Source organism: Rattus norvegicus, chromosome 11, assembly GCF_021556685.1.
Source record: "Rattus norvegicus strain SHRSP/BbbUtx chromosome 11, alternate assembly SHRSP_T2T, whole genome shotgun sequence".
NCBI classification, from domain to species: Eukaryota; Metazoa; Chordata; class Mammalia; order Rodentia; family Muridae; genus Rattus; species Rattus norvegicus.
In genome coordinates this window covers 2,843,032-2,915,120 of record NC_141544.1, presented here as the reverse complement: position 1 = coordinate 2,915,120, position 72,089 = coordinate 2,843,032, and the positions used below count along the sequence as shown (strand labels likewise).

General features: G+C 42.8%; 1 pseudogene; it reads left to right on the top strand.

Annotated features, from left to right (window-relative positions):
- On the top strand, nucleotides 47,218-47,845 carry Olr1815-ps (olfactory receptor pseudogene 1815; annotated as a pseudogene).

Genomic DNA, 72,089 nt, shown 5'->3' with positions numbered 1-72,089 from the left:
ATGTATGTGTACTCATGTGTTTGAATGTGTATTGTGTTGGGATGGGGATTCGGCTCAGTGGTAGAGCGCTTACCTAGGAAGCTCAAGGTGCTGGGTTCTGACCCAGCCCAGAAGGAAAAAAAAAAGAATGTGTATTGATCAGACATGTGTGTATGTGTGTATGTGTGATATGATGTCATAGATTTTCATTGCTTTCCTATCAGATTCTCCGCAGCAAAGTCTTTCAGTCAAAATCAGACTCATAGATATGACCAGTTCTGCTTGCCACTTTCCCCTTTGGAATCCATAAGTCTGCATTCCCAGGCTTTAATTATAGGCAACCTCCACTTCTACCCCCTTTGACCCCTCCCCCCATTTATGTGGGTTTCTAGGGGAGGGGAGTTGTACCTAGATCTCTGTGCTTCGATGGAAAGTGCTATATTTGTGGATCCATCTCCCTGGCTTCTGTAGTCTATGTTGCATGCTCATATTTGACTGAGCGAGTGTTTTGAAATTTCAAAGGAATGATTCCTCAGACATCTCAGGACAGGGTGCCATGGCTCTTGGTGGATTTGGAATGTAGGTGGCGGTCCTCAGGCTCATCAGTGTCTCTGACACTGAAATTGTAACCTTTTCATTTTATTTTTACTTCTTCATTTTTTTATATCAGTGTCTATTCATTATCCACAGTGCTGGGTTGCATCAAGACAACTTCCTTTAACCATGTCATGTGATTTACCCTATCTGACATTCCTGCTCACCCCCATCCCCCACACCCCTGCCTACTCTCCTTTCTTCTCCAGGCCTTTGTTGCCTTCGTGACATATGGACATAGTTGGGTTTTGTTTTTGTTTTTTTGTTTACTTGTTTGTTTTTTTTGTTTGTTTTATTGTTTTTTGTTTTTGGATCTGTTAAGAACCCATAAAGATTCTGTAAACAATCACAGGACTCACAGGAGACAAAAATTACAGTATTTGCTTCTCGGTGTCTGGTTGATTTTGCTTAATGTGGTGGTCTCCACTTTTCCTACCAAAGACTTAATTCCATCCCTTTTGTGTCTGGATAATATTCTATTGTTTATTTGTACCAGGACTTATTCAATGGTATATCAATGGATGTGCAGGCTGATTCCACATCTTGTCTACTGAGAATGGTGCCAGGGTAAGCATGGTGTGCAGGTGTCCTCTGATGTGTTGCGTCTGAGTCCTATGGGCACGGTGTCCAAATGCAGAGACTGACTGCCATTCACATAGAGGCTCTGAGCCTAAGCTGTTTGCTCTCTCTTTGGATGGTGGCTTTGCATGAGATGACTGTGTGTGTGTGTGTGTGTGTGTGTGTGTGTGTGTGTGTGTGTGTGTTTGGTGAATGACTGTGTACCCTTACATTGGGACTCTTCATGGAGTTTATGAAAGCTATAGCTGTGTTGGTGAGCATTGGAGATAGATGTTTACAGCACCCATCCCTCTATCCCTCCTTACCCCTCTGCTTCCTTCTGCTCCTTTTCCCTTCCCCTTCTTCCTCCACTCCCCCTTTCAAGACAGTGTCTCACTATATAGCCTAGGCTGGCCTCATGCTTGCAATGATTCCCCTGCCTCAGCCTTCCACATACCAAGAAGTCCTTTCCTTGGAGGAAGAAAAAGACTTTCAGAGTTGCAGTTGTGGGTATGTGTTGCCAGGAGAGTAGTAGAAACCAGACTGTCTGACTTTGTACAAGGAAACTAGGACCAAAGCAGATAGCATTGGGGACAGTGAGCTTGGCCACTGTGCCCACTCCCTGTCCCCTGCACCTAGAACCAGAGCTCTGGCAAGTCATGTCTTCTAAGTCATTAAATCATTTCAGTGGTCAGATAGAACATGGCACAGTGATCCTTGGGAACATGTAAAGCAGAAATTATTACCTACAATTTGTAGACTAGGAGAAGAAAGGGCAGCCAGATACTGTGTGTGTGTGTGTGTGTGTGTGTGTGTGTGTGTGTGTGTGTGTGTGTTCATTTGATGGGTCATACCATGAATCATGGTGGATAGCTAGATTTCAAGATTCTCTGAAATTTGAGTATTTTCCTGAGCTTCTGGGTAGAGATATGGCTGTGTGGGTCTGTTTGGTATCGGATCTTTTAAATACATAGTGGTTTACTTTGGGAGGGCCCATCCCAAACAAAATGGACAAATACCACATGGTTTCCCTCATTTTGGAGGCCCTAAAATTCTTTAAAGATTCATTTTGCTCATAGGAAGTGGGAGAAGGAGGTCTGGTTGAGCATAGAACTTGCTGGATGCAGAGGAAGAGGTGGTGCTCCTCTATTAGCCAGCAGACTGCCCAGGACAGCATCAAGTGAACAGGCAAACCATGTTGTCATCACTTGGGGGAACCATGGTGAATTAGGATGAAAAGTATCACTACTGTCCCAAGTCACATTCCCCAGGGCCTCTGGGCCATCTCAGACACTGACTAACAAAGGCATCAATATCAGAGCTGAGAGATCCACATCTGAAACTAGTCACATTCCTCAGTTTCCCCTCTGGAAGAAACAGATCAATTACAGTAAAGGACCAGCTTAGGCACAGCCTAGGTTCCAGCTGCCTTTTCCAGCGCCACCACCGCCCTTGTTAGTGAAGGTGATCTGGCACTGATGAGTGGCCTGCAATCTTGGGTTATGGTTATTCTAATACAACCAGTGGAGGAGACATCTGTTGCCGGACCTAGCACTGTAGGCATGGCCATGCCTGGTTGGTTTCTATTAATATCATTCATGAATCACAGGCTTAAGTGGATGGAGGGGTGAAAAGGTTTGTGTCTGTGTGACCACTTCCCTACTGGGGACTTGGCAGGACATGGTCTATCCTGGACTTTCTCCAATATCCTCCCTTTATGCCCTTTGCAATTAAGGTTTTAAATAAGAGAGAGAATGGGTCCAGGTGGTGTCCTGGAGACCGTGTCTCTGACATCACGGAAACATCGTGTGATCATGCTGAATTAGCACAAACTGGATGATATCATGCTCTTCATCAAGCCCGTAGACTCTGCCCTGAGCCTCATGATTATTGATTAGTGTGTGAATGTAAGACTGAAAGGGGGTGGGACTGCAGTATTGACCTGTACAGCTCAGTCAGATGTCTTTCTGTTGGCAGAGCCCACATCGGAATGACTGTGGCTCCAGACAGAGTGCCCAGGCCTGAGAATTTAAATTCTGATCCTTGAATCCCTAAGGTAATGAGCCATCTCCCAGCCCCTGTTGTTTTGTCTGATGAATCTGCAAGTTGCATGTTTAATATGTAAGGAATGGGAACCATGAGGAATGGGAAAAAGAGAGTCTTTGCCTCCTCTGCCCACACTCTCTGTTCCCAGGGAGATTGTGGCAATGCCAGGGTGCCCTCATCTTCTCAGTGAACTGGACTTCGTGGATGTTCTCAGGACCTTGGAGAGGGCCACAGACGCTGCTTTGTTCTGCAGGATGTTTCTGACTCTGGAAGTTTCTGAATGATTCCAGGTGAATGGATACCTTTACCTGACAGAGAGGGAAATCAAGAGGCTCGATTATTGCACCAGCATCTGGGGTCTGTGGGACCCGTGGGGAGGGCTCTGTCCTTTGTCAGCAGTGGTGGGGACACTGGACACTGCAGTCAGAGCCTGAGCAGTTCCTGTCCCACTCAGAGACCTCCATTCAGGTAAAGCTGGATCCCCTACTACACCACAGGGGGAAATCGGTGAGTTTATTACACAGAGAAGGTGACTGTCACTGTTTCTGATTTGAATTGGGCATTTAGAGAGAGCTTTATACACAATTCTGTGGCTTTTCAGGCACCATTGTTCAAAAGATATAATTTACAGCAAGTTTGAAGGATAAAGTGAAGTTTAAAAATTAGGTAAAATATAGTGATTGAATGTACTTGATTTATTTAAAGTTTTTTTGCTTTATTTTGTTATTTTATATGTACCTGCACCTATGTGCATGTGCTACATGCATACGGTACCCTTAGAGATCGGAAGAGGGTGTCTGATCCATTCAAACTGGACTTATGGATGGTTGTGAGCTGCCACGTGGGTGCTGGGAATGGAACTCGGGACCTCGGCAAGAGCAGTCATTGCTCTATAGGACTGACTCTCTAGCCCGTGACTTGTTTCTCTTTGGTGATATTCTTTTTGAAAATAAAGTTCCAAGATGGTTTTATGAGTTACATCGTTTGGTCTAGGGATGAGACAGGATTAGTAACAGCGTGAAACCAGAGGCCATACACTTCCTGACCCTCAGTAAGGACAGTTTCAATTGTGTGTGTGTGTGTGTGTGTGTGCACACACGCATGCACATGCATGCATATTATTTGCTGATTCCCTTGGAGGCCAGAAGAGGACCTCAGGTTCCAGGAGCTGATTTACAGGCAGCTGTGAGCTGCTTAAATGGATCCTAATAACAGAATTTGGGTTCCCTGTGAGTTTGGAACATGCTCTTAACTGATGGGCTCTCTCTGCAGGCCCATGTGTTTCTCAGCCTCGACTGAGATATCTTTAGGAAAACGTGCACTATCTCTGCAGGCATCCTTGGCTGGGTCGGTTGCATTGATGTTTCTGGTGCTCAGCCATCAGGAGACAAAGGCTAGACCCCAGAAGATAGCTTCTCTCCATTTTAGCGTCACCCTTAACTCTCCAGTTCCTCTATCCTGTCTTGTTTGAACCACAGTAACAATGCTGCTTCCTCCAGGACTCTGGAGGTGTGTTCTTGTCAGTTGAGCAAGGACGTGAGGCTATGAATAAAGGTCAGTGTGACTCAGTGCCTTTTGCTGTACTACATATGAAATGTTTTGGCTGGAATTAGGGCTGGGGCTGGTTCAGGTGTGTTAATTAGAGACAGCCTCAAAGTCTCTTGAGTTGAGCCTCTTTTATAACCTTAGAGGCTCTCTGGGGAGCACGTCACCAACCACACCACCTTTACCCCTGAGCCGATGGCTGAACACAGGATTTGGGGCCAAGATACTTCTGCAAGCTGTGAGAATGTGGAGTCAAACTGCTGTCGGGTCATCAGCTTCCCAGCTTCTGTCACATGCAGCTCTTCAGCTTGACATCACAGACTGGAGGGGAAGAGAGCTGGGAGCTCATTACCATGGGTGTCTTGGAAAGTTTGGGGGCGAGTTCTGCATTAAATAAACCTCATTTGAGTAATGACCACATGCTATTTATTTTCTTGAAGAGATGCTCTGAGGGAAGCAGAGAGGCTTCTCCTACAGGGAGCCTGGTGGCCCGTGGGGGAGGGAGGGGGAGGCAAGGGTGCTATTTTAAACTCTCTGTTATTGAAGGAAACACCCATAACTGGAACATTGTGGGGCAGTTTGTCAGCTGTTTCTGTGAGAAAAGGCCTGGGGTCAGCCAACGTCTTCTCCAGTCCTTTCAACGCTGCTGTCTGCCGTGCATAGGAGATGGTCTAAAATCTGCCCATCTAATCTCCCCAAATCATGTGTTCTACTTCATCTGGTATGGGGCTGAGCAGAATGGTGGTGAACTTGGGATCATGTGGCCACCTTAGTGATCATGAGGGGGACTCCACAGGAAGAGAGGTGTTCTCACACCAAACATCCAGATCTGCTTGATCCTGCCCTGGGTGCTTAAAAAGGACAGCATCTCTGCATCAAAAAGCAATGGTTCCTCTGTACATATGGATATTTAAATCTGATCGGGGCTCATGATCTAGTCTAGGTAAAACAAGCAGCCTACGTGCCTTTTCTCTGTGTTTTTTTTTTTTTCAATTGGCTGGGCATAATGACTTCATCTCTCATGTGGTACAGGAATAAATGAGCCAGATTCCTCCATCTCTGTAATTAAATCACATACCTTCATGCCTTTGGCTGCACCCAGCAATCTTCCTTCCCAGAACTACTTGCCCATCAGTCTAGGCCAGAGTTCAGAGCCATAAACAAAAGTACAGAAGGCTCATGCATGATTCTGTTGAATGTGTGGCTGAAGAATTCACAAATGCCAGCACTTATGAGGTTGCACACTGGAGCTGCGCACACTTAACATTATGATATTGCAGAGGATGGGAGGGGCTGTGCACTCATGCCAATTTCATACTTCAGGGTGATAAAGGACTTCATGTTCTTGGGGTTTTAGAGCCACCAAGATCCAACGAATGTTCTTCATGCAAACATCATGAGTCTTTATGGAAGACTTCAAAACAAGGGTGCAGTTATCATATATGTGAAGAGACCCTGTGGTGGTTTGAATGTGCACTGCCCAGGAAATGGCAGTATTAGGAGGCTGTCCTCCTTGGAGGAGGGGTCTCCCTGTGGGGGTGAGTTCTTGAAATCCTTCTCCCAGCCACGTGGGAGACAGTCTGCTCCTGGTTTCTTTTGTATGAAGATGTAGAACTCTCAGCTCCTTCTCCAGCACCATGTCTGTCTGCATACTGCCATGACCTCTGCCTTGATGATCATGGACTGACCCTGTAAACCTGTAAGCCAGCCCCGATTACACGTTGTCCTTGGTCATGGTGTCTCTTCTCCACAGTGGAAACCTAACTAAGACCCCAGACTGGATATTTCATGGGATTGCCCAAATGTCCTTGGCACCATCACTCTTTTATCCTCTGCAATGGCCCAACCCAATCTCTCTCCAGTCCAGGGTGCTCCTCCAGTCTTGGTTCTCACAGGACTCCCCTATACAAGTCACTTTCCCTCAGAGTCTCCTAGTGTCTATAATACCACCAGACATGGCATCCTCTTCATTGATAGGGTGAAATCTATTCTCGAGGATGAGCACCAAGTCTCTATGTGGTTTTGTAGAGTAGCAAAGCATCTCCAGGGACAGGACGCAGATTCTGGGTCTTAGAGAGACGGCTCAGCCACGATGAACACTTGTTACTCTTGCAGAGGACCCAGGTACTATTCCCAGCATCCATATGATGGCTCACAGTTGAATTGTTGGCCAGTTTCAGGAGATCTAATGCCCTCTCTTGGCCTCTTCAGACATCAGGCAGGCACGTGGTGCACACAGTTCCATGTAGCCAGAACAATCACACATTTGATAATGTAAACACATCTGATATTTAAGAGGTATGAGCTTTGGATTATGGGCATGGGTGATGCTGAGCCTGGATCCCAACAGCTATCTTTTAAGGGGAGGAGGGACACCAGGAGTTTGGAACCCAGTGGCTGTAGGTGAGGGAGGACTGTATGGTCATGTCAGTATAATGCCTCCCGGTTTGGAAGTGTTCATCTCACGGCTCTGATGGTGCCCATGAGGCAGAGGTCTCAGCACTGAGCTTGCGAACAGTCAGCACTGGGGGAAGGTGGCAGGTGAATGACTATGTCTTTCTTCAAATACAATGAAAGAGTGTCTTTTCCCTGTGTTTTCTGTCATCATAGAGTTCTAAAAACCCCCGAGGTCCAGATGAACTTAATTTGAAAGTCATTCCAATGAAGTAGGGGGTGTGTGAGCTGACAGTTTATTAAGGAAATATTTGATGAGCCAAGAAAAAAGTGCCAGAGTTAATATTATAAACAGGATTAATGAGCAGGGTGGATCCAAAAATTCACAAAAGAAAATAACAACACAACACGCAGGCCCTCCTCTCTGTTGGCCCAACAGGCTGCTGACAGTGTGTCCTGAATTGTCTGCATTAAATGGTTGAGGCTCTAGGCTTGCCCACATGGCCGATGTTGTCTCTCATCTGAACTTGACAGGATAACTTTATGTTTTTTTGTACAAATTGACTGAAGCCTGCTACCTGGCTTGTAGGTGGTGCGTTCTGCCTATATCTTCCTGGGCTAAGAAGGTCCAGCAAGCTCTCTGGGGGTTCTTTTTAAACATAAGTGCACCAATAACACAGAGGAGGAGTCCGTCTTTATGTCTGAAGTCACACCTTCCAAAGTGCTGCTTCCCAATGATGTCATCTTTGGTGACATCTTGCTATGGGTGGGGGAGGGGAGACATTTAGATCACAGCAACCTCTACCGATGGAGATGGCTCTCCTCCAGCTTGCACCAGCATCATCAGGCTTCTGTGTGGAGGCAGCACAGGCAATGTAAGTCTCAAGCATGTCCATGTTATGTCTCCTTTCCCCTAATGTCCCCTGTACCATGACCTTCACCCTGCAACAGCTGCCCTTGTGTGCACCAGAGCTCAGCTTCCCTGATGTCAGGCACCTGGGATCGACCTCTATCTCCTTTTAAATCCATTTGTTAGCTAAAGGATATGGTTCGGCAGGTAAACTGCTTGCTGTACATGCATGGAGACCTGAGCTTGGATCCCAAGAGCCAACTTACAAGTCTAAAGTGGTAGCATGCACTCTGACCCCAGAATCAGGGAGACAGAAACCTGGGGACCTCTGAAGTTCACTGGCCACCCAATAGTCAATGTTTTACTTAGGATTATACTGATATGAACGGACACCGTAACCAAGGTAACTCTTATAAAGACAACATTTAATTGGGGTTGGGTTACAGGTTCAGAGGATCAGTCCATTACCATCAAGGTGGGAACATGGCAGCATCCAGGCAGGCATAGTGCAGGAGGAGCTGAGAGTTCTACATCTTCATCTGAAGGCTGCTAGGAGAAGACTGGCTTTCAGGTATCTAGGATGAGGGTCTTAAAGCCCACACCCACAGTAACACACTCACTCCAACAAGGCCACATCGACTCCAACAGGGCTATACCCTCTAAAGCTGCCTCTCCCTGGGCTGAACATACATGCACACACACAGACACACACACACACACACACACACACACACACACACACACACAGGGACACAGGCACACACGCACCCAAACCATCACAGCCATCAGTTCCCAGATCCCAGTGAGAAAAGCCTACCTCAAAAACAAAGACACGCACTGGCAAGATAGCTCAGCATGCAAGGGAATTGCCACCAAGCCTGAGGATCTGAGTTCAATCCCCAAGACTCACCAGGTGGAAGATGGGACTGAATCCTACAACATGTCCCTTGGTCTCTACATATGTGTTGTAGCATGTATGTGTCTCCCTCAACTGAGTAAAACTATTTCAAAAAGGAATGACACCCAAAATTGTCCTCTGACCTCTACATTCATGCACATACACAAGTCATGAGTGTACACACACACACACACACACACACACACACACAAACACACACACCACTTGTCTTGGAGACCAGTCTCATGTAGATGTTTTTTAAGATAATGCTGGTCTTAGTGTAATTCTTGTTCTATTGTCCAAAGAGAGACACATCTCTAATAGGGCCAGGTATGCACAAGGCTTTCCCATCTAACGAAATAGGAAATGGGAACGTTATGTTTCCCAATTTCAGGATGAAAAATCAATGCATTCTGCTCTGTGACCTTGCACGTTCCTGCTTATCGTCAGAAGTGATAGCCAGACATTGCTGTCACCTTGTTAATTGGAAGTGCCAATATGACATTGGGGTGGGACAGGGATGAGAGACAATCTGGTCCTGGTCTACACACAAACCCACAGCTGTAGGGAGCCCTTCCCTGCTTCATTTGACATAGTAGGGACAGCATCAGAGGGAAAAGGGCTTATGCCTCTTAAATAAGAAACAAGCTTATGCAGTTACATATGAAATAAGCTGAAACAAGCTTGGGTTTCTGTTGATTCTTGTCTTGAGTGAGTGAAGACACAGTTTTCAGCTTTCCCTAATAGGCTCTGGATTTCCTTTTAACATTCTATAATCAATGCTCCGAATTCCCACTCTTTGTGTGTAATGCCCTTATGGTGCTTGAATCACTCTGGTCAGGCCATTAGTCCTAATAGTTACTTAATTTTACTTTTTTTAAACACACTGCTTGGGATGAGGGAGACAGCTTGGGGTCAATCCTGAGGGACTGGACACAAGGAAAAAAACTAAGCATGGGTATAAGTTCTTGTACCAAGAGTTGGAGAATTCCTGGGATTTATTGCCAGCCCTTCTGACCTATACTGGTGAAATTCAGGCCACAGAGAGGCCCTGGGTCAAAAACAAGGTCTGCATGTCACACACATGAACACATACACGCACAGCACATATGAATATGTGCATACACACAAATGAGAAAAAATGTTATTAAACATCCATGCATGTAACGAATTTTCCTCAGAAAACCCCCAAAGCACTTTCTTTAAAAAGGAGATAGTTGCAAAAACAGATGCAATGAAAAGAAGTTGTAATTGAAATGAGTCTGACACCCCTTCATTATATGGGGATACATGTAGACTTAGATTTTTTTCAAACCTACTTTAATAAGGGTTCTCAAATGGTTAGAGCCCCCTTCTAGCCCACTGTCCAAAACTAGGGGAGAAAAGATGATAAATAGGGCAAGTGGATGTGGACCTGTTTAGAAGTAGTTCTTTGGGGCAAATCCCATCTGAGCTGTCAGGACAGCGGCAGTCCAGTCCCGTAGTGTCAGGACACCAATAGACCAGTTGAAAAAAAAATGTCACCAAACACAAATCAGCACTGGTAGCACAATCTACCGAAACAGTCAGGCCTCCACCAAACTGGCACTAGTCAGCAGGAGTGACGTGAACCAGCTGGAACACCAGGAGCTCTTTCCACACCTCAATAAACTGAAGGTCAGTGAGAATCGAGACCAAGGAGGGATTGCAGGGCAAACAATGCAATCACCCCATCAGTGTCTACTTAGTCATACTCGTAATCTCTCCCAATATCACGTGACTGGCCTTAACCAAACCCCACATGAGTCTGCATCACAGGACAACCAGAAATTTCCACTTCAGACACAAGAGTGTGAGGAAGGAGAGAGAGACTGAGACATATGGAAGAAACAAGGATATCCCCTTGAATTGTAACATGTCCCCAAATGACTGGGAAGGGAAGATACCTCTCTGCCAAGCTGCTAAATTCCATTTAAATCACAGTGGCCTCCAACTGGACTGTTTCCTAAAATTGTTTCTGTTGTTACCTGATACACACGACTTATACTTTGTGGCTGATGATGGACCTTCATTCAATAGCTGTAGCTGTCCTTTTGCTACTTTGTAGGTTCTCCTTTCTTTCACATTCAACCCCCTAACACTAGACAGGAGAGAAAAGAGGAGAGAGGGAAAGGGGTTCGATCACCATTAGACGACCTCCTGTTGATTAGGGGCATCGAGTTCCTCGGGGGACAAGTTTGATCTTCATTGTCAGGATGTTTAGTTTCTTCTTTGGGCGTGACTATTTAACAAACTGCAACCAACAGCAGCCCACCTCTGGGGCTCTAGCATTTATATGTTCTCTGAAAAGTCTCCAGCTTCCCAAATGTTACACACGTGCAAAATCTATCTGCTGCTGGCAAAGTCACGCCCCTGCCAGAGCACGAGGCAAATCATAGTCAGTCACTGTTGAAAATCGGAAGCAACCCCATACCCCACAGCCTGGATTAAAACAAAAACATACTCTTATAATATCTCTAAGTTTTTAAATACACCAAAATTCTCACTGGAAATAGCCAGTTTCATTTGGATATTAGTATAACTGACTTTCTATCCTTTAATCCACGGAGGGCATCCTGATTAGCTTGAATCAGTCATGCTAGCTTTGTCCTGTGCATGTCACTGGTGTTGAGGTGCATCAGAAGACTCACTGAGAAACACCAAAAATCTTCTGAGGAAAGATGTTTTTCTGACTGTCAAAATTAGGGAGCTATCAAAGACAGTTTCATCTCTCTTCCTCCTCCTCCCATCCAGGGTTGGAGTTCTGCTGTGGAGGAGTGTGATGTGTTCTCTGGGGATGTAGCCACCATCTTGTGACTACATTATAGCCAATCACTGAGGGCAGTAAGATGAGAAAGATGGATGAGCCAAGAGTCCTGTGGGACGGCTGGGCTGGTGAAATGATGCTGTGTGTGCTTTGGTGTTTCTTCCCAAGTCAACCACACCCTTGGGATTAAGGGACACTGATTGGTTTTATATTATTGTGACCAGACACATTCCTATCATATATATATATATATATATATATATATATATATATATATATATATATATATATATATATATGTGTTTGCCCTTATAAGGCCAGAATTATTGCCAGCCTCACTTGAACTCATATTCTGACATACCGTACCCCACTTTGCCAGCCCCTCCCCAGGCCCTCCTTAGCAATTAGCAACCACACACTCAAATAAGGACCAAAGTCCCAGGAGGTGAATGTGATACAACAATTAAAACACACACACCAGGAAGGACAATGGAATATTATTTAAAATGTTTCTCCCCAAAGAAGAGTGAAGTCAATATAATTTTAAAGTTACATTCTTTTATCTCCCCCTCTCCCCGTTAAATGTTTGATAACTATCTGCTAAATATCTGACCTTTCTCAGGACCACACAACACAGATGATATCCACCCCTGCGTTCTTCATGATTACTGTGGGTGTTAAGTTATACTTCATGGACTTAAGGTATTTCCTTATTGTGTGCAGCATAAGGCAGATAAGGTTTCTTCCAGAAACTTCACATTTTACAAATGCAAAATGCCGCCCTATTGAAAAACAATGCAAAATCCTTCATAGCTCACGTGGCTTCCTCTCTTCTGATTAGAAATTTAACCCACATTGCATTGTCATGGAAGGAATGTGAGCCTTACAGAGAGACTGTGGTGTGACAGAGGAATGGCTTTCCAAGGTGCTGAGGTGGGGTTCTCGGGCTAAGGAGCTGGCTTAGCCATTAAAGTGTTTGCCATGAAAGTATGAGGGTCTGAGTTCAGTCCCTAGAACCCACGTTAAAAAATAAATTCAGACATGGTGGCCTGGAATCCTGGTACCAGAGAGGTGGACAGATGCATCCCCGAAGTTCTCAGGTTCACCAGCTCGACTGGTATGTTTGGGGTGTAAGTGTGAGACTTTGTTGCAAGAAAACAAAGCAAGGCAGGGTGGAACTGTCTCAGTTCCTTCTCTTTGCTCTGACGAAATATTGTGTGAACTATCTCAGGGAGGAAAGGGTTGACTTCAGTTTGATCAGTGCCATCAGGAAGAAAGTCAGGGCAGGAACCGAAGGCAGAGACTTGAAGGCAGCAGCTGAAGCAGAGGCCGTGGAGGAACAACCCCTTACTGGCTTGTTGCTTATTGCTTGGTCAACGTGCTTTCTTCTGTAACCAGGACCACCCAACCAGAGGTGACACCATCCACAGTGGGCCTCCACATGAAAGACCCCCAAACTTGGGGAGACTCTTGCTCCTGTCACGGGTTGGGTTACCCCCAGGAAACACGAGTAGCCGGTCTTGATGTAATCAACAAGAGGCAGTTTTATTTACGAGATCTCGGGCTGACACGTATCCCACACAGGAGATTGAGTCAAGCCCCGAGCCTCTCTAGGCAGGAGCTTATATAGGGAAAACCAGGGGTTTCGTGTGGATACACATAATTGGCTAATACAAAGGGTGCACAGTTACTTTTGGCATGGAGTTACATTCAACAAAGCATACGTGTAATCTAGCATCTCAGCAGTGTGGGCCAGGCAACTCATATCACTGCAGTAGGGGGATGACCCATCCTCAGGGAGTGAAGGAAGGGAAGGGGGTGGCTCCAGATGGCCAGTGTCCTTGGGAGCTGATAGTCGGGCTGTTGAGCCCTATCTCAAATTCTCTCATGCATGTCTGGACTTTGTTTGAGACTAACTTTTTGAAATTTAACTCTTCACACGCACCAATCATTATTCCAAAAGATGCCTCACAGGTCTGTCCACAGGCGAATGCAATGGAGGCAAATCCTCAGCTGAGGTCCCCTGTACTAAAAAAAATATTGTTTAATAAATCCCGACGCGGGGTTACTCACCTCAATGGTTTCTGTTCCCGAATGAAAGAAACACGCCCAGCCTCTATATCTACAGCAGCCCATAGCTGGGCAGCTGCCTACCCTCCATGCTGTTAGAATCCACCTCCCACAATAACTCCAAGTTACTATTTGCTAATTTCTATGCTTCATCTTGGCTGTTCTTGACTCCAAGTTGCAGCCCTCTGGGCCATGATCCATTAGCCCTTTTATACGGCAGCTCTGCCCCTCTGCATGTTATTTCCCTTCCATGGCAGCCTCTGTCTCCCCTCCTCCACACTCCCCTAAGGCATGGGGACCTCTCTGTCCTGCTTGCTCCCGGACCCAAGCCCGGGAACCCTAAATCCCGTCTCTCTCTCTCTCTCTCTCTCTCTCTCTCTCTCTCTCTCTCTCTCTCTCTCTCTCTCTCTCAGTGTGTGTGTTTGTCTGTCTGTCTGTCTCTCTCTCTCTCTCTCTCTCTCTCTCTCTCTCTCTCTCTCTCTCTCTCTCTCTCCTTCCCAGCTATTGGCGGCTAGCATCTTTATTCACCAATCAGAATTAACTGCGGGCAGGTTCCCAGAAGCTATGTGCAGACTTTCTCCTGCAAACTAATTTGGGGAACCCAATTAGTATTAGAAAACAAGCAGCTACAGTCTCCTCTTCCCAGGTGTGTCAACTTGACCACTGAAGGGAGTTGAGCCAGAGACTGAGGAGGACAGCTAAGGTTGACCTCTGACCTCCCATGCTTATGCAACCACACACACGTATGTATTCATTTATTTAATTCCAGAGCAGGATATTGGCATGGACGACAGGGAGAGTGGATCTGGGGACATGTAGATAAAAGAGAAACAGGTATTTGTAATCACCACAGAGAGCTCCCTTCTTTCCTCTCAGAACAAAGGAGAGGACAGCCAGAGTGTCCTCTGCCTAACTCTGTAGGGGCTTCTCAAGGGCAAACTCCAAACCTGCAGTGTTTCCCCCCAAGTCTTTGTTCCATGACGCGGCAGTGTGCATTAAGTTGAAAACAAAAACAAAAACAAAACAACAAAACTCACCCAAATAGGTCTAAATGTACTAAGAAAGATTAAAACCATCTTGTTTAACAAGAGACACCTGTTTATTCCTGTTTGATGAACGGGTGTTTCTCCAATAGTTAGGATTTTTTTAAATTATTATTAAACAAAGTAAAGATAGAGGAGAAAAGACGAGAACGAGACAAGAAGCGGTTGCTGGTTCTCAGGGGAAACGCTAGGTAGAATCAGGCAAATTTTATTTCTGAGAAAGCTCAGGTTTGACCATGCGGGCTGTGTGATATTTCATGGTTCCTCGTGAACTCATCTGAACTTTGGTTTTGCATACGTGCACTGAGGCACCCTTCTGTCTTGGACTGGGTGGTGTTTTGCATGCGCAGGGTGCCCTTCATTCAACAGACAGATACACTCAGGATTCTGTCAGGTGCTAAGCACAGGTTGGTGATAGTCCCACATGGTCCTCTCTTTGGTGAGCATGAGAGAGAACGGGTCAGGGGTCAGCTAATAATGCAGACCGTTTCATGCAAGCGACAGCTTTATAATGTTTTATTTATTAAGAAATGATAATTTACTTTAATTAATTAGTTAATTCATTAGTTTACTAATTAATAAGTGTGTGTGAGCTTGCCACTGCACATGTGTGGACCTCAGGTCCTCAGGCCTGGCAGCAAGGGCCTTGACCTGTTGAGCATCTCACCAGCCTGGAGCAAAATGCTGACCAAAGGAGATAGTGGGCCTTGAATGAAGTGTTTTCTTTTTCTTTTCTTTTTTTTTCTGAGCTGGGGATTGAACCCAGGCCTTGTGCTTGCTAGGCAAGCGCTCTACCACTGAGCCAAATCCCCATCCACAGGTGTTTTCTTTTTAATATCTTTTATTATTGTTTGAGAATTTATATAGATGCATGTAAGGCATATTTGTTCAAATCCATCCCTTCATTCCCTCCCTTCCAATCCACTTGTTGCAAAGTCTTTGTTACAGGAAGTGTCTAGATATGTGTGGATTTTTTGAAGCCCTGGGTCAGGTCTGAGCTGATCACATGGGCCCTTCAGGGAGACCTGGTGATTAGTGGGACCATTATCCATTAAGTGGGTGGGAAATGCCCCATTATTTCCATTTTAAATGTCTAACTAGGCCCGGTGGGAGGCAGATACTTATCACTTCAGAAAAGCCTTCAGTCACCTTGACACCTGTCCCCAGCCCTTGCCAAACCTAAACGGCTCTTGTGTTTGGTGAGGATTGTCCTGGTGTGCTCTGGGATATCTGCATTTGCTCGAGGACTCTGAATGTTGGTGTGACTCAGACAGCACAGGGCTCCTGGCTTCTCTGGATTTCCATGAGAGAACTCCAGTCCTTCGGCAGACTTGTTTGACAGGGTGTCGGTACTGCTATTGGCATTCCCATTAGGGGCTGATGACTACTCTGGCTCTTTACCCTCTCACTGGAGTCTGGCCTACAAGGTTTGACCTTCAGACTCTTTGTCTTTACTTCAGGGAGGGAGCATAGGGGAGGTCTTAGCAGAAAAGATGCTGAGCTTCTGAGTCGAGGGAGAGTGTGAACTTGGGACAACTGCAGCTTTGTCTGATGTTTGATGTCTGGATTTGCCTTCCCTGAGATTTTTGCCCACCCCCCCATCCCTGCTACTTCCTTTCTTTGCCCTTTCTTCCTGTCCTCCATGCTTCCCCACTTCTTTTCCATGGTGAAGACCATTGCTTCATCATCTTATTATTAGACACAAGAAAGGCAAAGACATTGGACCTTGTAGTCACATGACTTCACACAGGAGACAAAGATACTCAACATAACAGGCTGAAGAGGTTGGTCCCTACTTCCATCTGGTGCACCCTCCCTTTCTCAGATAATTTGAATGTGAAATGCTCCTCAGAGACTGCAAACACAGAAACACAGCTCTCACCTTAAGGGACTAAGGATGATTTATTCTGGAGCCATGTAGAGTGATCTTGGTCCAGGAATACAAATTTAGGTCACCCCTTATTCCAGTGTGGACACAGTTTCACAAAGTTTCATAGTTTTACAGAACCAAGAAAGTTATAATGCATGGAAAATGCAAAATACGTTGGTGGGCACCCAAGCAAGGCAATTAAAGCAAATTAGGTGGATCTTTTCTATGTCGTCACGATGCTATCTGATGACATTCTTAGTTTTTAGATTGGTGGTAGCTAGGGGTTTACTAAGTTAATAGATTCCAAAAAGTTTTTTTTTAATCTCTGACATAGATTAGTTTTGACAAAGAGGTAGGCAAAGAATTCTGGGGGCTAAAACTATCAGTTAACTAGCCTCTGGATCAGCAACATTCCAATATCTCCTCACCACTGCAGTTCTAAGCAGCCAGTCAGTTTTCGAAGACAGCTTCTTCCTAGAAATTCTTGTTTAAGGGGCACACATGTTTATACAGTTGAACCTCAGTTGCTGGCACCAATTTGAAAAGGGATTGGGAAACATTTTGGACATGGGGACAAGCTGGCAGTCATAGACCCACAAAGGAAGGCTGCAAGGTTCATGTCCTGCCTGTCCCTGACTCCAGCCTTGTTCTCTATATCATGGGAGCTCGGTGTACAGTGGCAGGCTCCTTTTTCTTCTGTCAGGTACTTTGTTCGGACAGTAAGGAAACTGATTAGTGCAATTAATAGCAGTTCAATTAACTAGAAGCAGTCTTGAAATCCAAGGGTACCGTTCTGGCTTTGTGCTGGGTGAAGAGTTGTTGAAGATGCTGTTGTCCCCTTTCAGAATGATGAGTTGACATCTTTACATGCAAATGTCTGTGTGTGTCATTGATTGGAAGGCAGGCCTTACCTACATTGTAGTCGAGTGAAGCTGATCCCCTATGGACTGGAGTTGGCTCCCTGTCCATCGCTGTTTACTTCTGAGCCCATGAGAAGATTGAGAAGCAGAGGAGGTCACTCTGTGACAAAAGAGCAGGAATGGAGGATGTGTCTACAAGCCAAGGGTGGTGGCATTTTTCAGAAACAAGAGGAAGGGCAGGGAGCTCTCTCTCTCTCTCTCTCTCTCTCTCTCTCTCTCTCTCTCTCTCTCTCTCTCTCTGTGTGTGTGTGTGTGTGTGTGCGCGCGCCTGAGAATTCAGGATGTGTCTTTATGTGCAGAGCTGGGAGAACTGTTCTCTGCCAGACAAGCCTCTCTTCTCTCCACTTCCCCAAAGCTTCATGTCTCATTCATGTCAGCACAGAGGAGACACAGCTGATGGTGTAGGACGTCCTTCTTAACTCTCCTGGGAGCTTGTCAGAGATGCTTAGAGGGACAGAACTTGTGGATTTCTGCCTGCAAAGGCAGGTCCACTCTGTGGAGAATGGAGCCGGCAACAGCCTGAGGGGTAGACCTGAGCCCAGCTTGCTGCGCGCTCCCTTGTGTTTCCAGTGCATCTCCATTACACAGTTTTGTTTTCTCAACTCATTTTTCGGTAGCATCACTCTGGGCACCCTTTGCTTGTGGTTTGAAATTTTGAGCTAAAAATTTCTGGAAAGGGGTGGAGCTTGAAAATGCAGTTTCTTCTGTTCAAGTAAATCACAACTTTGTAAGCGGCGGGTGAGGTTGTTGCAAGTTAACTATTTTCCTCTCTGGGTTTCTTGTATCTTCTTCTTTGAGGCTGGGGAGTTGGGCAGAGTTCCTGGCTGTTTCACACTGCACACCTAAGGATGTGCTGCTGGGGAAACAACAGCCATAGTCTACAGCACTCCTTCCCTTAGCATGGGACCTTGGGAGACATTTGGTATCCAAAGGACAGCACTCAGCAAGAACATTCTTTGCTCTGGCTTTAGTTACATTGACTGAATGAATGTTGTTTCAGGACCTCTGGACATTTATTTACTCATGGGTTGTGTTGGGAATCCATTGGAATTGAAGCATTCCCTTCTGGAGGGAAGAAAAAAGGTCAGAAGATTCAGGAAGCTTAAGAAACCTATAAGGCTTAGGATTCTCGAAGGTTATGACGCTCAGGTCCTGTCCTAAAGAACAATAAGGTGAGAACAATTGCCCAGCGGGTCGGGGGCAGCCATGGTGAAGGGGGCTTCTTGGATGGAGCTGCCTACTTGTTGGGCTGAAAGCTACAGGATGTAGCATTTTGAGTGTCACCCACGCTGGAGTGGGTTGTCCACTGATAGTGTTGTCTGAGCGACTCGTCTGCTCCTGAATAGCCATGATAAGGTAGACCTGGCTGGAATCGTTTGTAGATTCTTGGGTTTCTTTCATCTTCTGACTCTCTTCTTTCTTGACTTAGAACCTTCTGTTTGGTTACTAGGTGGGGGAAGGGAGCCCACACAGAAAATGTACTACAGAATCCAGCTTCACCTCTGCATCTGGTCCTCTTGTTGGCCCTGTGGGAAGCGTTAAGTTCCTCCCCTCTTTCTGTTCCAACTGCTAAAAGTTATAACCACTGGTCATTAGCACTCTTTTTGTACATTGAATAAGGACAGAAGTGACTGTGTCATCACCTGGGTAATGCAGACTGTCCATCCTTCTCTTGAGCCTGCCCAGGTCTCTCTGGCTTACAATGATAGAAGAGCCAGAAGCTGCAAGCACAGGCTTCTGAGAATCTGTGAGGCAACAGTCCTCCCTGCTGCCCCATGGAGTCTGTTCTAGTTTCCTTTCTGTGGCTGTGATAAAATGCTTGGATGGAAAGTAGTGTAAGGGAGAAAAATGTTTTGACTTCAACTTTCATGTCATGGAGGGGAGTCAGAGTAGGAACTACAACAAGATCTTGAGGCTGATGCCACCAAGGGACTCTGCTTGTTGGCTTGCTCCAGCTCAACTCGCTTTCTTATACATCTCAGAATGACCTGCCTAGGGAATGGTGCTGCCCACAGTGGGCTTGGCCCTCCTAAGTCAGTCAACAATCAAGGCAATTCCTCATAGGCCTGTCCACAGACCAACACAATAAGACATTTGTTAAGCCCCCCTCACGTATGTGTCTGTCTGTATGTCTGTCTGTCTTTATCTTTCTTTAAGTTATGCTGAGTTGATCAGAGATTATACTTAACCAGTTTATGCTAGCTGCAGCATGCATCTTGCTTTCTTGATTCTGTAGACTCATAAATGGTGCCGAGATATGCTCCATGGTGAATGATACCCGAGTCTCACCAGGAAATGATTTAGATGAGATGTTTGATTCAGGAGTGTGTCAGCACTCTGAACTACTTGGCTATGAAAATGACAAGCATTTTGGATGCCAGAGGGTAGAATTGGATTGAGTTGTGTTCTCTTTAAAAAGATATGCTGACATCTGTTATGTAAATGGCATAGTGGGTTCCATATGAAGGAAGAGGAGACAAATTACTCTTTAGAAAGAACTTTATGAGGAAAGGGTCAGCACCACAGACAGCCATCACAGCCATGATCAGAACCTGAAGCAGCAGTGAGAAACCTCTGGCCCTGATGGGAACTTCCTTAGGAAAGTTGGTCACCTAATGGAGCTGTTTTTGTCCTCACTCTTTGGGCTTCAGTAGCTCAGTATGGGCAGCAACAGAATTTGTTCTGGGAAAAGTGAGGTCTGACAGGGTCCCTGAAGTGGCCCTCCTGGATTTTACACCCTCTGGAAGACCAGTCTTGCAGCTGGTCCTAGTTGGGCTCTGCTCCCTGCTGGGGACAAAGTCTACTGAGTGAGGCCTGAGACGTGGAATCTAATCCCCCATCTATTGTTTTAGACGTGTTTTCTTTTTCTCATGCATTGCTTTAGAACAGGCCTGTTTATCAAGGACCACTGGTCCGTGTAATTCATCAGCTAAGGAAAATGTTCAAATGGCTTTCTTTAGACTAGCAGGATTTTAAAAGGCAGTTATTTAATTATAGGCTACTCATGAGAGGGACAGATAAGCCCAATAGAGCATTTTATTTAGTAGGGTATGACACCTGAGCACAGCAGATATGTGTGTGTGTCTGTGTGTGTGTGTGTGTGTGTGTGTGTGTGTGTGTGTGTGGTGACAGCAGTAATACTGTCATTTTCTCCCTGTCTAATGTGACTTCAACCTCTCCCCTACACCTTTGCATCCTTCTCTCCTTTTATCCATCCTCCAGGGAGGGACTCAAGGTTTCCATTCACAAGGTAAGAAAGCCCAAGTCTTGAAAATGGCGCCAGTTCTCTCTGTACCTCAGAGGGTACAATCAGAACATGTCCACCTCTGAATTAGTTCTCCAGATAAAATGACACTCTATTTGGGTGTAAGCACAGAGGCATGTGGAGGTGGAACCGTTTCTTTGAGAGAATATCCCTTCGGACAGTGAGAAACACACACAGCAGAAGCCAGGGCATGAAGGTTGCGATAGACCATATCCTGATGGGGACTGGGAAGATAGCTCAGTGGGCAAGAGCCTTTGCTCTGCAAGCCTGAAGAGTTCAAATTCTCTCTGCACCTTTGTAAAACTCCAGGCATGGCTAATCATGTCTGCAACATGGTAGGGTGGAGGCAGGTGGATTGCCAAGAGCATCCTGGACAGCCACAACAGTCAAAATGGTGGGCTGTGGTTCACTGAGAGACAGAGAGTAGTGAGGAAGGAAATGCACATTCTACTCATCTCTGCACGTATGTACACACGCATGTGCCCTCGCACTTGGGAACAGGCACTCAATTCATACACACACATGAATCCCCCAATCACACCCCTGTCGAACCCTGAGTTCAGCTGCTCTATAACCTATGTGACTGAGTATTCTAGCAACACGAAATTTTACATTCTCCTTGTTTTGTAAACCCCATTTTCTGTTCAGTTTACCACACAGGAAACTAAACCTATGATTTCCCAGGCCCGGGATGGTGTGTCATAGCTTTTGGTCTTTCTGGAACAGCATCTGTCTATCAACAGAGGGACTTAAACAGAGGGGCTTTCCAACTTACCCTCAGTGACATGGAGCCATTTGAGTGTTTTAACCGGGTGACTGGGGTGCTCATTTTTCCTTTTGAGAAGTAGATTGGACAGAATATACAACATCACTCTGTTACAGGATGAACAACACATCAGAGCCTGGGAACAGTGAACTGATTGTCACTGCGGTTTTGTGTATGTGGAGTATGTTAAGACAGTGCATCTGAGAGAGAGAGAGAGAGAGAGAGAGAGAGAGAGAGAGAGAGAGCGCTTGATCTTAAAATATCTGTTCAATGTATAATGTGATCAGAATACTACACCTCATACTTCAAATGTATACAGTCCCCATTTGTCATGCATACTCGATAAATCTCAAAAAGAAAGGTAAAGGGGAGTTGGGACAGAAAGTTTTGGAAGGGGCTAGGGTGAGAGTCTAGCAGTTAAGCCCTCACTCCCCAGAAACTTACATAGACGCCTCGTGGATGTGGAGACCATCCTATAAGTCCACCTTGGAAGGCAGAGGCAGGATGCCCAGAGCAAGCTGTCTGGAAAGGTGACCCACACCAAAAGGAGCTTTGCCTGTGAGTGAGAGTTGCTGCCACAGTGAACAAGACAGACAAGACATTAAGGATATTTCCTGAATGTTCCTTGTTCTTCCACATGTGTGTGCATGCACATGTGTTAACTGGGTGACTAATTCTCTCTCTCTCTCTCTCTCTCTCTCTCTCTCTCTTTCTCTCTGTCTCCCTCTTTCTCTCTGTCACACACACAGAGTCTCTCTTACACACACACACACACACACACACACACACACACACACACACACACACACACTGAACAAAAATTTAAGATCTGGAAGAAGGATGCCCAGACTGGATGGATAAAATCAGAAATAACAAATTGTGTTGGAACTCGCTGTGAAGGAAGAGGGGGACCAGAGGAAGAGATGTGAGTGTGGCTGTCTGCTTGTGCCACAGTGTAAGGCCAAATAAACCCAGTGCCACCTCCTCCAGGATGTCAAAGTCACAGCTCTAGCTGAGGTATAGTTAGTCAGTGATGTCTATTGTGTGTGTGTGTGTGTGTGTGTGTGTGTGTGTGTGTGTGTGTGTGCATGGTCACTTTTGCGGGTGAATATGACCACAAGCCCATGCTCTTCAGTTCGCGATCCCAAAAGTGCTTTGGGCCTATCTTAAGTCATCAACGCTCTCAGTGCATGAGGTTGACTGACTTCCAGAAAGCATCTTAGTAGGGCTGAATAATGTTTCATTACGTCACAAGGACATTTTCTACTGTAGATAAAATAAACACATATACTTTAGAATAGACAGAGACGTGAAAAATGGAAGTGGAAAAAATATCACTACCGAGTTTGCATTAAAAAACACATTTATTTAGAATTCACCAGGATAGTTGAAGTTTCCCATATAACCTACACATGATTTCCATATCTTAGCATCGTACATAATCATATGAAAATAATTAGGAGAAATTAACCTTTGGAAAAAAGAGTACTTTTTTTCCTTTCCAGCTCCTGCTCCCACAATGACAACTCTGAAACTAATTATTTATTAACATATTCCTGAGCCACAAACTTTGGCTCATTCCCGGACTAACTTATTTAACCCATTCAAACTATTCTGTGTCTTCTACATGGTTATTTACTGCGCTTTCATCCCCTTCCTTAGCATCTTCCTCAACATCTCCTTTAGCATCTGCCTCAGCGTCCCTCCCTGGGTCTCCTTTTATACACGATGTCCCAGAATCCTCTCTTCCTGCCAGTGTTCCGCCTTCTATTTCCTGTCTCAGTTCATAGGTCATAGACTTTTTTTTATTGACAGGTGATGCTTAGAAGAGATTCTCTCTATAAACCTCGGTGCATTAACATCAACTAAATGACTCATTTTAAGTTCTCGTTTTTACTTTTGTTCGTGGGTCTTCTTTGTGTTATGTCATGTGGCTGCAGAACCTGCAAAGGCCAGAAGAGAGAGGCAGATCTCCAGAGCCAGAGTCAGCTATGAGGATGCTAAGTGTTCTGAGTAGCTGAGCCATCTCTCCAGCCCCTAAGCGACACAATTTTGTCACAGCAAGGGGAAAACTGGACACTACTACTCCTATGCCTTTTCACACTGTAGATTCCAATCCACAATGTATTTAGAAGCTATGTGTCTGGTAAATGTATTAAAGTTTTTTTATTCCCACTTCGGGGGGTACCTAACCCTGCGTTTCCCCTAGACTTTGAAGGTTGTCAAGGTATGAATGGCCCGTTTTCCAGGCTCTTTGCTTATGGTCCACCTGTCTGGTCTACTGAGCATCCCTACCCGATCCTGCAGGTCCTCGATCTCTGATGACCCCCTCATCCTTGCGGATTCCTTCTTTTGAACCCTGATTTCCAATTTTTCTTGTGCAGCTGTAGGGAGGTTTGGCACCAACTGATTTCGTTCAGCCCGTGCTATTTAACAGATAAAGATCCGCTAAACTTTAAAATATTCATTTGAATAATTTAATTTCATATAGATAGTATTATAATCTGGTGTGTAATTCAAATATTTTGCCACCAAGGAACTGTATTTAGGATGTTGTGTAACCTTTTAAAAAACATTCTCCGGTTTTAATTTTGGTGTGTGTGTGTGTGGGGGGGGTGTGTGTGTGTGTTCATGTGTTATACAGTGTCGAGGTTCCCAGCTAAAAAATCTGCACAGATAAATCCCAGAATAGTCGGGTGGAGACTCTGAAGCTTCTCTACCCCAACTGAGGAACTACTGGGAACTGATGACTGTAGGGCAGAGGGCCCGTTTTCTTCATGGATTTGGCCCCTGACGGCTGTCCATGCTCCCCTGGATGTTTGTAGTCACCCCCACAAATCTAGTCAGAACGAAATGGACTCAGCAGTTTCTATTAAAATGCAGATGGAAATTAGGAGGGAGGAAAGGGGAGGGATCTGAGGGGAGGGGATGTGGATGGATTCGCTCAAACACATTATGTGTATGTACCAAGTTCTTAAGGAAAAAAAATAAAACAAAGTAAATAAATAAATAAATAAATAAATAAATCTGCTCATGTGTGCACATGTGCATGCGTTTGTGTGTGTGTGTGGGGGGGTTGCAGCACCCTGCTACAAGAGGATACCATGCAGTATCTTTCTCTATGTCTCTCTGCCATTTTCTTTTGATGCACTGTGTTGGTTTGAACACGCTTGGCCCATGGGAAGTGCCACTAGTAGGAGGTGTGGCCTTGTTGGAGAAAGTGTGTCACTATGTAGGTACGCTCTGAGGGCTCCTAGTGTTCAAGCTCTGCCCAATGAGGAAGATGGATGCTCTTCCTGGCTGCCTGTGGCTGCAAGCCTCTTTCTGGGCTGCCTTCGGATTTAGATATAGAACACTCTCCAGCACCATGTCTACCTGGACTCTGCCGTGCTTCCCACCATGATAATAATGGACTGAACCTCTGAAACTGTAAGCCAGCCCCAATTAAATGTTTCCATTATTAAGAGTTGCCTTGGTCATGGTGTCTCCTCACAGAAGTGGAGCCCTAACTAAGACAGGTGGTGTCTTTGCCTGATCCCAAATTCTCATATTTTCATCCGGGCTGGAAGCCAGCAGACCTTAGTGATTCTGTTACCCTTTCCTTTCCCTGGGGTTGCAGGTTTAACTTGCCTGTTTCATGGTGACTGAGATCTGAGTTCAGGTCTATTTAGGCAGCAAGCAGTTTCACCCACCAATTTTCTTCAGACCCATCATGTGGTTTTTAAGGCTTACCAGACGATTTCAGTCAACATGCAAACACAAATTAGAGATATCAAGAGCATCTTGACTTTACCTTGATTCGGTATATTTGAGTTGTTTCAGTGTCTTTCTTTCACATTGTTTCGGTATATTTGAGTTGTTTTAGTGTATTTGAATGATAGCTGAGGATTGGGAGACTTAGCCTGAGATGGGAAGGAGAAAGTGAGGATAAAAAGATCTATCGGATTCCTGCCACTTGCCCTTGAATTCAACATTTCATATTTAAAAGCACAACAACCACCACCAACAATAGTCAACAACAAGGCATGCATGCAACAGAGTGGCAGAGAAGACACTAAAGGGCATTACATACTTGTAACCTCACTTTCTCCGCTAAAGCCTCATGTATTGATCCGATGGATTTTGTTGTCAAACCCTGATTATTAATCACTAGATGGGAGCCCCCTAACACCGAGATGAATGACACCGTGGTCGATGGGATAGGCAGAGCTCGCGATTTTCGTTCCTTGTAAAATCAACCCAGTAGGGAACTAATAACAACAGCTCACATATATAATTAAAAGAGCCTTTCACACTGATGATTGGAATTACTACTATATATCCCAGTTCTTTGCATTTTATTTTCATTAGTGTGTTGTTTTCAGTTCCATGCTTGCTACATAGAAAACTGTGCATTTTCTACACTATGTATCTTTTGGGGGTGCACTCTGTAAGCTAAAGACTAAATCAATCCATATCAAAGTGTTCCTCACTGTCCTGTTTACAGAACTGAAATTAAACTGTTTTCACAAAACATTTCGCACTTGCCTGGCTCATTGTCGTTAGGGCTTGAGTGTGAAATTTCCCCATTGTCTCACCTGTGGGAACACTTTGTCTCAAGCTGATGGTACTGTCTAGGAAGGTGGATTAATCTTTCAGGCTGTGCCCTAGCAGAAGTAGGTCACTGGGGCAGGAAGGAGGGAGCTGGCTGGTTCAGACCGAACTCTTGGCTGCTTGATCCACCCAAATATAAGCAGGACTCATGTAGGATCTCGGTGACACAGATCAATACACTGTTGCCATGTGGTCATTGCCAGGACAGTCTGAACCCAATGAATGTGACTGTGTGCCCTAAACAAACCTCTATCCTTCATATTGATTGTATCATGAATTTTAATACGTTGACATAAAAATACTGTAAGTGTACATCTGCATGTGTGTGTGTGTGTGTGTGTTTGAGAGAGAGAGAGACAGAGAGACAGAGAGACAAGAGATAGAAAGAGACTGAAAGAGGGAGAAAGTGCATTACATTAAGTACGTATAATTTGCTCCTTGAATCATAAGGCAGTCAATTGGTTTGATTTATGTTCAATATTTGGATTCTTTAGAGTCATACAGCCTTATATTATGTATCTAAAGCTGAGAGTCTAAATTTTCTATTAAATAATAAATTGTCTTTATCCTTGAGAATTTCTTACATGTATACAATTAAACATGGCCATAACATCTTCCATTTCTCCCTCTGCTCTGCCCAAATTCCCTGCCAATAACCATCCCTCAAAATTCATATTCTCTTTCCCAACCTATACCCACTAAACCTGATTAGCATTTTTTATGTACTTATGGGTGTGTGACCATCTACAGGAATGTGGGAATCCTACCAGTGACCAAACCCTCAGAGAAGAATGATTCTTTTACCCCAGCAGCCGTCAGCACCCGAAAACCTCCTCAGTAAGGGATTCTTTCTAGCTGGTGGTCCTTTATAGACCTATGCAGGTGACCACAGCTGCTGTGAGCTCACAATTGCAGCAGCCACGTCCTGTCCTGAAGGCAGCAAACCACAGCCCTTCTTCCCACCCTCTGGGTCTTACACTCTTCCCACCTCCTTGTCCAAGATGCTTCCCGAGTCCCAGGAGTTAAAAGTGACTGAGTGCTCATCCATAAACGGAGCATCTTTATTGCTTCCCACGCTAAACTGCTCTCTTAATAAACTTTATTTTAGGGCTGGAGAGATGGCTCAGTCGTTAAGAGCACTGACTGCTCTTCCAAAGGGGCTGAGTTCAATTCCCGGCAACCACATGGTGGCTCACAGCCATCTGTAATGGGATCTGATTCCCTCTTTTGGTGTGCCTGAAGACAGTGACAGTGTTCTCACATACATGGAATAAATAAATAAAGCTTTAAAAAAGAATCTTTATTTTAAATTTTAACTGGAACGTGAAACTTTTTCTTTCTATTAACCTTTATAACATTTACACACACACACACACACAAACACACACACACACACAAACACACACACAGAAACAGAGAGAGTGAGAGACAGAGAGAGATAGAGAGAAGGGGAGGGGGGCAAGGGGAGGGGGAGAGAGATAGAGACAGACAGAGAAAGAGAGACAGACACAGAGACATACACACAGACACACACACAAACACACACACACACAGAGAGATAGAGATAGATAGATAGATAGATAGATAGATAGATAGATAGATAGAGAGGGAGAGAGAGAGAAAGAGAGAGAGAGAGAGAGATCTAAAGGACTAAAATACATTCCTAAGTCAAAGATAAAGCCCAGACACTTGTCAACAGGATGGTGCAGAGTTAATTGTGGAATGACCGTGGATCCTCCAGAAGGCAGGAACCAGAGACAGAGGCTCTACCAGGGAGGGTGTCTCCTGTTTTTGAAGCCTTCATGACCAGGATTGGTGAACTGCAGACCAGCCGTGTGGGTGTCAGCCTGCAAAGTGCACTTTGCATGGAGACTGAGGTGGGCTGCCCAGGCTGCCTTGGTGCCCTCTCATGTCTAGGATTCCTAGGAGAGTAGGAAATGTTTCACCAGGTTCAGTGGTATTATACAACCTGCACTCATGGGTCACTTTCTCTGCTGTTAGCTGTCTGTGGGGTTTGGCTCCAAAATTCTTCAATAGCCTTGAAAGGGATTCTGTTTAACTCATTCTAGGTAGATCTGTCTTTGTTTTCCATAAAGGTTCCATGAGATAGACAGCGATCTGCTCCCAGGAGTGAACCAATGTCTTGACCTTCTGAATCTTCCGAATGGAGTCCTTGGCTGAGGTTTGTTAGAACGTCAACCTCCTCCCAACAGATATCTGTGCCTGGAAATGTATCCTTTATGTAGGTCTATTCTTCTGGTGTGTGTTTCTCTCTGTGTGTGTGTGTGTGTGTGTGTGTGTGAGTTTGTGTGTATGTGTGTGTGTGTGTGTGTGTGTGTGTGTGTACATGATGGAATTGCAGAGAAGGCTGTCGAATCTGCCATTTATTTTTTTACTGTGTGTGTGCTTTCCTATTAAAATTGTTCTTAAGTTTCGTAAGAGTTTCCCTACAAGCTTCATTTTTTGGGAGAGGATCTTCCAAATGCGTCTTCCTCTGGTCTGAAGAGATGAGAATGAGTCATTAGCATGGAGGGCTGAATGAGAGCTGCTGGTTGGTTCCCAGTGATGCTGTGGGCCCTAACTTTGTAAGCTCGGCCCTGTGCGCCAGCCAGAGCCTCTGTGTTCTTTGAGCCCCTCCTTTGGAGGTGACATATGCATTGTTTGTACTGTTTGCCTAGCACTGAGCCTCTTTTGAAATTGTTTTCCCTGCCTCCCTAGACAGAGTGAATTGTAAAGTCCTTCCACATGGAAAATTGCTGGCCACATTGAACGGGGAGAAGGGAGATTCACAGTAAAATACAAATGAAGAAAGCAGGAGTGACAGCCATGTATGCGATACCCCGACAGCTAAGGGGGTGCGGAAACATGCAGGTGGCTGCAGAACTTGCAAATTTTGGTTGGCACTCATTCCTCCACAAAGCTCACCTAATTTAGCACCAAATATTCGGATACTTTGAGGGCTATCTTTCTGTAAATCCTCAATTGGGCTGTGTGTGTCTTCGTGTATATCTCTGCATGTGTGTGTCTGTGTGTATGTATTTGTGTCTATCTCTCTTTCTGTGTCTGTCTCTGTCTCCCTCTCTCCCCCTTCCTCTCCCCTTACCCCTCCTCTTCTCTCTCTCTCTCTCTCTCTCTCTCTCTCTCTCTCTCTCTGTGTGTGTGTGTGAGTGTGTGTGTGTGTGTGTGTGTGTGTGTGTGTGTGTGTGTGTGTGGACATTCAGAGATTGTCCTCAGAGACAAGTGGCAATTTTGCTACCAGTCTTTGGCAATTTTGCTGTGATAAACTCTGAAAACGAGGATGGTCTTCTGAGCCATTCCCTGTTGCTGGCCTTTCCCGTACAAGTCTTTTGAATTCTCCTTTCTTGGTTTTACAGATTTCCTCTAGTTCATTTTACCACACCCAAACTCCGTGCTTTTCTTAGTTTGATGTCATATAGTGGGAACCTCCAAAGTTTCAAACTCACTTCTTGTGCGCGTTCCTCCGCCTGAGAAACGACATAATCTGGAAGCTTGTGCTAAAACTGGACTCTTAAAAGTTACAAGTTAACTGTAAACTTTAATTGTGTTTAAATTTAAAAACCATTTCCTCATTTGTGTGGGCTCACACGACACGTGTAGGCAGTGCTTACTGATTGATCATGGCGCCGTACACTTCCGACCACACAGACCCTGACAAGGATTACTTCCGGTGCTGTGTGACTTATTTTTTCTACTTCCAATGAAGGTGCAGACTTGAGCCATTTCCGTTGTCAGCACTGAAATGACGTAGTTCCGGTTTCTCACAGGCTTCCGGCATCTAGGTTGAGTCCTTGACATGGGACATCCGGGACACGGCACAGCGTTCCATTGGGTTGAGCAAGAGGGATCTCTGGTTTGGATTGTTTTCTCTGCCCAGAGCACATGGATTAAATTCGCAGACCCCATGAGTCTATAGTGGCTTCTGTGAACTCTGTGTGTTATTATCTTTTCAAATCCTCTTAGTTCTTGGCCGAGTCGCTGACAGCTACCTCGCTCTGTGAACTGGCTGCCGTCGTTCTATTACAACGATTTGATCGATGTGTCGCCTTCATTTTTTAGCTCTCGTAGCTCCATTTTCTGAGAAAGGCTACTTCCCTCTGTGCGCATGGCCTCAGGTGTTGGACGCTACCTCTTAGGAGGTCTCAGGCCCTTCCTCTGAGGCCCTGCATCCCTGCAGACAAGGAGCTAAAGTCTTTGAAACAAAATCCAGTAACTCCACGGTGGGTTTTTCATGCCTTTTGAGAAATCTGAGGACAAGTCTTTCCACTGACTGCTGTTCACACACATTAAACTCTCTCTCTCCCTTTTTTTTTTTTTTTTGGTTCTTTTTTTCGGAGCTGGGCACCGAACCCAGGACCTTGCGCTTCCTAGACAAGCGCTCTAACCACTGAGCTAAATCCCCAGCCCCACATGTTACACTCTTAAGTCGAGATATGCAACCTGCGTTTTCATCCTAATAACAACAAACACATGAGTTACGGGTAAATTTATTGAAAGAACCAGGTAAGAGTTTGGAAACTCCTTTGTTTCTCTCTCTCTGGAACACAATTTTTCCCCTTTGAAAGCTAAAATTTCTAAATTTATTCAAGTCCATTAACAATCCACATTGTTCTTAATTTTTTGATGGGAATGACTTTTGTTATCTACAGACTGACCCGCTCCACCCCCCTCTTTCCATGACTAAAATGAAGGGTATTTTAAAAACAGTTCTGCCTAATGAAAACCTACTTTTTTCTTTTGTCAAATATTATTTCTTGACTTCTGGATTTTTTTAATACCAATAAGGCACCAAGTGTTCTCTAAATGTCTCCCCTGCCCCCATATTACTTTATTCTTTGGTAAACATGGGGTGAGCCCCCTCTATGCTCATTATCAAATGCTTCTGATTCGATTTGTTGACAAAAGCAACCTACCTTCTGTCTTTTTCTAGTTGTGTTCCTTTTCAGGGAAAGAGAAATACCAAAGCCTGCCTGAGAATTAGGATTTTTCAAAAGTCTCATCTTATTGTGGATTCCAATTTCCAAAGTTGACATTCATTAAGGGGAACGGATATGAACTTCCCATCACGGTTTGGAAGTGTATTATTATTTCTTGTTATATTTATTTTCCCTTTGTGACTTGAGATGTAATCTACCCACAGACAAAAAGAGGTATCTAACCAAGTTCCCGTCTTCCCCTCTCTGTAAATTGAGATTTCTAAGGCTGAAGAGGAGAATAAAGCAAAATGAAGCGAGTCTGCAGATGTTGTCCACGTACTTCCTAGAACAAGAAACAGAGAGAGACACGTTCCATGAACACGTGTATCAGATGGACCAATGAAACTGCAGGGGCCCTGGCTAGATCTAAAATCCCTATAAATGGTGTGTGTGTGTGTGTGTGTGTGTGTGTGTGTGTGTGTGTAAACCTTGGTGTATATGTATATGTATATATGTATGTATGTTTTAGGGTTTTACTGCTATGAAAAGAAACTATGACCAATGCAAGTCTTACAAGGACCTTTAGTTGGGGCTGGCTTGTAGGTTTATAGGTTCAGTCTATTATCATCAAGGCAGGAACATGGCAGCATCTAGGCAGCCCTGGTGCAGGTGGAGCTGAGAGTTCTACATCTTCCTCTGAAGGCTGCTAGAAGACTGGCTTCCAGGCAGCTAGGGTGAGGGTCTTAAAGCCCACACCCACAGTGACACACCTACTCCAACAAGGCCACACCCACTCCTACAAGGCCAAACCCCCTAGCAGTGCACTCCTATTTGTCACTATTTGTCTTTGAACTTGAAACTTATTCATAAAACTGTTCAATGGACAACAGGTAACTTTTTTTATTTTTAAAGATTTATTTTATTATATATAAGTACACTGCAGCTGTCTTCAGATACACCATAAGAGGGCATCGGATCTCTTTACAGATGGTTGTGAGCCACCATGTGGTTGCTGGGATTTGAACTCATGACCTCTGGAAGAGCAGTCGGGTGTTCTTAACCACTGAGCCATCTCTCCAGCCCGACAACAGGTAAAGTTAATGAAATAAATACAGAAGTATTAGAAAAATAGACAGGAAGATGTGTGCCTTAGTTACTGTTCTATTGCTGTGAAGAGACACCGTGACCAAATCAATTTATGACAGGAAACATTTAATTGCCGTCTTACAGTTTCAGAGGGTGAGTCCGTGGACCATCGTGGTAGACACCATGACAGCAGGCTGGCAGGCAGGCAGGCCTGGCTGGAGTAGATCCTGAGATCTTATATCCTGCTCCCCAGATGAGAGAGAGAGAGGGGGAGAGAATGAGAGAGAGAGAGAGCAATCAAGCCATCACTCTCCCATAAGCCAAAGGCATCATACCTCCCCCCTTTCTACTTGATTATCCACATAGGTGTTATGGAAACATATCCCTTCATCCTTATTTAGATCAAAGCATGGGGAGCTATTGATGTGCAATTAATTGCTATTCATAATGGGATAAAACAGAAGCCAACATGATTGAATCTATTGTTGCTGGGAGCTGAAGATTTCCCTTACATTTAATAAAACGTGATAAATATATTTTTAACACAAGGCTAGAAACCCCAACAAAGCCTATAGTTTATATTTTCTTTCAGTATTTCCAGATCATTCTCTGTGAAACACAGGAACCTAGAGGAGGAGAAATGTGTGGAGTCACTGACAAACACTCAACCAAGGATTTGTTTGCACAATAAGGAGATATATCCTGTCCTCTGAGAGTTGACCGCAGGACTCCCAATGATCTAAAAGTCCTCAGGTTCCTTGGATAAAACGACACTGCATTTGCATATAAACTCTGCAAGCCTCTTGTATACTCTAGTCATATTTATATGTGTGTGTGTGTGTGTGTGTGTGTGTGTGTGTGTGTGTGTGTGTGTGCATTGAGACATGTAAGTACAGAGGCTGGGGGAGGGTAGAGCGTGTTCTGCTCCTTCACTACCTACTGTATTTCCTTGTGACATGGTCCCCTGCTGAACCTGAGGTGATGCTCACTGTCATCAAGCCCCGGTCATCCTCCTGTTCCCATACCAAGCCCTGGTGTTTGCATGTGTGACCACACACTTGGCATTACCCCTATCCCGTCTCCCGAGATCATCCTCTCCATGTTCCATCCACCACAGCCCATCTCCTCCACCAAAGTTTTTACACACAACACATCACATCGCACATTTTAATTTTTAGAGGAAAAACAAATTCCACTGAAAAAGATACTGGAGTTGTCAAAGGCCCTTGGGTATCTAAAACACAGAAAAACAACCATTTCCCCCCCAATCCTATAAATTCCCCATCTATGTCCCCCTCACTTTGTGAATTTCACCTTAACGGATCTTTTCCACCAGATCATAGAAGTAGATGTGGACGTCACCATCAAACTTGATGAAGTACACGGAAGGCTTGGCTGGAAATTGGTAAATGACTTTGCCGATCTTTTTGGACCGGTCGCTTCTGGTGAACTGCACACATTGACCTGTTAAAATGTCGCTGTCAACGTCTGACTTCACCTCTGCTGGAGGAGTCTCTGGAATGATATGGAGGTTACCTTCTGTTTAATCAACCAGGGTCTGGTAGATGTATAGGATGGATCTTTCTCGTAGGTGATGTAAAACCAGTCCTTCATGATCGGCACCTGGGCTAGGACCACCCCCCTCCAGTTGTCCTTAGAGCCATGTTTGCCCTCAAATTTATGCTCCACAGCTCGGCAAACGATGGAACTTTCGAGATGGGCGTCTTTCACTTGAGGAAATACTACTTTGTGAGGCAAGATCTTAAGCTTTAAAATCCTCTCATTGCTGTGATGTGCCAGGCCGTAGAAACAGTCAATTCTGTCATACTTGACCAGATAGAGAGAGGGATTTGTTGGCAGTTGATCTACAGTGATGGCCTTCCATTGGGTGACGGCTCATCACCTTCCTTCCATCCGTGAGAAATTCTGCAGCCCACAATGTCCCCAGGGCATGGGGAGAAGGCCTCCTCCTCCTCCGCTTCTGGAAGGATGGTGTGTGTGCTCATCCTCCTCAGAGACATCCTCTTCTTCTTGGCTGTAGACCTAGTGTGGTAGGCCACGGCACTCCTGGTCCACTGTCTTGTGACTATCGTTCTGTGTTCAGGCTTCATACTTGCCCATGGACTGGGTTTGAAGAGCTCGCCTGCTTAAACCAGACACAATGCTGTTCCCTCTGTCATACGAGTCCCTGCAAGAACAATGGGGGTGGGGTGGGTAGGGCGCTGGACCAAGGCTCTTGTCTAAGAGAACTTTGGAGCAGGTGAGGAAGGCAATGGTAGACAGGGTTGAGCATCTGAATCTTATTCTGTCGTAATCAGAAGTTCGTAGGAGGGCTGGGCAATGGTGGAGCACACCTTTAATTCCAGCACTCAAGAGGCAGAGGGAGGCAGACCTCTGTGAGATCAAGGCCAGGCTGGTCTACAGAGTTAGTTCAAGGGTAGCCAAATCTACGCACAGAAAAAGCCTCTCTCAAAAATCAAAATCTAAAGTTCAAAGGAAAATTTTAAAAAATGGTTCTCTACAGCTCAGAATAAGGTATTCAGACACATTTCTTCAGCCCGAGGCACTTTGGCTCTGCTGAGGAACCTCTCCTTGAATGGCTAGGTCAGTGTGGTATTAAGTATCCCTGTCCCCACTTTAAGCAAGCAGAACAGATAAAGGATAGCCAAGGAGCCAGGAGGGTGGCCACACCCCTCTTCTACCCTCTAACTATGAGCTATGTGGCAACATCCACAAGTGTCTGCCCAGAGACACAGCACACCAGTCCACTGGCTTTCTGTACTGTGCAATCTGACCCAGGCCCAGGTTTATTCCGCGAAGCTGTTGCATCTTCGACCGCAACAAGAGTCTTTTGTGTAGGCAACAACAGCCATTTAGAAATAATATCCGGGGGTTGGGATTTAACTCAGTGGTAGAGCAGTTGCCTAGCAAGCACAAGGCCCTGGGTTTGGTCCTCAGCTCCGAAAAACAACAACAACAACAACATCAAAAAGAAATATTATCTCCTAAAATGCAAAGGCACAGAGAGGATCTTTGGCATTTTAGTAGGATTATGAATTAGATATTGTTAGCAAAGGATAATAAACTCTTAGACTGACTAGCCTAGACCATCCCCCAAGCTCTCAAACGTGGAAGACATCAGAACATACGGTTACTCGCTGTACGAGGGAAAACTTTTAGCTTTCTGGGCTACAAGGGTCCCCGTTATCTTCATAAACGTATTTACCGAGAGAAAATGTCCTCGTCGTCCAGATTCTGTCTTCGGAAACCGGTCAGGCATGAAAAGCCTGTTGAACAATTGTGGGGTTCAGGAGCTGAACTGGCTTTCACACCCCGCCGCGAAGATAGTGAACCCACCTTCAAGGGAGTCTAGCGCCTCCAAGTGGAAGAGATGCGCAACCTCCGCCCAGTGCTCTGTGACATCATCCAGGCTCTGCTTACGTCATGAAGCGCCCTCAGCCCAGTTCCTTCCCTAGTAACGCTTAGAAAATTCCAGCATCTAGGTTTTAGCTTCTCATGTAGCCTCCTGGAGACCCAAAATAAAGTCCCCACCCAAATATTCTGATGACTCGAGTCACAGTCTGCCCAAGTAGCTCTTTTCATGCATTTTTTTTTCTGAAAAAGTCTTTGGTTTCTGAGTCACCAACATCCTTGGTGGTTATTTTCCGAGCTCCTATCTTTCCTTTGGTTAGCTTTAAGCCATTCTCCGTATCAGAAATATTGCTAGGCTCTCTCTCCGAGGCAGCCCACTGGATAGCACCCCAAAATTAGCTTTATCAAAACCCACAATTAGAGGAGGGCCACTTTTATTCAAACAAAGCTGTTATTTGTAAGGATTAAATACCTTGTATTGAAGTCAATGGCAATCATGAATTATGGATTCTTTGCAAAGAGCGAGGAAAAATTAGCTCCTGGACCTGCTTCCAAAGTGGGGTAAACTGATGACAAACCCGATATGGACCAGTCATATTTTAAATGTCTTTAAAATTTACCAGCACTTCTGGTTATAAGGAATTTATTAGATTAAACGCAGCAAAAAAGGATGAAATAGATGAGGTAATTTTGTTTTTGAAATATGGGTAGACAGAATACTGGATGCAGGTAAGTGTGGAATATACCTGTAAATTACAGGACACTTTAATTGTTTGTGTCACATAGTTCTTCAGATCCTCAAAAGGATTCTTTTCAGAACCCTCCCCTGTCCCCACCACACTCTGACCCTCCCTTCCCTCTTCCCAGTAATTCCCTTCCACATTAACATTATAATTTTTATATGTACTTACAGCTTAAGAACTTATGGCAGCTTTTTAAAATCTGACCACTTTTCTAAGTGCACCATCTTCTTTTTCTCCCTTCTATCTTAGTTTTAACCATATTTTCCTTCACACTTTGAGTTTTACTCTCTCTCTGCTCTTAGGACTCCTCTGCCATTATGTGACTTTGGTCCACTATGTGGCTGACCTCAATGTGGGGTTAACTCAAAGGACATGATTTTTCCCCCTTTTCTCCCCTTCATCTTCCTTCTCTAGGCACATGCTGAGATATACAGCGTTGGGGATTTTTTTAAGCCTGGAAAGCAAACACACACACACACACACACACACACACACACACACACACACAGAAACACTCATACAACCCAAACACACAAACACACACATACATACATACACACACACACACACATATGCACAAACACACAGAAACACTCATACATACCAAAGCATACAAACACACACATACATACACACACAAACACACACACACGCACACACAAACAGACACACAAACATACACATATATACACACAAACACACAAATACAGAGAGAGAGAGACAGAAGCAGAGACAGAGAGAGACACAGAGAGAGACAGAGAGCCCCTAAGAAAACACGTAATATCATCTTTCTAAGAACAATAAACAGAGACAACTTTCAAAAAAGGGAAGAACAAGTAGGCAACATGAAGAACAATCTCGTCATAGCCGTCAACTTGAGGAGGAAAGAGTTTGTCTCACTCTATCTTCTAGTTTCCTGTCTGTTACTGAGCAGCGTTGGGGCAGGAACTCAGGCAGGACTCTAGAGGCAGGAAAGGAAGCAGAGACAACTTAGAAATCCTGGGTACTGGATTGCTATCCATGACCTACTCAGCTTTCTCTCCTTCTCCTACAACCCAGGGCCACCTTCATAGGGGATGACACTCCCCATAGTGGGCTACACCCTTCCACATCAACCATCAAGGAAAAAAATAATTCCTTACAGATGTGGCCAACGGCCAATCTGATGGAGGCAATTCTTCAGCTGAGGCTCCTTCTTCCCAGGTTTAGTCAAACTGATAATAAAAACTAACCAGGACCCTGCACATCCATTCTGATTGCCGCACTGTGTGCAATAGTCAAGTCATTGGAATAACCTTAGCTGTTGATCACTGGATGAATGGCTTAAAAAATGTGAAATACATTGATGTGATTTTCATCTATGTGTAAGAGGAAAGGGTTTTGTTCTCAGAAAAACGGATGGGAGTGTAAATTACAATATGTTAAGTGAAGCAAGCCAGACTCAAACAGACGATTGCGAAATTTAGATTTTAATAAGGGATATTAAGTGAAAGGGGGCATATAGGAAGAGGAAGGGGAGCAGCAGTGTGTGTGTGTGTGTGTGTGTGTTTGTGTGTGTGTGTGTGTGTGTGTGTGTGTGTGTGTGTGTGTGTGCAGGTGGAAATGGAGGTGATTTGTGAGGATGAAGATGGCTAATGTACAGTATAAACCTGTACAAGGACTCACAAGGAAGCCCACTGACTTGTACATTTGAAGCACATCGATATAAAAGAACTGAGTCTAAAACAATGTTTTGATTAAATTGTGGGTTTATAGTTTAGAGATACCGTAAAGTTTATTCATATTTTCCTTCCCACATGTGGCTCTTGCTGTTTTGAGCTTGATACTGGTGACAGGATATGGTAGTGAGCTTTGGTGTCTCTACCTCATCAATCACCCAGAATCCACGTCATTCATTGAGGCTACTGTGGGGAAGGAGGTAGTTAGGGTTCTTAAGGGTACACGACGTGGGAAGAATAATGCCCACCCCCACTATAGATATCCAAATATTCACCCTCTTCTCTTGTTTGAATGTGTTTTCCCAAAAGTAATTTTCTGACGATTAATGCCCAGTGGGAATGTAGTTGTGAAGAATTGATTAGGTCAAGAGGGATGCGACCTACAAATAAAGATCCATTAATGATGCTATTGTGGAAAAAGGTTAAATTATGAAAGGGAGTTTGGCTCCCTCTCTTGTCTTCCTAGCCTATTGGATCCTTTCTGTGGTGACAACATCCCACAAGAACTCCTTCCTCTGTCGATGGTCTCTTCATCTTGGATTTACAGGCTTCTGAAGCAGAATCATACAGAATCTGTGTCATTATAGACTAGCCAAATGGTGACATTCTGTTTGTCCATACGAGCATGAACATGCCTCAGAATTGTGAGCAACCAGGTCATATGGGAAAGCGAAGCTGGCAGAGAGTAATAGGTTGTTAGTGCTGACTGAAGACAAGATGGGTTCAGGGTTAGCGTGTGTGCTCTTTGTGAAAGAAACAGGACAGAGGAAGAATGTAGATTGGGAAGATGCAGCTTGAGAGGCACTCAGACATCTACTGTTGGCCTTGTGGGGGCAAGAAGCCATTAGGTAAGGGAAAGATCGCCAGGGATTGCTTCAGCCCCTGCTTTTGACTAGCAGAACTCTTTTTATAATCCTCATCTTTGAGGATGTAAAAGAAAACTGCCTGGATTCATTGATACATCAGTAACCATCAAGAGTGTGTCCACTATTACAGAGGGACCCAGGAAAAAGCATCCAGGATTCTGTCTACCCACTTGGATTGAGACCCCTTTACTTTGATTTGAATTTCCCTGATGACTAAGGATGTTGAACATTTATTTAGGTGTTTTTTGGCCATTTGATAACCTTCAGCTGAGAATGTTTTGTAACTCACTGTACCCAATTTTTAATATTGTATTTTTGCTTTCTAGAGTCTAACTTCCTAAGTTCTTTGTATATCCTGGATATTACCCACTATCAGATAAAGGATTAGTAAAAATGTTTTCCCAATCTGTTGGTTGCAGTTTTGCCCTAATGACAGTGTCTTTTGCCTTACAGAACGTTGCTGATTTATGAGGTCCTATTTGTCAATTCTTGATCTTAGAGCATAAGTCATGTGCGTTTTTTTCAGGAAATTTTCTCCAGTGCCCATGTGTTCAAGACTCTTCCCCACCTTTTCTTCTATTAGTTTGAGTGCATCAGGTTTGATGTGTAGGTCTTTGATTCACTTGTACTTAAGCTTTGTACATGGTCATAAAAATGGGATAATTTGGATTCAACTAGATGCTGACTTCCTGTTGAACCTGCACTATTTTTGGAAAATGCTATGTTTCTTCATTTGGATGGTTTTATGTCTTTTGCCAAATGTCACATGATAGGTGTGTGGGTTCATTTCGGGGTCTTCAATTCTATTCCACTGGTCTATCCATCTGTCTCTGTATGAATACCATGCAGTTTTTATCACTATTGCTCTGTAATTCTGCTTGAGTTCATGGGTGATGATTCCCCCTGAAGTTCTTTTATTGTTGAGGATACTTTTAGCTATCCTGGTTTTTTCTTATTCCAAATGAATTTGCAAATTGCTCTTTCTATCTCTATTAAAGAAGTGAGTAGGAATTTTGATGGAGATTGCATTGAATGTGTAGATTGCTTTTGGCAAAATGGTCATCTTTAGTATATTAATCCTGTCAATCCATGAGCATGGAAGCTCTTTCTATCTTCTGAGATCTTCCTCAATTTCTTTCTTCAGAGACTCGATCTTCTTGTCATACAAATCATTCACCTGCTTGGTTAATCTCACACCAAGATATTTTATATTATTTGGGACTATTGTGAAGTGTGTGATTTCATTATTTTCTTTCTTAGCCTGTTTATCCATTGAGGAGAGGGAAGCCCCTGGTATGTTTGAGTTAATTTTATACCCTGACACTTTGCTGAAGTTGTTTATCAGGTTAAGAAGTTCTCTGGTGGAACTTTTGGGATCACATATATACTATCATATCATCTGCAAATAGTGATATTTTCATATCTTCCCTTCCAATTTGTATCCCTTTAACCCCCTTTTGCTCTCTGGTTTCTCTGGCTATCACATGGAGTCCTGTTTTGAATAAGTAGGGAGAGAGTTGGGCAGCCTTGTCTAGTGCCTGATTTTAGTGGGATTGCTTCAAGTTTCTCTCCATTTAGTTTGATGTTAGCTAGAGGTTTGCTGCATATTTCTTACACTATGTTTTGATATGAGCCTTCAATTACTGATCTTTCCACAACTTTTATTCTGAAGTTTCACGCCCACCTCGTCTGGCAAGGAAGACACCACACGGTCAGATTCTTCTCCACAGCCTTTCTGGCAGGACCACCTCTTTGCTGATACAGGGACCTCGAGTGGCAAAAGCGCTCGCCTTATATATACAACAGGCTGTGGCTATGCTAATTGTCCTTCAGGGATTGGCGGAGCAGGAATCACCCCACTATCACCCCTGCTACTTTTCCTTCAGGGATAGGCGGAGCATGAATTCCTCATTAGCATATTACCATCCCATCAAACTGACACCAGGTGCAAAACACGCTCATGTGCAATACTGTTGATCACCACAGGAGGGCGCCGGATCACCTCATTATCCTACAGCCGCCCTGGCAAGGGGACAAGCCTGCGCATGCGCAATAAATCGTTTACTACCAGACGAGACTGGATGTCGGCACCATTTATGTTTTACCGAGATGCTCCCTACACTGAAGGGTTGTTGAATTTTGTCAAATGATTTCTCAGCATCTAATGAAATGATCATGTGTCCTTTTCTTTGAGTTTGTTTACATGTTGGATAACATTGATGGTTTTCTGTATATGAAAACATCTCTGCAGTCCTGATCATGATGGATGATTGTTTTTTAGATTCGGTTCACAAGAATTTTATTGAGTATTTTTGCGTCAATATTCATAAAGGAAATTGGTCTGAAGTTCTCTTTCTTTGTTAGGTCTTTGTGTGGTTTAGGTATAAGAGTAATTGTGGCATCATAGAAGCATTTGGTAGTGCTCCATTTCTATTTTGTACACTAGTTTGCACAATATTTGTATGAAGTCTTCTATGAATGTTTAATAAAATTCTGCCCTGAACCCATCTGGAACTGGGTTCTTTTTGGTTGGGAGAGCTTTAGTAACTGCTTCTATTTCTTTAGGATTTATGGGGTGTTGAGATAGTTTATTTGATCCTGATTTAACGTTGCTACCTGGCATCTAGAAAATTGTCCATTTGCTCCAGATTTTCCAGTTTTCTGTATATAGACTTTTGTAGTGGAATCTCCTGATATTTGGAATTTCTTCAGATTCTGTTGTTGTGGATCCCTTTTCATTTCTGATTTTGTTAATTTGGATACATTCTCTGTGACCACGGGTTAGTCTGGCTAAGGGTTTATATATCTTCTTGTTTTTCTCAAAGATACAGCTTCTGGTGTTTTTGATTCTTTCTATGGTCCTTTTTGTTTCTACTTGGTTCATTTCAGCTCTGAGTTTGATTATTTCCTGCCTTCTACACCTCTTGGGTTCACTTATTTCTTTTTGTTCTAGAGCTTTTACGTGTGCTGACAAGCTCCTGACATATGCTCTCTCCTGTTTCTTCTCCCAAGCACTCAGAGCTATAAGTTTTGCTCTTAGCACTGCTTTCGTTGTGTCACATATGTTTGGGAATGTTGTGTCTTCATTTTCATTAAGTCCTAAGAAGTCTTTAATTTCTTTCTTTACTTCTTCCTTGACCAAGTTGTCATAGAGTAGAGCATTGTTCAACTTCCACATATACGTGAGTTTTCTGTCATTATTGTTATTGTTGAAGACCAGACTTAGTGTGTGGTCATCTGATAGAATGCACGGGATTATTTCTATCTTCGTGCATATGCTGAGGCCTGTTTAGTGACCGATTATATAGTTAATTTTGGAGAAGGTTCCATGAGGTTCTGAGAAAAGTGTATATCCTTTATTTGTAGGATGGAATGTTCTATAAATATCTGTTAAATCCATTTGGTTCATAATTTCTGTTAGTTTCTCTACATCTCTGTTGAATTTCTGTTTCCATGATCTCTCCAGGGATGAGAGTGAGGTGTTGAAATCTCCTACTTTTATCATCTGCAGTGCATTGCATGCTTTGAGCTTTAGTAAGGTTTCTTTTGTGAATGCAGGTGCCCTTTCATTTGGAGCATAGATACATATGATTGAGAGTTCATCTTGGTGGGTTTCTCCTTGGATGAATGTGAAGTCATCATCCTCTTTACCCTCCATGTCGTTCCTTATCTTTTTTAAAGACTTTTGGTAGAAAGTCAATTTTATTTGACATTAGAATCCCACTTCAGCTTGCTTCTTCAGGCAATTCCCTTGGATATTTGTTTTCCAGCCATGTACTCTGAGTTAGTATCCGTCTTTGTCCGTGCGGTGTATTTCCTGCCTACAGTGAAATGCTCGATACTCTTTATGTATCCATTCTGTGAGTCTATGTTTTTTCGTTGGGGAATTGAGCCCATTGATGATGAGGAACATTAAGAAATAATGATGGTCACTTCCTTTTATTTTTCTTGTTAAAGGTTGAATTATGTTTGTTCGTCTCTGTTTTGAATTTATTACAAGGAAAGTATATTCTTGCTTTCAGTATGATATATTTTCTCTCCTTGTGTTGGAGTTTTCCATCTATTATCATTTGTAGGCCTGGATTGGCTGAAAGATATTTCATAAATTTGTTTTTTTTCATGGAATATCTTGATTTCTCTGTCTATATTAATTGAATATTTTACTGGATACAGTACCTGGTCTGGCAATAGTGCCCTCTTAGGGTCTATTTGACATCTGTCCGGGATATTCTCAATTTCATAGACTCTAGTGAGTAGTCTGGTGTAATTCCTATAGGTCTGACTATATATGTCACTTCACCTTTTTCCCTTACTGCTTTTAATATCCTCTCTTTGTTTTGTGCAGTTGGGATTCTGACTATTATGTGATGGGAGGTATTTTGTCCTGGTTTTCCTGTATGTTTTGGGCCAGGAACTTTTTTGTTTTCCATTATGTTCATCAGTTGTGTTGGTGATTTCTATGGAACCTTCTGCCCCTTAGATTTTCTCTTCTGTCTCATACATTCTGTTGGTGATTCTTGAATCTATCCCTCCTTGTATCTTCCTTTGTTTTTCTATCTCCATATTTGTCAATTTTGTGCTTCCTTTATTCTTTCTATGTCTATTTTCAAGTCGTCCAAGTTTTTGGACATGTTTCCTGTAATTCTTTCATGGATTATTGTTTTTCTTCTCTAAGGGATTCTACTTGTTCACTTGAGTTTTGCTGCATTCTTTTAAGGGGATTCTTTAGGTTTCTCTTAAATTTCTCCATCATTATCAACAATTGTGATTTTCAATCTAAATCTTGCTTTTCTGGGGAGTTTAAATATCCAGTATTTTCTTTGGTTGGATAACTGGACTCTGCTGATGCCAAGTAGTATTGGTTTCTGTTGCTTACGTTTCTACGCTTGCCCCTAGTCATTGGGTTGTCTCTGGTGTTTGCTTGTCTTGCTGCTTCTGAGAGTGACTTGACAATGCTGCAGTCCTCTGTGTCATCACTGTTTTAGAACTGTTTTCCTGATTGCTTTCAGCCTTTCCTGGGAACAGGTGATCTGATTTCCTGTGTGTAGGCTCTCCTATAGACCTTTCTCCAGCTCTAGGCACAGGCAGGAATCAAAGGTTACTGCCCCTGATTGCTCCTGCATGTCCTTGCCCTCTTAAGGGCAAAGTTCGCATTGTGCGATACCCTCTTGGGTCTGTACTGTGGGGAGGTGGGTATTCTACCCTGACTTCTCAGGATTATCCACACCCCTGAGGGTCCAGCATTCTCCCCCATGGGATTCGGGTACAGGGAACTGTTTGGCCGTTCAGTGCTGTCCTGGGTGCAGAGCAGAACCATGGGTACAGGTGGCTGACTGTTCCTATATTCCAGTGTCCAGAGGCACTGTTCAATTTCTCCTTGCACCCGGGAAGTGAGCTGAGGTGCACAGATATATCGATCTGTCCTGCGGCCTCAGGATTAATTGCGAATCATCTTTATTGTACAAATTTAAATGTAAATATAACATTTTTGTTCTTGAGTTGATTTTCTGGAAATTTAACTGAGAGAGGCAAGGCCTTACTCTCTAAGTAGAGAGCTACATATACAAATATCGAAACTACTAATGAAAAGGAAGTTGCTTTTAAAATATTTCAAATTTAGAAAAGTATTCATTTTCTGTTTTGTCTGTGGGAAGGTTGTTTACTTGTTTTTTGTTTGTTTTAATATGAAGAAATATTTACAGTACATCAAAATAAGTGTGAAATGAATCACAATAGAATCCTCTTCATTCCAGCAATTTTTCTACAAGAGCAGAGTCCACTGAGTGGTCAAGTATGTAAAACAGACCTCCTGCTTCCTAATTGTCAGAGCTTTAAGACTGTCGTATGTTCTCTACACTTAGATTTTTATAAATTTTTCGTGAATGGGTGCAGATCTAATCTAATAGATCTAATAAGCTAGTATACCTGACTATGTTGTCTGCTCCCATGAGAAAACTTTGTATTGTTTTGCTTTTCTGTTGTTGTTGTTGTTTGGGGAGCTGTGTTTTCCATTATCCCCAATAGAAAATTAATCTAGTGATCAATTAGTGAACAGAAACAGAAATTATGTATTATGGTGAGAAATCCCCCAAAATAGAGTGTACACAAAGGTAAATCTGAAATGTTTGTGTCCAGACATGCACTCATGCTCTTGTCCCATGTAGCTGACAAGCATTCAACACCAGATCAACTTAAGTGATTTGGGAAATTAACTTAATTCACACAGAAGCAAACTCATAGGGAATACATTTTTTTCTTCGCTGTATTTAAAAGTGACCAAATGGTGAAAAAGTATGTAAAGAAATACTGTTACCTTGCATTGTTGTTTATACTAAAATTTTAATTCATGTACAATCTTCATGTCCTCTTTCTCTATTGTGTTTCTCTGTGTCTGTGTTTCTGCATGAATATATAAGCACACATGTGTATGTGGCATACGTTTGAGTGTGTGTGCATATGTGTGTGTGCATGTGGGTGTGTGTCTTATATGGTATTTATGAACATAGGTAACATGTTTATTTATAATTTGGAAATACTGAAAATCACATTTGATTTGTGGATCAACCATGTGCTGATCTACTCATATACATCTGACATTTCATTATATCAGGTGAATAGAGAGAGAGCCTAACAGGTTGGTGATATCTCCTTCTCTGCTCTTGTCAGGAAAAAGTGGTGTATTTTTGGAAAGTAAAACCAAACTTTAGCAAAGACATATACACCACACAAAACAGGAAAGGTTATGTCATTTGAAGGGAAAAGATATCAGACTGGGAGAAAAATGAGTTTGCCACATTCCAATATTTGAGGGACATGAGATTGAACTTCAGAAGATATAATGGGAAGGGACAGGCAGAATCCCCAAGGAGCCAAAGTAAGCTAAACCCTGGAGCTTCTCATTACACGAGAGCTCAGAGATTGGTGAGGATGGTGAACATAATGATAAGAAATTTGCAGTCCATACTCAGTCTCCATATAAGGCTACAATGTGAACAAGATGAAAAGGAGTCACCACCACAGAGCTAACAGCTACTTTAGCAGTCACATTGTGAAAAACAGAGTGTAACTATAGACAGAAGAGAAGGATGATATTTGAAATAGACAAGGCTGTGCTGGAACTGAACAGTTTTCCATGTAAGTAACCAAGCAAGCACACAGCATGTGCCATATGCAAAAGTGAGCAAAGAGGGGTGAACTGTGTAGATACTATGTGTACAGAAATACAGGTTGTTTGGTGGAATTCTAAGATGTTGATATGAGAGGATAGGAAGGAATTTCTATCAAGCCAGGCACCATGTCTTTCTCTTAGAATACTCACATTCAAGAGACTGAGGGTGAGAAATTAGGAATTTCAGGTTAGCCTGGACTACATATCCAGACAATACATCTTTTATTCTTTTTTCTTTATTTAAATCTATAGTCTGATTGATAGAATATCATGAACAATATTAAGAAAACAGACATTTAAAGCCTACACAGTAGTACTCCTGCTAAGAAAACATGCTCTATAAAGAGACAGGAATTATTAAGTTACAGATACCAGCTGTCATAATGAAGGTTGTGGCATGAAGGGGTCTGGTGTTGTTTGGTTGATCCTTCTTCACTTTCATGACTCACTTTACAAATCTTAAAAAGCTTCTCTGACGACCTCGTTATTGTGCAGACATTGAGATGTGCCTTGCATTTAATTCTATGTATTAAAACCAGTAATCATTTATTTATCAAACGATTATTTGATTTTACTTTATCTTCAAAAATGATGAGTCTTGAGGAAATGATACCTTTATAGTGTGGGTTTGAATATTCATAATAACAATCAGAGGATAGTCGGGGCCCAACACACACACAGGGTGGTTGGAGAGACTATACCTGTGTCATCAGGAAAGCATAGAGATGAGTGGATTGATCAGGTTTTCTGCATAACATTGATAACTAGTTAATGATAAGAATGGGTAAAAATCGAGATACACTCAAGGTTTTCTTTTCCTTCGTTTGAATGATTGCTTATGCAGCATGTGAAACTTAACTTAAACCCACGGTAAACCTTCTGCCTGAGCTTCATTAGTGCCAGGACTACATGTTTCCACCTTCTATTGTAATACTTGGCTCAATGCTTAGCACACTTTGAAAAATCCCCTGGTGTTAAGAGAGAAAGTATTAGCTATGAAATTATGTGAGAAAAAATCTTTTCTAAGCTTTGATTTTTGTGACTGCAGACAAAGACTTTGACTCTGATGTAACTGAGCCTCTAAAATACTAAAAAATCAATATCTCTCATCTGCAAGAATCCTACTAATGGCTTACTGCTCTGTGTTTCTGGAGATGAGTGTCAAGTGTGTCAATTGCTCTTTGTGGCAGGAAAAGGGCTTGTCTGTCACATGCTTTGCAAATGCCAAGAACTGTGAGGTCCCTGGAGAATGCTCCCTCTGTTCACCCTCATTCTGCTCTCATGGCCTTTGCTATCTGCACCCGTCCATCTCTACACACCCCCATGCACTTCTTTCTGCGGAACTTATGTATCCTGGAAATTGGTCACACTGGCTCTGTCACACCCAAGATATGGAGAGCCGTGTAAGTGAGATCTAAGGAGTCTCTCAGGAGGGATGTGCCCCACAGATGTTGTTCTTCACACTTTTTGTGTTTCCTATTGGCAGTCATGGCCTTTGGCCACCATATGGCCCTGCTTCACTATGCAACTCAAATGAGTCGTGAGGTATGCGCCCATTTGGCAATTGTTTCATGGGGAATAGGTTGCCTTGTAGGGTTGGGACAAAACTACTTGAGGGCCAAATCTAACCACCCACAAGGAGTTGATAAATTCTTGGTCATCTTCCATACCACAGTGACATCCATGCTGAACCCCATCATCTATAGCTTAAGGAACCACGAAGTCAAGGCAGCACTGAGAAGGACTCTGGGTCAGAAGAAAGTTCTGATAATAAATAGGTAATTAAGGATCCCAAAGTGATCTTTCAAAAAGGTGCAAAGTCTGTGAAAGAACGAAAACAAAACCACTTTGCTCTTTCTTGCTGTCTTGAAACAAACTTAAGAAAGATAACTTTGTTTTAGAGTGTTCTCTTTATTCCCCACCATGTTTAATTGCAAACAATTCTAAAGTTTGCTTGCTACTAAATTACTTTAGTAGATCAGTCCAGTACTTAAACATTTTCATCTGGACAGAGTTTAAACCACATGCTAATGTCTCAGGGGCCTTGAAAATTCTCTGTGCCCATTCCTATCCAATCCAGAAATTCTTTTAAATGATCTCAGCTCATTATGCTACAATTCCATATCCCTCAGTACATGTACATTCATTGCATTGGACTGGAACTGCTAAGTAGTTCTCAGGTTAGTGAATTTTTAGCCTCTGCTTTGTGTACCATTTGGTCAGTCCATACGTCAGTTCTGGGCACCCAGGGCCTATGATTTTGGAACAGGAGTCGTCTTTCCTCCACTGTTTGATTTCTATAGGGTGGAGGAAAAGAATTTCAGCCAGGTGATTCTCAACATCAATATCATAGTTTTAGATAAGCACACACGCACACACACACACACACACACAAACACACACACACTCACGCACAAACACACATGCACACACGCACGCACACACACACACGCATGCACACACACACACACACACGCACACACACACACACACACACACACACACACATACACATGCCTGAATGCACACATTATACAGGAATTGAAGTGGGTTTACAAGTGACAGAATACACATAAAAGTCAGCTAGTGTCAGATAATTAGATTCAGGTTGCTATTCAACAAGAAAATAAAATAACATAAAATTATAATATTGACTCTTTATGAGTATAATTAAACAAAAATAAAATTCCATTTAAGTGTGCTGAAAATATGGAAGACATTAAAAAAATTACCATGACACTAAAACTACAGTAATGTTTTAGGCATGAGTCACCCAAACAGAAAGACAATAATTATATTCTCCTCGGACTCATGGTTCTGAGTCTACTTACATGCAGTAAGGACCATTCAGGTCAAAATGTTGTAAAAAAATGACCGAGATGCTGAAAACAAATACTAAAGTTTTGAAGAGACACACAGTCCTTATATAGGCTTTAAGTAATTTTCCTATTACTTCTATTACTTTAAAAGAAAATACAAAAGAAAAATACATTAAAATACTTTAACTATGAAAGGAAAATAATTTAAAATAACTTCATTGCTCTGTAATTGGGTGTTGTTAAGATGACAGGTGTCCTCCTACTGCTTAACTACGATAAGCAAAGCAAGAAACACGTTTTGGTATCTGTGTCAAGTACGTATAATCTCAACCTAAAAGAGAAATACCACTGTGTAAATCCAAATTCAGAGACATTACAGCAAAGTAATTATTAATCTTCAAAGGTGTGGTCACAGAATATAAAAATAGTAATGAGTTGTCACAGAATAGAATGACGTAAGACATGCAATAACTAAATGTCAACTGGATTTCTGGATTGGACACGGGCTAGAAAGTGTACAGTTCTAGAAACATTGTTGTTATGATTCGGTCAACCTACTGTGTTACTTGTAACATATTTTTTTTAATTTTCTGATTTTTTGAGAATTAGTAATTAGATTGATTAAAGTATATAAAATTCAGCAATTATTTTATGATATAAAAGCATACTGTTTCCTATCAATTAAATCTGATTTTCCTGTATAGATTGAATTCTGCTTTATTTTTTTGTATTTATTTATTTTACTAATTTATTTATGTCTCAAATGCTGTCATCCTTCCTGTTTTCCCCACAGAGACCCTTACCCCAAACACCATTCCTTTCTGACTTCTTCTTTCAAAACGTCAAAACATCAGTATTTATAAGGCATGTTTAGTCCCTGAATAGCTGTTCATTTGGCCGTGCATTTGAAAATCTACAACCTTGAGAGTGCAGACATCAGGGAATAGCTTCAAAAATGACATTCAAAAATTAAATATTCTCCAGTTTTCAGCAATCAGCTATCAGCTTGACAAAGCTGGAGGAATCCAAGAACAAAATTATCCGTGAAATGTACGTAGAGGAAATTGATCAGACAAGAAGGAAAACAGATGGCAACGTTCCTGGATTCAACACAGGAGAGCCTACGTTCCTGTAGTGTATTCTGCATGAGTTTATAGAGTCTATGGGCTAATACCTGGAAATGAACTCCTACAAAAATCAACAACAAACTAACCACAAACTGCAATATTTATGGAAGCCAAACAAATATGTGGAAAGTATTATTTTCAGCTCTCTATGAGAATAACAAAGTTTATTAATTTGTATATTAATAAAATTTTAATTTAATGACTGCATATTTTTATTGCAAATTTTTAAATAAATAGATTTTAAGTGACTCATGTGATCATTAACGTTTAGTGGCTTTGATTGCACTATAGATCAATAAAGTCTTTATTTGACTGTGATCATCACTATGAATATTCACGAAAATCAAATTATGTCAACCAGGAACTGCTCTTCTGTTTTTTACTTTTTGTTGTACATATGTAAGAGTTTTACCTCCTTGTTCACGTGTGCAGCACATTCATGCCTAGTGTCCAGGAGGTTGAAGAGGGTGTGAGATTCCGTGATGCTGAAATGACAGCCACTTGTGAGCTGTCACTCGGGAGCTGGGGATCGGCCCCAGGTCCTCTAGAAGAACAGAAAATGCTATTAATCAATGAATCATTTCTTCATCTTCCGCAAACGCCATTTTTTGTGAGTATAGTGCCTAAGCTGTCCTGTCTTCTGCATAGACCACTGTTTTCTCAAATGTGATAATTTAATATTAAACACACACCCACCAGCTTCTTACCTTCATATATATATATATATATATATATATATATATATATATATATTCACACAAACTCACATACACACAGAAAAACACACACACTGACACACACAGACACACGCACAACTGTTCTTATCTTCAAGTTTACTTACTTACACACACACACACACACACACACACCTATTCTTACCTTCAAGTTTAGTTAGTTACATAAACCAACACACAGACACACACACACACACACCTGCTTCTTACCTTCAAGTAGACTTAGTTATTTTCATAGTTATTTGTTTATTTATGCACTTTACATGCTGCACACTGCCCCCCTCCAGTCCACCCCTCTCACAATCCTTCCCCCAGCCCTTTCTCCTCTGAGCAGGAGGGGACCCCACGGGTATCTCCTCACCTTGCATATCCAGTCTCTGTGATCACACCCTCTGCTACTGAGGCCAGACACAGCAGCCTAGAGGGATGGGGTGGGGAGGAAGAGGTCACATCCAGAAAGAGGCAGAGAGCTGGGGTAAGAGATGCCCATGAATCATGGGTGTTTCCTTAGCCGAGACTCACAGCCTCAGTGATATGGACCTGAAGAAGCCATCTCCTGGAGCCAGAGAGCAACCAAAATGGAGTGATAGAGACACCAACTTTAGACCCAAAATTTATTCTGACCACAGGACATGCAGGGGCCGTGCATAGAGCAGAGAGTGAGGAATGATCCAATGGTTAGTGCAGATTGAGACCCGCCCCATGGATGAGCACCGATCCCTGACACTATTAATGACGCTCTGTTATGCTTGCAGACAGGAGTATTTCATGGCTTCCCTCTGAGAGACTCCACTAAGGTGCTGACTCAGACAGAAGCAGAAACCCACTATCCAAACCACGGGTGGAGCTTAGGGACTCTGATGGAAGAACAGAATGAAAGGGATTATGGCCTTTAAGGGCATAGGCCCTCCACAGGCTTTGTCTTCATGTGGGTACCGAACAACTAGAAATGGGCTTTCCCAAAACATGTTGTCTGTAGATGGGACATCTGTGTCTTTAAAATTCATTTATTTATTTACTCACTTTTCATCCCAATATCGGTCTCCATCTTCAGGGTACGCCAACACCCGTTGTCGGGGGAACCCATAAAAAAAAAGACAAAGCTACACATTTCCTTCCTATTTCCTGGGGGCTCAGGTTCAGTCCACGTTCACTCTCTGGTTGGTGGATCAGTCTTTGGCAAACCCCAAGAGTCCCCGTGAGTTGACTCTATTTGTCTTCCTGTGGAATCCGTCAAACCATCTGGGCCTCTATTCTTCACCTGTTTTTTTTTTTTTTTGAAAGACTCCCCAAGCTCCAGCTAATGTTTGGTGGTAAATCTTTACACTTGTTTCTCTCAGCAGTTGGGTGGAGTCACTTAGAGGACAGTTATGCTACGATTCTGTCTGCAAGCACGATAGAGAATCTTTAATAGTGTCAGGGATCAGTGATTGCCCTCGGGGTAGTTCTCAATCTGCGCTAACCATTGGTTGGACGTTCCTTCCATGTCTGCTCTATCTATCTCTGTCTCTGAAGTTTTTGTAGGCTGTGTTCACTTTGGATTGAAGGTTTTGTGGGTGGGATTTGTCTTTTTCACATCACTGGGAATCATGCCTGGCTACAGAAGTGGACAATTAAGGATCTGTATCCCCACTGTTAGAGTCACCCCAATAGACACCCTGGGGATTCGCCTTTCCCTGTTCTCTTGCACGTTCTAGAGATGCGCACCCCACACTTGTGATTTCCATTCCCTTTTCCCTGCTTTCCCTACAGCTGATTCCTCCAAAGTCCACTCCCTTCCCTACCTTCCCTCCCATTCAGTTTCCTCCCTCCCTCCATCCTCCTCAATATCTATTCTGCTAAATGCATTTTAAACTCAATATTTAGGAAAAAAACACTGAGTAAGTATAGGAAGTATCCCATAAGTAATTGTGGTGGAGGTTTAGGTAAGATATGCACATATTCAATTTTATAGAGGCCAGAATTACAACATATATTGTTAGAAGAGACACTGTCTTCATTACATTCAACATGAAGGAAAACCATTTATATATTCTATTAGTTATACAAGAGAATCTATTAAATGAGTTACACACATCACACAACTTTATCACTTTGAAAGCTCTCTTTATTGCAAATATTTACACAATGAAAAGTACAAAGGTTTAAACTCATGTGAGTGTACTTTGTTGTAAAGTTAAAGTTTATATATACAGGTTGATGACAACAGTCATCTCAGATTCACAGGTATAAATACATCAGGGAGTCATCTATTACCTTATCTGTCTTCTCTCCTTTATTCCTGAAGAAGACTCATCTCACTTGCAGCCCTTACTGTGAGGGATGGATCAGAAAACGCCTGAGAGTCTACAACCCAGAATCCATCTATAGAAAAGATAAAAGATAACATCTCCAAATAGTACACGCAGTCAAAACTTTCTTGTAGATCTTGAAACAAAATGCAGAGAACAAACCCACATCCTAGGATATTACAATATACATGAAATGGTAGCTGTAGGAAGCTTTCTCAGGGGATTTTAAACTTCTGCACCTAAGAATGAAACTCCCTCCATGAAGTTGAAGATTTATTTCTTTCGCAAGAATGTCAGTTTGCCTCTTGACAGTCGTGTCGTCTGTCCATCGCTAGAGCGACGGCCATGCTTTATGAATGTGAACACATAAACACATACCGGTTTTCACGTCTTCAAAGAATTTCAAGAAGAACCTGAAAGAGAATATATAATGTTCTAGAGATGAAATACGGGAATTTAAATTAGCCAGCACACACATGTTGTTAAAATTTTCTGCCTACTATTATATAATAATTTTGACTATTCCTGCTATGAATGAAAAGATGGTTATGTAATGTCTACCAATCCCCAAAGCCCGAAACATTGTGGAAAACTGTCTTATGTCTCCCTAACTTGGGTCTTTGGTCACCAACCTTTTCATTGCTTGTCTAAATTCTGTTTCTCAAATAGATCAGAGGACTACGTGAGGGTGTCACTCTCATGTAGAAGACCAAGGAACTTTCTGTCCTTGCATGTATTTGCTCTTGGGAACATGAAAATAAAACTTTCAGTTTCAAGAACCAAAACATGGCCGTCCAATAGGACCCACAGGAAACAAAATCTTTCTTCCTGCCTTCAGTGAACTTCAACACAGTTAACAATGGAGATAACAATATAATGGAATAATCCTGTAATAATAATAATAATAATAATAATAATAATAATAATAATAATAATAATAATAATAATGGAGTAATCCCCTCAAGGGATCACAGACTATGGTAAGTAAATGTTGAAATGTGTTTTTCAAGGTTTATTGTATCCATGAAAGCAATTTTCACAAGGACAGACTCCTCATACATGAAAATCACTCAAAATGTCATGGCTTCACAGAGAGAGTTGAGAACCAGGGTGGTCTTTTCTTAGGACAAGAGAAAGATTCGCCAACCTTCCAGAAGAAAAGCAATCCAGACAGTCTGTGTGTGAGGATGCTTAGCTTATGCATGATTAACACACATACACACACATGCACACACATACACACACACACACACACACACAGATACACAGAAACACACACAAAGAGACCTAGACAGTTAGAGAAACAGACATACACACAGATAGACACAGACAGACAGGCACAGACAAACACGCAGACACAGACACACATACACAAACACACAGACACACACACACGTATACACACACAGAGAGACACATAAACACAGAGACACATACGGACTCACAGAAAGACACACTCACACACACATACACACACATATACACAAACACAGACACACAGACGATAACCAATATACAGATACACACAGACACAGAGACACACACACACACAAACACACATACGCACACACACAAACACACATACACACACACACACACACACACACACACACACACACACACATACACTCATCTCTTGTCTCCTTCCTAGAGTGTCCAGGCGCACAACAGGTGTGAATGGATGAAGAGGGACCAGGAACCAGTCAGTCAACAGAATCTTGTTCTGCCTGCAAGTGAGTTGGGGGTTGCTCCAAGGATTTCCGTGTCACAGCTCTGTTAGAAGGTGTTCAGGGACACGCTATGGTTGTGTGCATATATTTTACTCATGGTGAACGAGGGCTACACAAACCTTGGAGAGGGGGAAGGGGTTTTCATGTGCATTTACATCGATGGAGGCTTAAGGTACCAGGAAGGCCTCATTTGCTATATCTTTATAAACTCTGTCCCAGCCTCGGTCTGCTGTTCAGGGATCTCCATGTGACCTCCTCAGAAACCGACTCCACTGAGTGTGCCCCATCCCCACCCTGAGGTCCCACTTGCTCGATTTCAAAGGATTGCAGGTTCCGACTCTGCGTTCTCCGTCAGATTAAATCCTCCGGAGTTTGCCCTATAGACACCATGAACTAACCAGCGCATCCATCGTGTTTCTGCATTAACCCGTGTGTCCCCTAATTCTGGCCGGTTCTCTCTTCACCGCGCTCTCCCTCCATCGTCCCCACCGACCCTCTGCTCCTGTCCTCAGTCGTCCTCACTCACCCACAGAATCTGTTCCAGTTTTCCTTTCAGAGAGGTCTATGCTTTCCCCCTCACGGGCCTTCTCCTTTCCTGTGTCCTCTCTGCATGTGTGGATCGTAGATAGAATAAGATTTATCTCATGGCCGATACCATCCATAGGTAAACGCCGCCATGTTTGTGTCTCTAGGTCTCAGCTCCCTCTCGGGCTGATTTCTTTCTTTTAGTTTCATCTATTTTCTCTTAAGATTCATGATTTCATGCCCCCATCCCTATGATATCATTCCCCCACCGATATGATGTCATGCCCCATAACCATGATGTCATGCCCTTGCTAGAATGGTTGTATCTATTCACCAGGTAACACTCTGAATGCGGCCCTGTCACCACACCACTCCAGGGTCCCACCATTTACAGTCCCTCCTCCTACCCTCCCCCCTTCTTCTCTGAGAGAGTGAAGGACCCCTCTGGGTGCACCCTCTCCCTGGCACATCAAGTCTCTGCAGGACGAGATTCATCGTCTCCCACCAGGTCCTGAAAACGCAGCTGGTTAGGAGAACAGGATCCACAGACAGGCGACGGGTTAGTGACCCCACGTGAGGACCATTGTGCTCCTCTGCTGCTCTCAGTCCTTCCCTCAGCTCCTCAGTGAGACTCACTGAGCTCCATCCTATATTTGTCCGTGTGTCTGTGCTTCTGTGTCAGTCGGCTCTCGGTGGAGCCTGCAGAGGACAATAACGCTACCCTCCCGTCTGCAAACATGAGAAAGGACCATTAATAATGTCAGGGTTTGCCGTCTGCCCATAGGATAAGTCTCACATCCGGTCACGTATCCTTTGGCCATTCCCTCTTTTCCTCTTCCATCTCTGTCCTTGTGTCTATTATAGAAAAGGCAATATCTGGGTCAAAATTTTGGGCGTGTGTTTGTGTCCTTAACCTTCCACCTGGGGTCCTCCGTGGATACAGAAAGTGACCATTTCAGTCTCCGTATCCCCACTGCACCGAGTCTCAGCTAAAGTCACCCTCATGGACGCCAGGGCAGCCTCACCCATCGCAGACTGCAGGATAATCATAGAGATAGCGCCCACCCTGGACAGTCACTGATTTAGTCTATTCTCCTGCCCTCTGTCCCTCTTGCCTGCCTGTCCCCAGAAATGATTCTCAAACCCCATTTCCCATCCCATCCCCTCAGCCACCCAATCCTTTCCTTCCATCTGCCTCCCCTCATTATTTTATTCCTCCTTCTGGGTGAAATTCAAGCATTTTTCTTGGGTCTTTCTTCATGTTTAGCCTCTTTGATTCTGTAGATCGTAGTGTGTGAATTCTGTACTTTACGGCTAATACCCTCTTTTAAGTGAATGTGTACATGTTATTTTGGGTCTCAGTTACCTCATTCAGGACAAGACTTTCTCATTCCATATACTTGACAGCAGCTTCTCAATGTCCTTATTTTTCATAGCTGCGTAGTATTCCATTGTGTAAATGAACCACATTGTCTGTAGCCATTGTTTGGTTGAGGGGCATCTGGCTTAATTCTATTTCCTGTTCATTATGAATAAATCCACTAGGAACATGATGGAGTACATGTCCTTGCGGTATGGCAGGTCTTTTCAGATATAAGATCAGGTGTAGTATAGCTGTGTCTTTAGGAAGAATATTTCCCATTTTCTCAGAATCCACTGGATAGATATGGAAAGCATTATACAGATTTCCTCTTCCCCCAGAAAATGCAATTTGTAACCTGATATTTATCTGCTTCGTCAAAGGAGGTTTCCCCCGACTAGCCCTCTGTCATGGACTCTGGTGATCGCATATGAACCTTCTTCCCATTTTAACCGGTCAGTAAATGCTAGAGCCTATTACTGAGAGACGGAGGGGAAAGTTGGTACTAGAGGTTTGACGGTGGGGTTAGGTAGAGAGTCAGAAGAGGGTAAGAGGGGAAGGGAGAGGACTGAAGAAAAAGAGGAGGAAGGAATGATGGAAACAACCCATACGGCCTGGAGAAAGCACATGTAGCAAGGGGGTTTATCTTTGGGGAATAAGTTATGATAACGTTAGATCTACCCAATACACGTTTATAGATTATAATTATAATAACCAGATTGTGTGTTTTCTTTATGGGCTCATTGGGTTTGGAAATTACAACAAGCTTTCCTCAACAGTATGTATGAAAAGATGTTTCCCATCACTATTCCCCTTAAACTATAAGCTGAATTTGTATTAAATAAACCTATGTAAATACACTTTGAAGGCTTTTCTGTGATTAGCTAAAGGGTTTTTATATTGTGAATGAAGAATGGTGGATTTCAGGCCAATACCACCTGCTCTCAGAAGATAAGAAACAGAGAAAGATGAGCAATAATGTATGCTAAGGAACTGGGAGAGAGTATTCTATGGAATATATAGAACAATAAATTTGACCCGTCTGTTACTGGTTAGCTGGGGACTTCATTACGCACATCTATGTACTTAAAATGTTTTCTTTTCCTTCTTAAGTTTGAATGGTTGCTCTGAAAACTCTGGGTTTTGTTTTAAGATCTTTGCATATGTAATGATAGTTTTGAAATATTAGTGTTATAATCAAAATCCGTGCTTTGTACATAATTTTTAAGCAACAAAAAAGAGAAGTGTCTGCTTGGGTTTTATGAAGAAATTTAGTATGTTAAACATGAATATATTTTTCTAATATATACCTTCTCTTTATATACCATGTTGATGAAACCTTAGCACATAGGAATGCATAGTAACCATCTTAGTAGAGTTTCGGGATTTTATTGTATCTTGTTTGACATGTGCACTTCTATTAAAATGCTATCTTTTTTCTAAGTCTCTTAATTTAACTGGAGAGGTTTTCAATAACTTCTAGTCCGTTGTTAATTCATATAACCGGTCTTTGGTGTTGTTATTGAATTTTATGACAGTAACTTCTTAATTTTCTTTATTTTAAATATATATATATATATATATATATATATATATATATAACCAAAATATTTTATAAAAAGATTAAATTTTTAGTGGAAATATCACTTAGTGATGGACAATTTTATAAGCATTTCTAAAGTATTGAATATTCTACAATTTTAATTAGTATTAATACATTATAAATACCACATCCTTTATTAATGTTAAAATACACTGATCTAGTTAACATAGCCACAAATTTTTATCTTTGGAAATTTTTTCTTAGTTTGTCAGTAATTAATCTTGACTTCTCTATCTGAGCTTTCTCATCATTTTTCACAAAGAAATCTATTGCTGTTTTATTGAGAATAGTAAGGAATGCTCATTGATACGTAGATACATAAGAATGTGACAATATACACAATGTTATTTCATTCAGCCCAGGAAAACTAAACAATGATGGTTTCAGGAAAATAGATGTAACTAGAAAATATACCGAGTAAGGAAACAAAGACTCAGAAAGGCAAATACCATGTGTTCTTTCTCATGTGGATAATAGAATCTCCTTTTCATATACTTGTATTTATGAGAAGCTGTGGGTGGTTTGAGTTTATTTAGCGGGTATAGGTCGCAGAGATTAGAAAGTAGGGTTTTTAGAGTGTGGTATGGAAGATATTGAACATGTGGGATATGAATGTAGAAGTAAGAATAATGAAGAGACACTAGTATAAGTGGTGAGGGTCATAAGGCAGGAGGGAACAAAGAACTGAGGAAGCAAGGATGAGGTTGAATGTCTACAAAAATAACATAAGGCAGCCTGTTACTTTATAGGTTAGGTTAAAATAAATATTAAAATTTAAAACTAATACCATAATGTTTAATGCTATATTATATATCATGTTTGAGGAAAAATGCCAGCAAGTGATATCAAAATGAAAACAATATATTTATCTTATTTGATCTTAGTCATATTATCCATAATTATTTGGTAAAAGCATCACTTGCCTGCCAAATTTTGGTATCATTTAAAAAATCACCTGTGAGACAATAATAACTCATGGTAGTAGAGTATTATTATTATAAGAATGTCAACTGGTAAAATCTGTGTTTTGATTTATGTTTTAAGTTGCTTTTTACTTAAATTTGCTCCTCCTGACATTCACTCATACTAAATTATAAATTTCAATGTTAACATACTACTATAATAATATGAACCAGCAGGGTTGTTGAAATTGCTAAATAATAAGTTCATATTATCCATAAACTACAGGACGTCCTCCACAAAGCTCATAGATACAAAGAAGATAAACAAGAAGAAAGGCCCAAGTGCAGATGATTGACTCTCAGGTGAATGGGGAATAAAATTGTCTTGGAGGGAGATTGAGGGAAGGAACTAGGTGGGAGAAGGAAGGTAGAGGAGAATGGATCCTGCGTGGTAAGGGACAGGAGATATGACCCGATAGTCAGGAGAAGGAAAGGAAATCTTGAACTTTTAGAGATGAGGAGGTGGGAGAAACCTCCAGGAAGAGAAAGAGACCTGGATAAGGGAGGTACCCACGAATCAATGGGTGATCTAAGATGTGACTTACGTTCGTGATATGGAACATGAAGAGGCCAACTCCTTGAGCCCGGAAGGACCACCAGTGGACAGATAAAGACACAAATACACCCACAAAACTTTCTACGCAAAATTTTTCAAGACTAAAAGAAATTCAGAACCACATTCTAGGGTCCATGTTGTCCTTTGCTTTACTGATGGCTGGTGATTTTTGTATAAAATAAGGATTTGGGAGATTGTCATTAGAAGTAGGTATAAAATATTTATATTGTTATATTCACGATTTAGCTGGGCCACTTTGTTGTCAATATCATTGCAAAAAATAAAATTGGAAAACAGAATTTTTGAGTTCACATTCAGGAATATATATAAAGTCTTCTTTCAAAGAATGTACAATAAGAAAATGTAATACAATATTCATTCAACTAAACGTCTGGAGGGAAAATATTGGACTTTGGGAAACAGAGAAAACCTAGAAACTTGAACTGTCTGTCACAGGAATGGACCTGGGAGCGGAATTATTACCCAGAATAATCTCCTCCACCCCCTCTTCTTACATACTTTTTACCCATGCCAAGCCCCTGACCAACACTCTCTATTCCAAACATGTAAGTATTAATGAAGCAAAGAGAGGTCTCTAGCTTTAGAGAGATGTAGTATGTAAAGGTTTCCACTGTGTCACAGGAGACACTCCTGGAAAAGGCACCCTCAAATCTGGTCGATGTAAGGAAAGCTGTTCAGCAGGTAGGACATGGCGTTCTCAGTGACATCATCATTAGGCCCTCCATGAAAAATCTCTTGTATCCTGGAGACCCCGAGCTTCTTCTGTGATGTCACAAGTGTCATGGTGACAGCAACCCCATCTTGGATATTTATTGAGGATCTCTAGGGTTAACTCTTTTCCTCTTATTCCCACTAAACAGCCATTTGGGAGGGAGATAAAAGAGAAGGAAGCTGGACTTCTCTCTTTTTATAAAAAAAGGAAGAAATAAGTGGTCCACGGGAAAGCTCGGTGTGTCTTGGGTACGGATTGAGTGAGTTCACTGAAGAAACAGCCTTGATCTGAGCCTTCCACACATGGTAATCAGGAGCTGCGATCCTCTCAGAATCATCTGGACTTCCCTGCTTGATGTGGTTCCTGGAAGTCAGAGAGTTCATATAATCAGTTTCTTCATTCCAAAAGCCAGTTGTTGGGAAGGGCACAGCTGTTCCCCTCAGAGCTCATGGCTTTACTCTTTTTGCCCTGAAGAAAAAGGTCCAAAGAAACAAAGCAAAGACAAGTATTGTCTCCTCAACTCAGTGTAAATGCATCATGCTTTGGATACCTATAGTGCAGTTTGTGTCTGACACTGATATCTGGGAGAGAGAAGTGCTTCTAGTTGAGACTTCATCATCTCAGTCTTTCCACTAGTATTACTCTGAACACCACTTCAGATTCACGAGTCAATATGTGTGATTACTTGGCAGCTTTTTCTTTTTTTATATAACTTTCATTTTTGTTTTATTTTTTAGCAAATTTTACTGTTTTTTTTTAACTTGATGTTTCAATATTTACATTTCAAATATAATTTCCTTTCCCAGTTTCCTGCCCATAAGATCCTTACCCATTCCCATTTCCTTCTTCTCACACCAGCCTTTCTCCCGCATGACATTCCCTTGAACTGAAAGATGTACAAGGGAGGACAAGGGCTTCTCTTTCCAATGTTGCCCAAAAAGGCCATAGTCGGCCACATGTGCATTTGGAGCCATAGCTCAGTCCATGTCCTTTCTCTGTTTATTGGTATAGTATGAGAAGCTCTGGTTCACTGGCATTGTTGTTCTTAAGGTGTTGAAAGTACCTTCAGCTCTTCTAATCCTTTTTCAAAATCTACCAACAAGAGTTCCGTTTTCAGTTCACTGGTTTGCTACTAGCATTCACTTCTGTATTTGCCATACTGTATCTGTGTCTCTCAGGAAATAACTTTTTCAGGTTTCTGGCAGAATGCATTTCTTACATTCATAAATCTTATCTAGTTTGGTTGGCTGATGTACACTGTGCCACACGCGATCTCGCCAGCACGAAAACACGTGTGGACATAGGAATCCTAGCTGCGACCAAACTTTATTGATATCTTAAGGAGGAAGCCCCGAGTGCCAGCATGGCATGCTTATATACACCCTAGCGAGGCACATCCACACCTGATTGGTCGCTTACCCATGATCTCATCAGGCACACCCCGGAGTGGGCAAAGATCTGGCACGAAGGCACTCTTGCACATGCGCACACAGTTAACTTCCTGAAAGGAAGTCGGCTGCCTCGGTGAAGGCCGGCGCCATCTTGTCTAGCTCGGCCTTCCTCATGGGGCGAAGAGGAAGCCAGTGCCATCTAGTGGTGGTGAATGTTATTGCGGCCCTCTACAGTAAACATATGATTTTGGTGGCTCCTACACCTATGTGGTTAAGTGGAATGTTAACATGGATTCTGCCCAACTATGTCAAGAATGTAGAATTCACAAATGACAATTTCAAATAGACTCCCTCCTGTTTTTGTGAACCTATTGAAGTAGATATTTAACTTCTCCTCAAGCCACGTTTCTCCCTGCACATCATCCAGCATCTTAGGATTGGCCTGAACAAAGAATCATGGTAAAACATCCTAAACCCCCAACTCTGGCCGTGGGAATACGGGAAGCTACATAGTTTAGTACTAATATCAAATGGGATAAGAATCCTAACTCAATAGTCCATGTTGTCCTTTGCTTTCCTGATGTCTGGTAATTTTTCGATAAAATAAGGATTTGGGAGTTTATCATTTGAAGTAGCTACACAGTATTTACACTGTTATACTCACTCTATAGCTGGACCCACTTGTGACCAAAATCATTGCAGAAAATGGAATTGGAAAAAAATTTTTGAGTACACATTGAGGAATATTTACAAAGTCCCTTATCAAGGAACTTACAATAAGAAATTGAAATACAATATTCATCCTATTCAAGGTCAGTAGGGAAAATACTGACTTTGAGAAACAGGGAAACCCTAGAAAATTGAACTGTATGTCACAAGAATGAACCTGTGACGTATAGAATAAAAATATTATTTAGAAGAATATCGTACACTCCATGTTCCTAAATCTTTTCTACCCATGCCAAGACCCTAACTCGACCAGCAAGGAAGACAGGACCAACGAAAATCTTCTTCAAGCAGTTTTATTCAGGAACCTTGATACAATCTTCTGCCCCCTTGGAAACCCCGGAGCACACTTAAATAGCTACTGCTGGCCAATCCCAGCAAGCTATGTGCATCATGAAGATCGGCTTTCACTATGCGGAAGCTGTGAGGCCAGGCAGGCATAGCCAATTAAGGACTTCCTTACTACAAGGAGCACGCACCATTGGGAGGGTGGAAGATGGAAACCAGCACCATCTTTGAGGCGCACCATATCGCAACTGCCTATAGTTCCCCCTTATTGTTTAATTAATCAAGCAGGCAAAACACCCCTGAACGTGGCAACCCATCCAACCGTCTTAGGATCATCTGTTCATTAAAGCAGTCTTAGGACACCTCGTCTCCCACAAGGTCCCATGCCTTAGGTAGAAGGGAGGTTGCCCATCACTGGGCAGGGTCACTCATACATACTCAGGCGTGAGGTACAACAAGGCCTTCTGAATGACCATAAGCCAGGCTTGAGGGGACTGTCCTGATTTAATGGCTGCAAATACCTGTACCACCATAACCGAGTGCCGCCTCTGAACAAACCTCATTCAACAGACACACCACAGGTGCACTAGGGAGACCAGCAGCAAGAGTCAAGCTAGGGTTCCCATACCCGCCCACTCCCTCAGATGATTCATAGCAGCCTCAATCCAAGATGACAATCCCATAGCCAGTCTAGCATCTGCACGTGTGGAGTTCACGGTCATGATGGCTACACGTAGCTGATCCATTAAGAAATTGAATTCTCCTGTCCAATTACCTAGAAGATAAATTGACAACTGTTTAGACAAAGTAGAGGAGTGGACTTAAAAGTCATGATGTATCGGCATGAGTCTCGGGAACACCGATAATATCCCCCACAGGGGTTCCATTTGGACCAGCATTTGGGTCACACCGAGAAGTGTGAGCAGCAGCAGGATCTTCATTCTTGTTGTACTTCCTGGTCAATATTTCAGGGACCCACAACGGATCTTGCTGGTCCTGAGGAAACACACAAACAGACACTCTTGCCCATGCCAACACGGGATCTGGCCCATGCCACAAGCCAATGATCATGTCTTTTCATTTCACATAACCTTTCAATGTGCCCGCCCGACACTGATATTGGTCAGCGGCAGAAAGGCCATCATCATCCAAAACTAAAAAAAAATAAGAGTAAAAAGGGCTAAGGATATTTGTTCCCTTGGGGTTCTACCATGGCCTATTCCCCCTTTTTGTTTAATTACGCATTCCTTCAGGTACGATGTGCTTGCTCAAAAAAACCTTGTTGAGGACATTGGGGATTATAAGGCAGGCCATGGCTCAAATTCACATCCATCTCTTTATAAAAGGATTTGAAAGATTTGGCAGTTTATGCTGGGCCATTATCAGTTTTTAAGTGTTGAGGCTTTCCCAAAGCAGCCCAGGCTTATAGGCAGTGTCCAATAACATTGCGTGCATTTTCTCCACTCATAGGGGTAGCATGAATGACTCCTCAACAACTATCCACAGAAACATGAATGTATTTTAGAGTCCAAAATCCAGATACATGAGTTACAATCATTTGCCAAATCTTTAGGGGCAAGAGGCCTCTAGGATTAACCCCGACACTAGGTCCATGGTGAAAAGTGATACACTGTTGACATCCTAAATCTATCGGTCGAGCATCTGCTCAAGACAGATGAAACTTCTGCTCTAAGGTCTTAGTAGGCACATGATATTGTTGATGAGATTGTCGTGCTTGATCCAATGATGAGCTTAAGAAGATGAACTCCATTCGGGTACATCTATCCACAAGATCATTTCACTCACTGAGAGGAGCAGGCAAACCTTTATGAGCTCTAATATGTTGGACAAAAAACTTGTGACCTCTTTTCCAGATCAATTCCTGAAGTTCCCTCAGCAGCTGGCATACCGTGCTGCTAATTTTAATAGGGCCAGCCACTTCTAATATCTTAACTGCATTAACAAATATGATGAATCAGAGAGCAAATTAAAGGCAAAGGAACAATTTTGAGTTCAATTATTTGTGGAGAGCCGTGTTGATATTGACACAAAATTGGCTCTTGATTGTTAATCACATAAGCTCCACAGCCATTTTTGTATCCATCTGTAAAAAATGCTTGGCACCCCCTGTATAGGAACACTGGAGGTAACCATAGAAAGATCACGGGATGTTCTTTAAAGAAGGACAGCAAAGAGTGTTCTGGATAATGATTATCTATCTCTCCATGGACTCCACAGCATAATATAGCACAAGCATCCACAGTGCCACACAAGATCTTCATCTGCTGACCTGTATAGGGCACTATGATCGAGGTTGGGGAAACACCAAAAAATTGTATGCACTGCTGGATCCCATTCAGGGCTAAACATTCAACTGCTGTAGGATAATACTCTACTGATCTAGCTGGAGAAGCCTTGGGATAAACACAAAGCAGAGGGCCATCTTGCCACAACAATCCTGTGGGCTGCATGTAGGTGTCTGGAATGCATAGCACAATGTCTGCACCCTCCTTCCATCGATGTAAAATTGCTCCTTGTAATACTTTTTCAACCTTCTTTAAAGCTTCCCTTACTTCATCAGTCAATTGTCTAGGAGAACCCAAGGCCGAATCCCCAACTAAAGTATTATACAATGGTTTTAATTAATAATTTGGTAATTTTAAATAATATATGACCCAAATAATATCGCCTAGTGATTTTTGAAAATCATTAAGAGTCTTAAGATTATCTTTCCTCAATTCAACCTTCTGGGGGATAATGGTATAAGGACTTACATTTGCTCTTAAATAATTTACAAGACTGCCATTTTGTACCTTTTCCGGGGCAATAATCAATCCCCTACCTTCTAGCAAATTAACTAAATTTCCATATGCTAAATCTAAAATCTCTTCATTCTTTGAAGTTAAAAGGATATCATCCATAAAATGGATGCATCTCAGCAGAGGAAACCTCTGTCTTATTGGGGCAATGGCGTTGCCCCCAAAAATTTGACACATAGGAGGGCTATTGGCCATACCCTGTGGTAAAACTACCCATTCATATCGTTGCTCAGGTTCTTCATGATTGCATGATGGAACAGTAAAAGCAAACCTTTCACTATCCCTTGGACAAAGAGGTATGGAGCAATCTTTTATATCAATCACTACAACAGGTCAACAGTCTGGCAGAGAGGATAAAAGAGGAAGCCTGCATTGCACTGAGCCCATAATTTGCATCTGTTGATTAATAACTCGTAAATCATGCAACAGTCTCCATTTCCCTGACTTTTTTTTAATCACACATATTGGGATATTCCAAGGTAATACTGGTGGTTTTTTATGGTTTTTAGCCAGCTTTAGCTGTGGCAAGCTTCTCAGAAGAAAGCAGCCATTGAGGAACCCAAACCGGCTCCTCTGTTTTCCATGTAATGGGAACCCTTCCTCAGCGGCCCCAAGGAAAACCCAGGTTTCTCTCTGTTGGGCAGCTATAGGGCTAGTCCTTCCCTGCAGGTTTTTCCCTATTCCTTTACTGGGAAAATAGCCCGCATGTTTCATAATCTTTAGTGAAGTTTCAGAATACTCAGTGGTCAATTTGAAACCCATATCTTTTAGCAAATTACTCCCTGAAAGGGAAATGGGCAAATCCAACACATAGGGTTGCATAACTCCTGAATGCACTTCGTGATCTCTCCAACTCAGTTGTCTTGCACTCATATCAGGAGCTCTTGCATAACCGAGACCTTGTAATGTTTGAGATGAGGCTTGTACTGGCCATCCAGAGGGTCTATCCTTCTTAGCTATTATACTTCTATCGGCCCCTGTATCCAACAGTCCTGGGATCCTTTTACCATCTACCCTTAGCTTCATTACTGGGCGTTGGTTTAAACCCAAGTCTAAAAATTTATGGTCGGAGCCTGTGGAACTGAAACCATTCTCTCCCCTCTCTCTAGACTGGGCTACAAATCTTCCATGAAGGCTAGGCAAAGTAATATTTGGGATATTCTGTCCCCAGGGGAAATGGCAGTAATCCCTTTCGGTGACTCTCCCATGATCTTGACTACCCCTGTGTAATCTGGGTCAATAACTCCTGGATGGAGATGTAGTCCTTTTAAATCTGTAGATGATCTCCCTATAAGTAGCCCTAATGTTCCAGGTTCAAGGGGTCCTTTAAAATCAGTTTCTGTCAACTGGATGCCCATCCAAGGAGTTAGTTCAAGTCTGGCGGTGGAGCAGAGGTCCAGTCCTGCAGAGCCTTTAGTGACTCTCCTTTCCCCTCAGATGGCAAAGGTACGGCCATCTCTTGTGACTCTGTTCTACATCCTGATTCTCGACTGCCCCATATATTTGTGGGCCCTGGGGTCGTGGACCCGGCTGACCATTTTTTGACCTTTTCCACCAAAACCCGAGCTAAGAGGCTGCCCATTGATGTCTTTTACCAAGTAGCACTCATGAGCCTAATGGTTCCCCTTTTTGCACTTGGGGCACAGCCCTTGTTGCCTCGGACGTTGGCAACTTCCTATACTGCATAGACTTCTCCTTTCTGGACATTGCCTTTTTAGGCGCCGCTGTTGACGGCACTTAACACACTCCTGAGTTTCCTCCTTTTCTCTGCATCATCGCCATAAGTGCAGCCGCACGTCCAGCATTAGTCACAGGTCCCCCTATTTCTCTACAGACCTTCATCCAAACCTCAAGTCCCTTGTTCTTGTAAAGAGTGATAGCGGCTCGACATTCCTTTGTGACTGTTCATTGTTCAACTGTTTAATCAAGGGCCTAGCAGTATCGGGGTCGCCTAAGACTCTTCCCGCTGCTTCCACTAATCGGGATACAAAGTCAGAGAATTGCTCCATAGGTCCTTGAAGGATCTTGATGAGGTTTCCACTCACTTCTCCCTTATTAGGTAAGGATTTTCATGCCTTTGTTTCAACTTCATTAATCTGCTGGGAAACCTGTCCTGGATACCCTGTCTGAGCATTGCCAAAGTGTCCCTGACCCAGCAGCATATCTCTATCCCAGGCATCTGGCCGCCCCCCCCACTACCAAGTTAGCTGCAGCCTGTTCATTGGCAAACTCAATAAGAAAAGCTCTCCAGTCCAAATACTGTCCCAGACTAAGACAGGCCCGAGCAAGTTTAATCCAATCACTAGGAGTCATGCAAAATCTGTGTAAGACCTCAACCTGAGGTATGGTAAGTAAGGCCATAATTCCATACGTCCTACTGATTCCATCATGGACTTGATCACCTTAAAGTCTAAAGGCTCATGATACCTTTGTTGATCAGCATCCACATAAACAGGATAGGCCAGATGCAGTTCTGTGTGGACTGGCTTCCACACTTCTTGGCAGAATGTACTACCCGTTTGTCGCACGCCCAATGTCTTGCCAGCAAAAACGACGCGCGGCAACAGGATTCTTCTGCAAACAAGCCTTTACTGTACAGCTCCCTTGAACAGGGACAGGGAGACCTCAAGCATCAAGAATGCTCGCCTTATATAGATAGCAGCTGAGGCTATGCTGATTGTCCTTCCGGGATTGGTGGAGCATGAATTACCTCATTTGCATGGTGCTGCTCCCTCATTAGCATATTATCAGGCAACTGATGCCAGGTGCAAAGCCTGCGCATGCTCAGTACCGTTGTTCACCACAGGAGGGCGCCCTGCACCCGAAACTCTATTTCCTCCCTCAACAACATTGCAGGGAGGAGGAGCTGAGAGGAACCACCCAGGAAGTTCCTCCACCATTTTAGGCTTTTTCCTTTTCTTCTTCTGTCTATTCCTTAGAGACGGTTTCCTCATTTGATCTATCAACACTTGTAGCTCTTCTTCTGACTCTGTTTCGTCTGTTTCTTCCTCTGCATCTGTCTTTTCTGAGTCTGTCTCCTTTGTGCTTCCCTGCTTTTCTGACCTCTCCTCTTGAAGCATTTCTAGGGCAGCTTGCCCCTTCTCTATATTTGCCTGAAAACATTTTTGATCCTCAAGGCAACTACGCACTAAGCACCACACTGGGTGGACCCCGGGTCTTAGAGTCCCCTGTTCCCAGGCAAAATCAAGGTCTTTCCCTAGTTTTTCCCAACTTGCCACAGTAAGATTATCTGAGATGTGAACCAGGGGGCAATGACTTTGCATTCGCTCAAAAAACTCTCTAAGGTGCTCCTTTTTATTTTTAGTTTCTTATGCTCAAACAGCTCTGGAAGAGGCAGAAAAATTGGATGAGACTGTGAGGTCCCCATTACAAAAATTTTCTACACTTCTACGGCTAAATTCACCAGGCGTCTTCCTACTTTCTGTTCGCTGCTATCGCGAACATTCTTGTTAACTACCTTGAGAATTTATAGCTGCTTTTTTCCCACGGTCCTTATGGCCCCACCTTACCTTGGGAACTTTCCAGTGCCATCCTCACTGCAAGAAGTTCTGGTCTCAGGAGGTCCCTGTACAAGCCACAACTTGCCGTGCCCAACTTCGACCAGCAAGGAAGACATGAATAGTGAAGATCTTCTTCAGGCAGTTTTACTCATGACCCTTGATACAATCTTCTGACCCCATGGAACCCCCCACCACACATAAAAAGCTAGTGCTGGCCAATCCTAGCAAGCCAGGTGGGTCATGCAGATAGGCTGTCACTATGTGGAAGCCAGCAGGCCAGGCAGGCATAGCCAAATAAGGACTAGTTTACTACAAGGAGAGCTCACCATTGGGAGGGTGGAAGGCAGAAACCAGCGCCAACTTTAAGGCCTGGCACGTCGCAGCTGCCTACAGTCGCTTTTCAAGGAATTTACAATAAGAAATGGAAATACAATATTCATTAAATTAAAGGTCTGTAGGGAAAATACTAGACTTTGGGAAACAGAGAAAACCTAGAAAATTGAACTGTATGTCACAGGAAAAAACCTGTGACATACATAATAATAATATTCTCTAGAAGAATCTACTACACTCCATGTTCCTAAATCTTTACTACCCATGCCAAGCCCCTGTCTAAATTTCTCCACTCAGAACATGTAACCACTAGTGAAGCAGAGAGAAGTCTCCAGCTTTAGAGAGATGGAGTTCATAAAGGTTTCCACTGTGTGACAGGAGACAAACCTGGAAAAGGCACTGTCGAATCTGGTCAATGTAAGGAAAGCTGTTTAGCAGGTAGGACATGGCAGCTCTCAGTGACATCACCATTAGGCGTCCCTGAAAAATCTCTTGTAACCTGGAGAGCCCTAGTTTCTTCTGTGATGTCACAGTGTTGTCCTGACTGCAACTGCCTCTCAGATATTCCTTCAGTACCTCTCGTGTTTACTAATTGGCTCTAAATCAGAGTAAACATCCATTTGGGAGTGAGAAGAAAGAGACTAAAGAGAACAGTGATGGTGAGAAGGAAGCTGGCCTTATGTATTTGTATAAAAAAGGAAGAAATACTTGGTCCATTGGAAAGCTCAGTGAGTCCTGGTTAGGGGTTGAGTGGGTTTGCTGAAGAGATAGCCTTTATCTGAGCATTCAACATATGGGAATCAGGAACTGATAGTTTCCCAGAAACATCTGAACATCCCTGCTTGTTATGGTTCCTTGAAGTCAGAGAGTTTATATCGTTAATTTCTTTATTCCAAAAGCCAGGTGTTGGAAAGGGCCCAGTTGATTCCTGAGAGCTCATGGCTTTTATAATTTTTCCCAGAAAGAAAGGTCCTAAGGAAGAAGGAAAAGACAAGTATTATGTCCTCAGCTCAGTGTAAACTCCTCCTTGCTTTGGATTCCTATAGTGCAGTTTGTGTCTGACACTGACATCTGGGAGAGAGAAGTGCTTCTAGTTGAAACTTCAGCATCTCAGTCTTTCCACTAGTATTAATATGACTACCATTCCCTGACAGTTACCTTTTGGTTTCTGAGACAATAGGTGTGATTAGCTGGCAGTTAACTTTTCTTTTTTTCTCTCATTTTTTTTTATTTTTTAGCAATTTTTATTGCTTTTTCTAATTGGATATTTTTATATTTACATTTCAAATGTTATTTCCTTTCCCAGGTTCCAGTCCCTGAGATCCTTAAACAGCCCCACTAACCTTCTTCTATAACCCGTGTTACTGCACCTTGACATTCCCTTGAACTGGGAGGCAAACCTAGGGAGGAGCAAGGGCTTCTCCTTCCATTGGGGCCCAACAAGGCCATCCTCTTCTACCAATGGAGTTGGAGCCATAGGCCTGTTCATACACAGTCTTTGAATATTGGTTTAGTACCAGAAAGCTCTGCTTAGATGAATTGCTGTTCTTATGGGGTTGAAAGTCCATTCAGCTCTTGTAATCTTTTCTAAACATCTACAAACATGAGGTCCATTTTCAGTTCCCTGGTTTGCCACTAGCATTCACTTCTGTATTTGACATGCTCTAGCTGTGTCTCTCATGAAAGATCTATGTCCAGTTCCTGGCAGCATGCTCTTCTTAGCTTCAACAGTCCTATCTAGTTTTGGTGATATATATATATATGTTTTTGGTGGCTCCTACTACTAAGAATTTTGATGGAATATTTACTTGGATTCTGTGTAACTAGGTCAAGAATATAGGATCCACAAATGACAATGCCAAATAGACGCCCTCCTTTTCTTATAACCTATGGATGTTGAGGTATCACTGGACCTCAAGCCATTCTTCTTGCTGACCATCACCCAGAAACTGATGTTTGTCCTGAAGAAAGAATCATGGTAAAGCATCCAAAAACCTCAAGTCTTTCCCTGGGAACACAGGAAGGTCGATATTAGAGAACTGATATCTAATAGAACTACAGAAACACATTCTATACTCCATGTTGTCCTTTGCTTAACTGATGTCTGCTACTTTATGGATAAAATGAGGATTTTGGAGTTTATCATTTGAAGGAGGTACACAGTATTTGCACTGTTATATTCACTCTATAGCTGGGCCCCATTTGTACCCATATTCATTGCAAAAAATGGAATTGGAAAAAAGAAATTTTTTAGTATGCATGCAGGAACATATAAAATGTCCCCTGTGAATGAATGTACAATCAGAAAATGTAGCACAATATTCACTCCATTAAAGGTCTGTAGAGAAAATACTGGCACCTGGGAAAATGAGAACACTAGGCAATTGAACTTTATGTCATAGGATTGGACCTGGGAATAACATGAATCTTCAGAAGAATCTCCTTCTCTCCATGTTCCTAAATCTTTTCTACCCATGCCAAGCCCCTGACTAACTTTCTCCATTCAGA